Raw genomic sequence first — 72089 nt, 5'->3', positions numbered from 1 at the left:
CGATTGCCTGTTTTCCCGCTATAGTAAGAGAGCAACTTTACATTCACCCGACTCCTTTGTAACTCCAATGGCAGACATATACAGCAACAACCGCTGCCGAAATGTTTTCCAATTCGCATCCACATTCCCATCCAGGCTCAAAGCCTCTGGTGGCTTGATTACATCCATTGCACTTCCATAAACTCCAACATTCACAGAAAAAACACAACTTCCACTCCTGGTACCATGTATTACTTTGTTAGTTACAGCGAGCAAGGACAACCAGCACCATCAATCATAGATAACGAGTTTTAATGTTAATCCACCATTGCTACACAGTACACCACAAGTGTCGTAAACCATCACTCAGAACACCATCAGTACACTTTTCTCCCAGCTCTGCTGACAAGTATTTTTCTCCGCTCATACAGGAATAAAGGACTAGTGCACTAATTTGGTGAAGAAGAAAAAATATTTTATAAAAAATAAAAAAAATCATTGGGATTTATCAGGGTTTGCTGCAGCACCCCTACTTCCCATGGCTATGGTGGATGTTGAAGTGTCAATGAACAAGGCAGAGGCAAAAGTCAACAGGAGCAGTAGAATAGAGACACTTAGGGCAGAAGCACAGTTTCGACTGCTCCTACAGTTCTTCTTCCATACTGCAGTTGAACTGACACCCGGCACAGAAAGACAATTTCCTTACAATGCCATACAAATAAGTCTGATTTGAAAATTCCTAATAAGACACTTTAGTCATCACCTTTGTGCACAAAACATGCATTGAATTATTTAAAAAATCTCATTAAAATCATCACACACAGCCAAAGATATTAACATTTTATATTCAACCAATGTCTGCCATGTTTTTGGTGCTCCCTGTGTGCAGTAAGTGCTAGCGCATATGTGATGTTGGTCAACATAAACCAGATTCAAACCGGATATAGACAGTCCATGAATTGGCATATGTGAATATCAATAGATTACTTTGAAAACAACGGGCGGATTTCTTGGACACTCCAGTTCTTATTATACCTCAACGGTCTGTTTCAAATGAATGCTGGGTCTAAATTAATTATTTACGAGGTTACCATGGATTTTATTTTATTTTATTTGGATCTCTTTTCGTCCCTAATTTGGACTAATCTTCCAAGAGTCCTTAAACGCTAAAATACAATTTATAATACAAACACACTTTCACATATAACACACTATTACAAACATACATAATATACTATCATAATGACCCAATAAATACTAAATCTAAAAAATATTGATTCTTCATCTACTATAGTCCCACAACATTTCTATATACTATATTTAAATTGTTTTAAAATAATGTTTAAATGTATACATTGAAAGGTTTCTAGTTTGCTCAGTTAATTTATTCAATTTCTTTATTGCTCTAAATCGAAATGTTCTTTTGCCTATTTCTCTTTTCTGTCTGGATAACGCATAGATGGTGGACAATCTATTCCTAGTATTTACCAACTTGGCCGTTTTAAATTATGTATATTATAAAATAAAATAAGCATGTTTTTTTCAATGACCTTGTCGATTGATGACCAACCAAGAACACTGCGCATGACTGCAACAGAAGAACCATATCTCCACCTTAAAACAATCCTTGCTGCTTTATTCTGTGCATTCTGCAGCCTCCTAACTTCACTTGATGATGCATTTCCCCAGACCACCGAACAGTAGTTCACCTGACTCTCAATTAATGCTTGTGTTATTTGCTGAATAATTTTTCCTGGTAAATATTTAGCTATCCTTCTGATTATGCATGCTGTTTTAATATATATATATTTTTTTACATAGATTATTATTTGAGACGACCATGATAAGCAGTTATCTAGCTGCACTCCCAATAGTTTGGTTTCTGCCACTTCTTCAATTTGTTCTCCTCCCATACTTAATTGTATCCCATGCTGTTTTGGCCTTTTCCTAGTTGAATAGACCAACATGACTTTGGTTTTCTTGGTGTTTAAAACACTGATATTATATTATATTATATCCTGATATTCTACAAATCTCCTTGTAAAACCTGCTGTACCTGTTGAACCGATTGTCTTGCTGCATAAATTGTAGTATCATCTGCAAATATAGTAGATTGAGTTTCAACCAAGGCATATGGAAGGTCGTTGGTATATATTAAATAAAGAAGTGGCCCAAGGCAGCTGCCCTGCGGTATTCCACAGTTTAACACATTAGGGGAAGAAAATGAACCATTGATAAAGGTGGACTGTTTCCTGTCAGATGGATACAGCTCTGAAGTGCGAAATCAAGGGTGTATGATAGGCAGCCTAGTCTTTGCAAGTCTGATCTGCGATGGATTTGTTATTATAATGTTTATACTGGTCACAATAAATAGTGTGGTAGTCTTTTCAACATTTGGAGCATAAACTGTGTGCATTAAGGAAATAAGACGCCTGGCTACTGTGTTCAGTGATTGAAGCAAATAAATGCCTGGCCTATTAATTTAAGTTTTACGGTAGTTCCTCACTGTCTGTGGCCCACTGCATCCAATGCAGCAATGACATTGGATGCCAACCGCAGAAAAACCCCACTGAAGAAGAAGAAGTCATGTGGGACCAGACGGGTCGTCACTAAAGATGATCAATTATAGTGACAAGACAGTCAAGTGACCACTCTAACAATGAAAATACATGTCCTGAAAGATGGAAGGCACGCTGGAGGAGGCAAGATAAGGTGGGACCATTCCAGCCACTGAGAGGGCATAGAGATAGATATAGGACCCATCTTTGTATATCAGTGCCATTATAGCATCTGTGACAGCATGGGCAGTGCCATTGAGCATGGGCAGTGCCATCTCCCTTTTAAAGTGGTCCATTTTCTTGTTCTTCATTGGCTGATTGCTCCCAACTCATTGGAATCCCCACCCAATTGACTGCTTTAAAAAGCCCTCAATGGCAACGTCCATGGCAACTCTTTTTTGAAGTTGCCGAAATGCCATATGCATCCACTTATATCAGTGCATTCGTAACAACCTAACCACTATGACACTTCTATTCGATCTAGCAAATTAGCAATTTTGTAGACACAAATGCACGCTCTCTCTCATTGACCTCCACACAAAAATTCCTCACTTCGTGGGCTTATTTTCATGGACAGATTTTGGGCAGGGTAAAACCTCTCGCCTCACCACTTCCACCCTGTAGTCACTAGCTTCTATAGCCACAAGGTCATAAATCCCGCCCATTTCCACAATTTCTCTTCTTAAAATTGTATTTTAAACCTAGCCATAACCCTAAACACATTGTTAACTTTATGCGTAAACCTAACCTTAAATTAAGACCAACGGTTTTTTTTTGGGGGGGGGGGTCATGTGTAAATACATACATGGAGTGTGTCTGAAAGTGGGCGTGTCAACAGAAGCGGGAGGTACAAGGGAAGTGGGCGTATGGAAAGAGAATCAGATAATTGAAAGATTTGTTGCCACACAAGACTGTTTTGCGTGGCTGATTGGGCTACAATACGACTCGATTTTTGACAACTGTAGCATTTTAGCTAACCCTTTTCCTAACCTTAAACTTCTTATCCTAACTTGCCATGTTAATTATCCTAACCTGCTACCCATTTTAGCTAAGCCGAAACCTAACCCTTTTCCTAACCTTAACCTCATTCTCCTAACCTGACACGTTAATTATCCTAACCTGCTAAGTTAATTCTCTTCACCTGCTACATTCCGGGTCGCCTCTGGGGATAACATCAACGAATACACCGACTCAGTCAACGGATTCATAAAAAAATGCATAGATGATGTGATACCGATTAGTGTCTATCAAAACTTTCCCGAATCAAAAACCGTGGATGGATGACAGCCTTGTAGAAGTAGAGAGATGCTGCATCTCAATGTGGACAATGTGGAGGAGCAGTTCAGTGGGTCAGACACGAGGCGTGGCAGGAGCTCCTAACGATCACGGATTACAAAAAGAAAGCCAGGTAATCTGGTAGGACACGAACGCCGCCCTACCAGATGACCTAAAAAACGTTATTCTCATGCTTCGAGCACAATAATGACTCTGAGCAGACGAGGAGAACCCATGAGGATGAGGGTTACGTACTTACGGTCTCCACTGAAAACATCTGTAAATCATTCAAACGTGTTAACCCTCGCAAGGCTACAGGCCCAGATGGCATCCCTAGCCGCTCCCTCAGAGCATTTGCAGACCAGCTGTCTGTTGTGTTTTCTGACATTTTCAATTGCTCTCTAGGTCAGGCCGCTACCCCCCTCCTGCTTCAAGATGTCCACCTATCATCCAGGTGCCCCAGAAGGGAAAGTGACTGAACTGAATGACTACCGACCCGTAGCACTCACTTCCATCATCATGAAGTGCTTCGAGAGACTAGTCAAAGACAGGGTTGAGGCATAACGGATTACATGTAATCCTTAACATATAAGGGATTACAAAAAAGCGTTAACTGTAATCCGTTACGTCACCATCAAAAATATTGTAATTGAATTACAGATACTTTTGAAAAAGTAGATGATTACTTCAAGGATTACTTTTAAATTCGGAAAGGAAAAATAATATTTAACACTTCTCTGTTTTCTCAATGACATTCAAATCAACATTGAAAAAAGGTGCAAGTTTAAATTTGTTCCACCTGAGCGAGTCTGACCACAAATCAAAGACCACTATGATGACACACCAAATGTGTTTGATTGATCGCGAGAAAAGAGCAGGAATAGGCTTTTCTAGGCTACAGTCCAATCTATTTCTTCCAATGGTGTGACTGCTGTCGGCATCCAAAGATCATTCAACTTGAATAAACGCTTGGAGGTAAGGATGACAGCAGTGATATCTACATAGCGCATTGATGTGAATCACACTGCTGTTCTCTCATTTAGCTACTTGCGCCTTACAGATTGTGGTTGTTGTGGATGGCTGTTTTCAAATCTAAATGTGTATTTGAACCCAATAATGGTTGAATTCAAGAAGTTTAAGCTGCCTATCAATCATTGTTTTTGAAATCGGTGGACAGCCAGTGGAAAATGCACTCTTGCAACAGCTTTACAGTGCGGATCCCAACCTACGGAATAAAAGTGGGACTTTTATTGCTCAATATAATTCATTCTGAAAAAAAAAAATCCATAGGCCTAATGGATACATGCTCAAATTTTTGATAGACTTAAAGGGGCAATCTGTAGTTTCTACATCCATTTTTGGTCTTAGAAATTATGTATATACATTGATTCTTGAAGAATATATCTTACAAATAAATAAATGCCATGAGTTTAGTTCAACTGTCATACTCCACGAGAACCCAAAATATAAGCTTGTTTTACTCCAATGTTTGTAAACATTGTAAATGTAACATGGTTAAAACAATCATTGTTATATAATGGATGGTCAGTCCTTGCATCCATAGCTCTGTCTATTAATCTGAGAGCGGTTACATTTCTCCAGGCCCTTCCCTCAGCTTTTACCAAACCAGATGTGGGGTGTCTGTTTTGTTATTGTTTCATCTGTGGATTCGCCCTTTAAACAGCTGCATATTATGAAGATATCAAAGTGTCACCAACAAAAAGGTCAACAATAGACCCATAGCAAATGCAGAATATGGCATTCCATTTTTCATAATCGCAGCATTTATTTTTCAACTCGAATCAATGAGCCCAATCAGTCCTCTAAGACAACAAAATCATAAACATCATGGCTAATAAATCCTTAGTTTTGGGGTCATGCTCAGGTAAAACAATTTGGCTAATCTATACTTCCATATTTCCAAGTCTTATTCTTGAAGATAAAGGAGCATAAGATTAATTGGAATGACTGGAATTCTGACAGACTTTGTTTTTAATGTAAAGATATAATTTAATTGTATTATATGTAGTATAAACCAATAGGTTAGAAGAAGCCTACATAACCAACCCATAAAGTAAAATGTAACATCCATATATGGCCAGCTATGTAAACTTTTACATTGATTTATCCTGCAATAGATGTCGTTATATTGGTAACATGCATTTTTGTCTTCTTTTAATGGGAAAGTAATCTAAGATTAACAGAATGTAATCAGATTACGTTACTGAGTTTGAGTAATCCAAAAGTTACGTTACTGATTACAATTTTGGACAGGTAACTATTAACTGTAATGGATTACATTTAGAAAGTAACATACCCAGCCCTGGTCAAAGCCCACATCACCTACTCCCTCCCGATACACTAGACCCTATACAATTCGCCTACAGCCCTGACAGATTCACAGACGAAGCAATCGCCATTGCACTGCACACTGCCCTCACCCACCTGGACAAAAGGAATGCATATGTGAAGATACTGTTCATCAACAACATCTTAGCCATTAATACCTTAGTGCCCTCTAAGCTCAGCACAAAGCTCACAGCCCTGGGACTGAACTCCTCCCTATGCAACTGTGTCCTGGACTTCCTGATGGGCCGCCCCCAGGTGGTGAAGGTAGGAAACATTACCTCATCGACACTGATTCTCAACACAGGTGCATCCTCAGTTCCCTCCTGTACTCCTTGTCTTCCCCATGACTGCGTGGCCTCTCACAGTTCCAAGTCCATCATCAAGTTCGCTGACCACACAACAGTAGTAGGCTGACGGCCTACCCGGAGGAGGTAGGCACTGTGACGGCGTGGTGCGTGACGGCTGCCTCTCGAAGCAACATCAGCACAAGAACTGTTCGTTGGGAGCTTCATGAAATGTGTTTCCATGGCCGAGCAGCCACACACAAGCCTAAGAACACAATGCGCAATCCCAAGCGTTGGCTGGAGTGGTGTAAAGCTCGCTGTCATTGGACTCTGAAGCAGTGGAAACGTGTTCCCTGGAGTGATGAATCACGCTTCACCATCTGGCAGTCCGACAGAGGAATATGGGTTTGACAAATGCCAGGAGAACGCTACCTGCCCCAATACATAGTGCCAACTGTAAAGTTTGGTGGAGGAGGAAACATTATCTGGGGCTGTTTTTCAATGATTAGGGCAAATCCCATTAGCTCCATTAAAGGGGAATCTTAACGCTACAGCATACAATGACATTCTAGACGATTCTGTGCTTCTAACTTTGTGGCAACTGTTTGGGGAAGGCACTTTCCTGTTTCAACATGACAATGCCCCCGTGGATAAAGCGAGGTCCATACAGAACGGTTTGTCGAGATTGTTGTGGAAGTGCACGACCTCACTAAGGCTCTTGTGGCTGAATGGAATCAAGTCACTGCAGCAATAACCCAACATCTAGTGGTAAGCCTTCTCAGAAGAGTGGAGGCTGTTATAGCAGTAAAGGGGGTACCAACTCCATATTAATGCCCATGATTTTGGAATGAGATGTTCGATGAGCAGGTGTCCACAGTAGTGTACAGTATGTATGTATTATTATTTGTATTGTTATTATCTATTTTTATTATATACTGAACAAAACAAAAAAACACAACATGCAACAATTTCTAAGATTTTATTGAGAAACAGTTCATATGAGGAAATCAGTCATTTGAAGTAAATTGATTAGGCTCTAATTTATTGATTTCACATGACTGGGAATACAGATATGCATCTGTCACAGATACCTTAAAAGAAATGGGCCTCCCAATGGGCCTCTGGATCTTGGCACTGTATTTTTGTGCATTCAAATTGCCATTCGATAAAATGCAATTGTGTTCATTGTCCGTAGTATATTCCTGCCCAAACCATAACACCACCGACACCATGGGGCACTCTGTTGATATCGTTAACTTCAGCAAACCGCTTGCCCACACGACACTATAAACATGGTCTGCAGTTGTGTGCCCTGTTGGACATGCTGCCAAATTCTCTAAAACAACGTAGGAGGTTGCTTATGGTAGAGAAATTAACATTCAATTCTCTGGCAACAGTTTTGGTCGACATTCCTGAAGTCACCATGCCAATTGCACCCTCAAAACTTGAGACATCTGTGGCATTGTGTTGTTGTGTGACAAAACTGCATTTTAGAGTGGCCTTTTATTGGCCCCAGCATAAGATGCACCTGTGTAATGATCATGCTGTTTAATCAGCTTCTTGAAATGCCACACCTGTCTGGTGGGTGGATTATCTTGGCAAATGAGAAATGCTCACTAATAGGGATGTAAACTAATTTTAGCATTTTAAAGAAATAAGCATTTTGTGCATATAGAACATTTCTGGATCTTTTATTTCAGCTCATGATACATGGGACCAACACTAAATTGTTTATTTGACTTTGTCCTGCATTGTTGGATCTCGGAGCTCAATAATTTCATTGTACCCTGTAATTACATCTCCAACCCTGTACATGTGACAACTAAACTCTAATCTAATCTAACATTAGTTCTCTTAACCTGCTATGTAAACATTAAGCTGACTCGTGGTGCACCTGGCTGTGGCGGGTCTAACCAATATTGAAGCGCTGATGTTACACCCATCGCGGTTGATCCACCCACTTCTTTTGCAACGCCCACTTTCAGACGCACTCAAACAGGTCAAATAAAATCAAATGTGATTTGACACTCCATGTCTGCAGTTATCCATACTTTCATTTTATGTAGCCAATTTTGACTTTATGGTTTTGGAATATGACTTTGTGGCTATGGTGGAAGGGTTAGTTGTCACGAATATCACCGAAGGTGGCTCCCCTTCCTGTTCGGTTGGCGCTCGGCGGTCGTCGTCGCCGGTCGACTAGCTGCCACTAATCCCCTTTTCCTTTTTGTTTGTTTTTGTCTAATTGTTTTCACCTGTTCCTTGTTGGGGTTTTGGGGTGGGTATTATTTAAGTTTGTTTAGCCTTCTTGTGGTTGTGCGGGCTTGTTGTTATTGTACGTAGGTGGTATATTGTTGATTTTGGGTTTTCGCTGTCCGGTTTATGTAACAGTGGTCTTTGGGTTGTCTTGCGCCTGTGTTTTGGCTTCACCCATTGTTGTACCTGTTCCTGTTTACTGAGGACATTAAAGCGTTTTTTCCCCGTGAAACTTCTGCTCTCTGCGCCTGACTCCACACCCATCACTCTCCCGACGTTTCATTAGTGCTATCAGAAAACCTTGGGACATCCCTACCCTCAACTCTAACTTTAAGCATAACGCTTACCTAACCATAACCCTTTAAAGGGACATTTCTAAATTGCTCAACTTCATATTCATCATCTCCAGCACCACCCAACATCAACATATGTGAAAATGGAGTGTTTCTATGTTTTGTAGTAAAAAAAGATAGAAGCATTTCCAATGACATAATCAACCAATTAGTAGGCAATGCCATAATTGGTTAAAATCACACGATGCACACCGATGTCACAGGAAACACTTATCTTCCTCTTGTTTTTTTCCCTCAAACATAGAAAGGTGCCATTTTCACATGTTGATGTTGTGGTGGTGCTGGAGATGATGAATATGCACGGATGCAAACTGGTGAGGGCCCAAAAAGGTGAACATAAAAAAAAAATCCCTGCTAGGGGGAAATGCAGGTTTTTACTAATTAAACAACAAAGAATATGATCTACATGATCAGTCTCTGTGTGTAAAATAAAGTGGTTAATGTAAACCTAACTCACAGCTAAATAAATTAAAGAAAGCAATCCAATGTTATTTGTTGCCTAGACTTTACTGCAAATGACACTCAAGTCTTGAGAAAAAACACTAATACACTAATATTGCAGTTAGCCATGACAACATTTATAATAGACCGCTTGTGACCACACACACCTAAATATTGCACATGGGAAAAAACTTCTTAAAGTAGAAATGGAATGAAACGAACAGGCATTCTATTTTTTGCTCTATTATAGAGGCCACTATAGTAGACATCGATCAAGTGAACAGGGCTACATCTGTGCAAAAATAACATTCACTGAGTAAACAATGTAATAATCCCCCCTCACTCACACACAGGTGTTACTGTCAAGTTCAATAAAACAAAGGCAATATCTTCGGGCTACACTGCACATTATTACATTGTACATTTTCTGCCTGTGGACCAGCAGAGCATGATACCCTTTGTTGGCATAATTGATCTCTTTCAGGCAGAGAGTACACCCTTTTTATCCACTGTATTGAAAAAGAGGGAAAGTGTGTGGTGTTCCTTTCACCGATATAGTGGCATCCAGTTTAAGCCAATGTCCAGCTCCAGCTACACTTGATCTCTGAATCCACTTGTTTAACAAGCAATGTAGCATTTTCACCTAATTCTCTCATTCAGAAAATTAACCACATACTGTAGAGGGAAAACGTTAGTTCACAGATAGTTTGTTAGCTAGTTAACATTTCACACAGATTGCCAGGGTCCAGTAAGCAACTAACACGTTATAACTTTGAGGTAACATCAAGGAGTCATATACCAGTTAATACTATAGAGAATTGGTTAGGTTACTAGCGTTAGCTCATCTGATGTTGTAACGTTAGCTGTCTGACTTTATTAGCCAGCTAATTTTCACACCATAAACTCAGTTATTTGATCAGTTAAGTTGGCTAATGTTGCTCAACATTTCTCTGGCTAGCTAATGGAGAATTCGATCCAGCTAGCAAGATACTTAACAAGGATTACAAACCAAGTCATATGGCTAATAGGTCTTCGTGTTCCCTTGAGAAAGGAAGTCCGACAGCAGTGGTGAGCGCTCTGAGGTTGAGCCAGTCCAGGTTGAAGTGTGCCTACCTGCAGTGGCGGGTGTAGGGGAGACTTCCAATGTATGCCCTGAGATTTCTAACAGAGATGATTTTGGACCAGTAGGAGTAGGGCTGTGGTGGTTATGACATTTTGTCAAGCAAATAACTGCCGGTCTCATGGTAATTGACAGTTAATGAACATAAACATGTTTAGCTTCTCCTGGCTTCCATGCATAGCCTATAAGCCACTGATGCAGACCTTTGGAACATCTACATTTTTTAAAAGTATAATAAGTCAATTAATATAGCCTACACCATCAAAATAAATCCATTATTTATTTTAGACAGTCTTTTTCAGAATAACCAAATAGCATACTCTGACTTGTCCTTATGTTAGGCCCTGATATGGCTATGGCATATGGCTGTGGGCTATATTAGTTAATTTAGCAGACAAGATGTGCTTAGAATTCTGTGGCATTATTTTTTTCTTATTTTATAGTATGAAGAATATAGTTGAACATAGCTTTAATAAAATAGAAAGGATATTCTCCAAACGATTTCAAATGAAGTGCGCACATTCGGCTATTCTGTGTTGAGTGGTTAACAAATGCTCTGTCTGTCTTGAGCTTTGACACAGAGTTTCTTCTGATATGGTCAGGTTAGGTTATATTTGCTATTCTTTGAGGGCCTATGTTCCGAACATGCTTCGGTGCTTTAGGTGCCAAGGATTCGGACATGTTGCAGCAGTATGTGAAAGGGAGATCCCACGATGTGAGCAATTTGCAGGAGGGCATAGTCAGAGAGAGTGTACAGGTGGAATAAAGAAAGCACTGTGTGTCAACTGTGGGGGTGCCCATGTAGCTGGGATCCGAAGTGCCCTGTGAGAGAGAGACAGGTTGAGATTGCCAGAGTGGTGAGGCGGTGAAGAGTATAAAAGATAGCCAAAGGGTGAGTGAGTTGACTGGGAGCCCCTCATTGAGTAGGAGTGAGAGGCTGTTTTAGTACGGTTGGATTTCTTGCGTTTATAGCCACGGTGATCAACATAGTGCACTGATGGAGCGGAAATCACAGACGATAGATGTGGTAGTTGCATCGGGAGGGAAAGATTTGAGTGTGAGAGATTTTAGTGCAGAGGATCTACAGGAAGTTTTGAGAAAAAGGGTTCTATCCACCAGCCTATGGCCTGGTGTAGGATCGTTTAGGGTCAAGTAATGGGATGGGGTGGTGGGTTTTGGGGGATAGTGTTTAGGTGCAGGTTTAGATGGTGGTGCAACTTAAGTTTTTTCCATTTCCCCTTTCCCTGAAATGTTTTGTTTTGTTACAATGTGGAATGCACATCCCCAACTGAGAAAGGCAGCAATACACGAAAAGCGTCTAATCCGCCGGGAAATTCACAAGAAGAAGACCCTAGAACATTTACAAATTCAATAGTGTAACGTTAGATGGACTTGTTTAGATGTTTTGTGTGTCTGCTGCTCAGCTGCTCGTTTCAAGACTCAGGACGAAAGCAGTAGCCTGATAACATGTTTATGGTCACGTTATAGTCACCATGGCGCCCTAGTAGCAGCCTTAGCACAGAGCTCCTGTAAATGTGTACATGTTTTTTTTTTTTTACTTTTTACTTCTTTTTTAAAAATTTTAATCAGCTCTTTTGTATTTGATAACATCAAGTTTTTATTGCACATATCTGGCGTTTTTGGAGCCACAGATTTTCAGATTGACTGACAGGTTAACACTTTTGGGCTTGGCTAGCTAGCTTTTGTTTGAACAATGCATCTGGACACAGTACCATCGTCTTTGTTTCACCTGGCTGCCAATTCAAGATCTTTTGAGAACATAATTTGAGGAGTCGTCTGAAGCGTGATAGGAATGGGAGATACAGAAATACAGCAGTGCTGAGGCAGAGGGTTCATAATGAGGATGACTGGTGTGGTGAGTCTTCTGGCGTCCAGAGCTGCTGAGGCATCACCCAAGTGGGTGTTATACAGAGAGGAAGAGGAGAAGTCCAGTGGCTATAAGACTCAGTCTGGTTCCCAGTCTTGCCCTCAACAAGATCATCACCATTGTCTACCATCCGCTGACCAGCTCTCTCTGTTCAAGCCATGAACTGATCCTCTCCATCTGCAGAGGATGCAGCTTTCAAATTATTGGCCTCTACTGGCTGACCTTTCATGATATATTGCTTGTTTGGTTTTTTTGCTCTTCAAGCAGTTTGAGATTCCATGAAAAGCGCTATAGAAATGTAATAAATTATTATTATGTTGCAGCAGTATGTAGGAGGTAGATTCTGAGGTGTGAGAAGTGTGGAGGAGGGCATGGAACAAAATAATGTGTAGTTTCAGTTGAAAAAGAGGAGTGTTTCAATTTTGTGGGTGGTCATGTTGCTGGGGATCAGAAATGTCCTGTGCTAGTGAGACAGGTTGAAGTTTCCAGGTAGTAGCAGCCGCAGAGAAGTTTTTGGTTATCAGAGATTTTAGTGCAGAATAACTACAGGGGGGTTTGAGAGAAGGGGTTGCAGCCTCCCAGCCCTATGGCCTGGAGTAGGTTATGTTTGGGCCAAAGTAGTGGGGGGGGGGGGGGGTGATGATAGTGGTGTATCGGGTTAGATGGCGGTGCAATTTCCTTTTCTCGTGAACAAATGTGCTATGCACTTTCCAAACTGTGAACGGCAGCAATACGAAACATAGCGTCTAGTCTACCCGAAAGGACCGTACAAAGAAGAAGAAGAGTAACGTCAGAGTTGGGACGTCCCAAGGATCCCAGATAGCATGGACCATAGTGGAAAAGACCAGACGCGGTAGCGCCATTTTGAACTGTCTGCGAATGGCTGGTGTTGGTGGAAGGACTTGTCCGGGAGGGTGCGCGAGTGATTGAACAAGCCGGGAGAGGGAGGAAAGAAAGTCAAGCAGGAGGGTGGCACGCAACGTCTGTCCCACTATATAGCGCCATCATTTGAGAAATACCGCTTGCACGAGTCCATACCCGGACATACAAGCCCGGGAATCGAGCGCGCGGCTAGATCCCACTCGCCATGGCAGGTAATGGTAGCTAGCTACCGGTGGTAATAACGGAACTGTAGCTAGCTAGAGAAGTCTAAATATAGCATTGCAATATAAATATATCTCTAGCTAGCTAGCTGCTAACGTTAGCTAGGAAATATATCGGCGGCAATGACGTTATATATAAACAATACTGTGTTTAGACGTAACTGCAAGTCTAGCTAACTTAACTAACTGCTAAAGCTAACTAACGTTAACTAAGTAAGGTAACTCATGACATATCACTGGCCCTGAACCAATCATCATCACTGGGGTCCTAGGCTCCACGTTCCTCTCACACATCATAACTAGCTAATATGCATCACTGTCATTTCAAGCTAACTGTTAGTATTATACTGTTGCTAGCCACAGTTATACCAAAGACTATACTTTCCGTTACCATTTTGGCTATGGTATATAATATAGTTAACTGTCTAAGATGAGGTGAGTTAGCCATGCGACCAATTATTGTTAGTCAAGCTAGCTAGCTTGCTAAATTATCCATAATGTGATAGTACTATCACGTTAGCTAACTAGCTACTGGTAGCTTGCTATAGGCCTGTGCGCAGCAAGCTAACCTAAACTTTGAGAGAGACACCGGTGGCATTTGTGAGTTTCCTCTGTCCTGCATTGTGGGATAGCAAGGCTACTGGTTAGTTCACGTTCTCGAACCACCATTTCTCTATGATGTCTTGCAATGGAAGGCTATTTTAACACATTTAGCAGGTTCGCCAGTCGCCGCAGACTGACTGGCGAGTTGAGCGGGAGTCCTGATGTGAAAGATTAGTGGATGAGGACTGGCTTCTTCTGAACAGCACCTTGCACATACCTGTACGATGTCCACCTTTATTGCCCCACCACCATCATGGGATTAAGCCATGAGTCACAGTTGAGTTTTACAGCTGGATGTAATTCAACTGGATGTGGAATTTGATTTAATATTTACGTGTGCTTGAAAATGAAGATTATCAACACAATATAACTGCCATTTCCCTCAGGTGGATTGCTAGGTGTGATGATAAAGACCTGGCTGAAGTCAATCTAATGCAGAATGCATCTAGCTATGACTCAGATTATGCATGAGATTCAGTGTAGGCTGGGCAAACCCATTTTGGTGATTTCTGCAGTGGTGAACCGTGACTGTAGGACCTAGGCCTTCAGAGGGACAAAAAAATAGCTTCACTTAATGCGCCCTACATATCTACTGTAGTTGGACCATTCTAGTTCTATTGAAGGAGGAGCAATCATTTTTGAATGAATCTAAAAGGCCTGGCCGTGCTTCGGGCTGCCGCACACACAAAGACCGAACCGGCATAGACACAACGTGACACACAGCATAAAATAATGCACTGTTTACACAACTCATGATAGCCAACACCACTATAACACCATCACCAAAAATGACAACTGTCACATCAAAGGTGACAGACTAAGGGTGCTGAAAGAACAGTGACCTTAATACCTGTGCACTCTAATTTTGGTCAAACACATAGACACGACTGATAGACAGGCTGCAGAAGTCACACACAGCATCATATAGTGTTAAAGATTAAGCAGCCCATTCACTCTAGTAGGCCCCATGAAGTCATAACAATACAAAAGCACAACTTCATGTCCAGAGTCATTAAAAATAGTTTTTGAACCACTCCACAAATTTCTTGTTAACAAACTATAGTGTTGGCAAGTCTGTTAGGACATCTACTTTGTGCATGACAAGTCATTTTTCCAACAATTGTTTACAGACAGTTTATTTCACCTATGATTCACTGTATCACAATTCCAGTGGGTCAGAAGTTTACATACACCTAGTTGACTGTGCCTTAAAACAGCTTGGAAAATTCCAGAAAATGATTTCATGGCTTTGGGCTAATTAACTTGATTTGAGTCAATTGGAGGTGTACCTGTGGATGCATTTCAGGCCTACCTTCAAACTGTGCCTTTTTGCTTGAAATTATGGGAAAATCTAAAGAAATCAGCCAAGGCCTCAGATTTTTTTTTGTAGAACTCCATAAGTCCGGTTCATCTTTGGAGCAATTTCCAAACGCCTGAAAGTACCATGTTCATCTGTACAAACAATAGTACGCAAGTATAAACACCATAGGACCACGTAGCCGTCATACCGCTCAGGAAGGTGACGCGATCTGTGTCCTTGAGATGAATGTACTTTGGTGCGAAACGTGCAAATCAATCCCAGAACAACAGCAACGGACCTTGTGAAGATGCTGGAGGAAACAGGTACAAAAGTGTCTATACAGTAAAACGAGTCCTATATCGACATAACCTGAAAGGCCGCTCAGCAAGGAAGAAGCCACTGCTCAAACCGCCATAAAAAAAAAAGGCAGATTACGGTTTGCAACTAAACATGGGGACTAAGATCATACTTTTTGGATAAATGTCCTCTGGTCTGATGATACAAAAATAGAACTGTTTGGCCATAATGACAATCGTTCTGTTTGGATGCATGCAAGCCGAAGCACACCATCCCAACCGTGAAGCACGGGGGTGGCAGCATCATGTTGTGGGGATGCTTTGCTGCAGGAGGGACTGGTGCACTTCACTAAATAGATGGTATCATGAGGGAGGGGGAAATTATGTGGATATATTGAAGCATCTCAAGACATTAGTCAGGAAGTTAAAGCTTGGTTGCAAATGGGTCTTCCAAATGGACAATGACCCCAAGCATACTTCCAAAGTTGTGACAAAATGGCTTAACTTCTTGAGTGTAGGGGGTAGTATTTTAGTTTTTGGCTAAAAACCGTACCCATTTGAAACGGCCTATTTCCCAGGCCCAGAAACTAGAATATGCATATAATTGTCAGATTAGTATAGAAAACACTCAAGTTTCCAAAACTGTCAAAATATTGTCTGTGAGTATAACAGAACTGATATTGCAGGCGAAAACCTGAGGAAAATCCAAAGAGGAAGTGCTGTTTTTCCTGAAAGCTCTCTGTTCCATTGGATGCCTTGCCTCCATTTAAAGGGATATCAACCAGATTCCTTTTCCTATGGCTTCCTCAAGCTGTGAACAGTCTTTAGACATAGTTTCAGGCTTTTATTTTGAAAAATGAGCGAGAAAGAACCCATCGCGTCAGTTGATGGCTGGGTGCCAGCAGAGTTTTTCATGCGCAACAGCCATTTTCTCTCTCTCTCCTATGGAAGAAGCTACATTCCAGTTGACATATTATCGATTATATATTGTAAAAACAACCTGAGGATTGATTATAAAAAATAAAAAAAAACATTTGACATCTTTCTACGCACTTTACGGATACTATTTGGAATTTTCGTCTGCGATGTCATGACCGCTCGAGCCTGTGGATTTCTGAACATAACGCGCCAAACAAATTTAGGTATTTTGGATATAAAAATAATCTTTATGTAACAAAATGAAGATTTAATGTGTAACTGGGAGTCTCGTGAGCGCAAACATCCGAAGATCATCAAAGGTAAGCGATTTAATTTATTGCTTTTCTGAAATTCGTGACCAATCTACTTGGCTGCTAGCTGTTTGTAATATTTTGTCTACTGAGAGAGGTGTGCTTACATAAACGCTTGGATATCTTTCGCCGAGAAGCTTTATTGGAATCTGACACCCCAGGTGGATTAACAACAAGCTACGGTGTGTTTTGCTATATTGCACTTGTGATTTCATGAAAATTAAATATTTTTAGTAATTTAATTTGAATTTGGCGCTCTGCAATTCAGCGGATGTTGATGAAAATGATCCCGCTAATGGGGTGGGTGCGTCAAGTAGTTAAGGACAACAATGTCAAGCTATTGGAGTGGCCATCACAAAGCCCTGACCTTAATCACAGAACATTTGTGGGCAGAATTGAAAAAGCGTGGGTGTGCAAGGAGCCCTACAAATCTGACTCAGTTACACCAGCTCTGTCAGGAGGAATGGGCCAAAATTCACTCCAACTTATTGTGGGAAATTTGTGGAAGGCTACCCGAAATGTTTGACCCAAGTTAAACAATTTAATGGCAATGCTACCAAATACTAATTGAGTGTATGTAAACTTCCTACCCACTTGGAATGTGATGAAATGTATAAAAGCTGAAATAAATAATTCTCTCCACTATTATTCTGATATTTCACATTCTTAAAATAAAGTAGTAATCCTAACTGACCTAAAACAGATTTTTTACGAGGATTAAATGTCAGGAATTGTGAACCCGAGTTTAAATGTATTTGGCTAAGGTGTTTGTGAACTTCCGACTTCAACTGTATATTTTTATGTTCATCAGACTAACCGGTGGTCTAAAGTTTAAATCCAACAATGTTTCAGCCATGCGCTGTTGAAACTACCACAACTCAAGATCAAACTCAAAATATTTTTACCTCACTGGTTTGATGACAACCTGCGGAACACAGTTGGCTACGTTTTGGAATGATACAGGTTCACCAAAACAGAAAGATCACCACAACACTTTTTTTTTCAATCACTCATCAATTATCATGTTGAAATAAATTGTGCGAGATGAAGTTGCGCATCCTGTTAAAATCAACACGGCAAAAAAACAATCTGGGAATACTGTGTACATCACTGGTTGATGGACAATTTCTAGAAGAGAGCTAGCTACATTTTGAGGTGTTGCCAACACGGTAACTGAAACGCAACACCTTTTTTTTTGTTAATCGGTTCCTTGGATATCAGGGTGAAATCAATAGAACCGGCAGCAAACGTTTGGGGTGTAGTGCAGTTTAAAATAACACTATTCAAAGGCCACATGGAAACTTGGAATAACCTATATATGGTTGGTTAGATGAGAACTTGTAGAAGGCTCATTTCTATATTATGAAATGGCAGATGTTGATTTTGGGGGCCTGCCATCACGGAAAACGGAACCAGTCACTTTTTCTGTTAACCTCAACAAATCACGACCCGTCTTATGATATCAACCGTGACAACGGTTGTCTGCTTTTAAGTCGTAGTTTGACTGTCAAATCAGTGTATTGGCTGGTGGCCCAGCGCCTATGACAAAATCAATAGTACAAAACAAAATATGTTGATCTGTTTCAAGCAACTGATCTTGTCATTGTCACCAATCTGAGGTAAAAAGTATGTGTAATTCGATCTGGTCAAAGCATCCACGTGTGTGATGTAGTAATACGTACAGTCCACATCATGGAAAGTAGAGCAACATACATGAATTAGATATGCCAAAATAATTCCGTTTTAATTTAGGATGGTAAATTAAGCAAATTCACACATTTTTGCAGTCACATATTTCTCACTAGTTTAACCATTTTAGAAATAAATACAGTGGGGGAAAAAGTATTGTCAGCCACCAATTGTGCAAGTTCTCCCACTTAAAAAGATGAGGCCTGTAATTTTCATCATAGGTACACTTCAACTATGACAGACAAAATGAGGGGGGGAAATCCAGAAAATCACATTGTAGGATTTTTTATGAATTTATTTGCAAATTATGGTGGAAAATAAGTATTTGGTCACCTACAAACAAGCAAGATGTCTGGCTCTCACAGACCTGTAACTTCTTCTTTAAGAGGCTCCCCTATCCTCCACTCGTTACCTGTATTAATGGCACCTGTTTGAACTTGTTATCAGTATAAAAGACACCTGTCCACAACCTCAAACAGTCACACTCCAAACTCCACTATGGCCAAGACCAAAGAGCTGTCAAAGGACACCAGAAACAAAATTGTAGACCTGCACCAGGCTGGGAAGACCTGAATCTGCAATAGGTAAGCAGCTTGGTTTGAACAAATCAACTGTGGGAGCAATTATTAGGAAATGGAAGACATACAACACCACTGATAATCTCCCTCTATCTGGGGCTCCACTTACCCCGTGGGGTCAAACTGATCACAAGAACGGTGAGCAAAAATCCCAGAACCACACAGGGGGACCTATTGAATGACCTGCAGAGAGCTGGGGCCAAAGTAACAAAGCCTACCATCAGTAACACACTACGCCGCCAGGGACTCAAATCCTGCAGTGCCAGACGTGTCCCCCTGCTTAAGCCAGTACATGTCCAGGCCCATCTGAAGTTTGCTAGAGAGCATTTGGATGATCCAGAAGAAGATTGGGAGAATGTCATATGGTCAGATGAAACCAAAATATAACTTTTTGGTATAAACTCAACTCGTCGTGTATGGAGGACAAAGAATGCTGAGTTGCATCCAAAGAACACCATACCTACTGTGAAGCATGGGGTGGAAACATCATGCTTTGGGGCTGTTTTTCTGCAAAGGGACCAGGACGACTGATCCGTGTAAAGGAAAGAATGAATGGGGCCATGTATCGTGAGATTTTGAGTGAAAACCTCATTCCATCTGCAAGGGCATTGAAGATGAAACGTGGCTGGGTCTTTCAGCATGACAATGATCCCAAACACACCACCCGGGCAACGAAGGAGTGGCTTCGTAAGAAGCATTTCAAGGTCCTGGAGTGGCCTAACCAGTCTCCAGATCTCAACCCCATAGAAAATCTTTGGAGGGAGTTGAAAGTCTGTGTTGCCCAGCAACAGCCCCAAAGCATCACTGCTCTAGAGGAGATCTGCATTGAGGAATGGGCCGGAATACCAGCAACGGTGTGTGAAAACCTTGTGAAGACTTACAGAAAACGTTTGACCTCTGTCATTGCCAACAAAGGGTATATAACAAAGTATTGAGAAACTTTTGTTATTGACCAAATACTTATTTTCCACCATAATTTGCAAATAAATTAATTAAAAATCCTACAATGTGATTTTCTGGAGAGAAAAAAATTATTATGTTGTCTGTCAGTTGAAGTGTACCTATGATGAAAATTACAGGCCTCTCTCATATTTTTAAGTTTGAGAACTTGCACAATTGGTGGCTGACTAAATACTTTTTTGCCCCACTGTAAATCAATCCTCTTATGCACAATTTAACTGGGCACTCTAGAAAGAACTCCCCATAGTGACTGCAGCAGCCCATTCAATCAACTTCCCTATTCAGTGTGACAAAGTAGGCAGCGCTCTAAATATAGGCCTGTCTGCCTTCCAGCATGTATTGTAAGTTAGCCAGCTAAATATGCCTTTGCAATGCCTCTCTGATGGAATTAGGACTGGTCGATTTATATCGAATTCATTCGGGTTCATGTTTTGCGTAATATTCAAAATACCTGTTATACAAGAATCAAGGTTTTGTATTTTTTGTTTTTATGAGCGATTATGTCCTCTTGTTGTCTTTTTGTTCTCATCTCCTTCGCTCCATCTGTGCTGTGTGCACCTTCCCATTTACACCGGAGATCTGAATATAATGACGAGATACTCAAGTCCCCGCCCTAACAATCGGCGTCATCGTCCCAAAGGCTGGAAGGCTGGCGACAAGCTTAGGTCCAAAATGAACGCATTGGGCTTATTTTGGACAGATTTTGGCAATAGTGAAACCTCTCTCTTTGCCTCTTCCTCTCTGTTTACACACACAGACACCAAGCCCCTGCCACTCACCCCAACAAAGTTGAGAGATTTCTACTAACTCGCTATTTGCTTTTGAGGTTTGGTCCAACAGAATCAGTCATATTAACATCAAAGCACACTGAGAAATTATTTTACTGAATTAGAGGAAGTTTACCTTTCTAACGATACCTTTTTATGTTCCAACTACGCAATTTGCTCTCAGAGAAGACACTCCTGTTTTAGTAGGATCATTGAACATTGATTCTGGAAAATGAATACTCAATTGATTGCGTGTTGCATTGCGTTACCATGTAGCGCTAGCATCATTTTAGCCAAAGACTTATACTGTCTAGTCTGTTTTATAAATGCAATGAGCACCCAACTCTATTTTATAAGGAATTGGCAACTTGTTCTCATTCTGCAAAATAAAGTAAGCTACTTGATTTCAAAATCGGAACAAAGTGGAAAGGCTAACATCCTTTTCAGATGGACAGAAGGGTGTGTTCATAATTCAACTGTTATGCCTTTTTTTAAATAGCAAGTAGTTGGCAACTTGAAAAAACATTATCTGGCTATTCACTAGCACGTGGATTGTGCTTGAAGTTGTTTGTAACCTGTGTTGATTTTCTATAATGCGTGCTACAAGAGGTTAGTAATTATTAGTGAAAATGCATAATGCATGGTTCTGGATAAATTTGTAACGAAAAGGGCATTTTCATGGACAGATGAGTGCCAGATCAGTGATTACTGCAAAAAGTTTATATTTACCCTAATTTCACAAGCTCAATTCATTAGATTATTGCTGACTGTTTTGAAATGTAGTGTATTCGCCATCACGGTTGACAACTCCATTGTGTCCTCCTCCCAGAGCGCTAAGAACCTTGGCGTGATCCTGGACAACACCCTGTCGTTCTCAACTAACATCAAGGCGGTGGCCCGTTCTTGTAGGTTCATGCTCTACAACATCCGCAGAGTACGACCCTGCCTCACACAGGAAGCAGCGCAGGTCCTAATCCAGGCACTTGTCATCTCCCGTCTGGATTACTGCAACTCGCTGTTGGCTGGGCTCCCTGCCTGTGCCATTAAACCCCTACAACTCATCCAGAACGCCGCAGCCCGTCTGGTGTTCAACCTTCCCAAGTTCTCTCACGTCACCCCGCTCCTCCGCTCTCTCCACTGGCTTCCAGTTGAAGCTCGCATCCGCTACAAGACCATGGTGCTTGCCTACGGAGCTGTGAGGGGAACGGCACCTCAGTACCTCCAGGCTCTGATCAGGCCCTACACCCAAACAAGGGCACTGCGTTCATCCACCTCTGGCCTGCTCGCCTCCCTACCACTGAGGAAGTACAGTTCCTGCGCAGCCCAGTCTCAACTGTTCGCTGCTCTGGCCCCCCAATGGTGGAACAAACTCCCTCACGACGCCAGGACAGCGGAGTCAATCACCACCTTCCGGAGACACCTGAAACCCCACCTCTTTCAGGAATACCTAGGATAGGATAAAGTAATCCTTCTCACCCCCCCTTAAAAGATTTAGATGCACTATTGTAAAGTGGCTGTTCCACTGGATGTCTTAAGGTGAACGCACCAATTTGTAAGTCGCTCTGGATAAGAGCGTCTGCTAAATGACTTAAATGTAAATGTAATGTATTTGACCTTTTTAATTGTACAACAAAGCTTTTTTTTTTTTTTTTGCCCATAAATTTGGAATAATCTAGATATGATTTCTAGGCCATCTCGCCCAGCCCTAGATGGAATAAGTTATTACTTGTTGCCAAATGGCTCTATGGTGTTTGTATCACAATTTTCTGCAGAGGCAGATGACAACCTAATTTCAGAAAATAAACCTGTCCCATTGCCTTTTATCGATGGGACATTAGGCTTCCCCCTCTGCATTCAGAACCTCATTGTCATAACCGCTCCCGCAGTTATCACACACCCAACCAATCTACACCCCAAACGTATATTTGTATGGACAAATCTCACCAGTTTCATTGTGCAATGAAATAAATGATTACGTGGAAATGTACAACTCAACCTGTTTCATTGTGTAATGCCAGTTTTCAATCAAGTACCTGTCAGGACTAGTTATACTGTACCTGTATTAACCCAGCAAGAGAGAGAGATTTTGATATTGACAAATTTGAGGCTGGCTGTGCACAAATCTTTTTGGGGAAAGTTTTATATTTCTGATCTACAGTGCATTCGGGAAGTATTCAGACCCTTGACTTTTTCCACATTTTGTTACGTTACAGCAGTATTCTAAAATAGATTTTTTTTAAATCCTCATCAATCTACACACAATACCCCATAATGACAAAAACAGGTTTTTAGAAGAAAGAAAAAATATTACAACTAAATACTAACTGCAATATCACATTTACATAAGTATTCAGACCCTTTACTCAGTACTTTGTTGAAACACCTTTGGCAGCAATTACAGCATTGAGTCTTCTTGGGTATGACGCTACAAGCTTGGCACTGTATTTGGGTTACTCTCATTCTTCTCTGCAGATCCTCTCAAGCTCTGTCAGGTTGGATGGGGTGGGTCGCTGCACAGCTAATTTCAGGTCTCTCCGGAGATGTTAAATCGGGTTCAAGTCCTGGCTCTGACTGGGCCACTCAAGGACATTCAGAGACTTGTCCCGAAGTCACTCCTGCATTGTCTTGGCTGTGTGCTTAGGGTTGTTGTCCTGTTGTAAGGTAAACCTTCGCCCCAGTCTAAAGTCCTGAGCACTATGGAGCAGGTTTTCATCGAGGAACTCTCAGTACTTTTGCTCCGTTCATCTTTCCCTCGATCATTACTAGTCTCCCAGTCCCTGCTGCTGAAAAACATCCCCACAGCGTTATTCTGTCACCACCATGCTTCACTGTAGGGATGGTGCCAGGTTTCCTCTCAATGTGACCCTTGGCAGCCCAAAGAGTTCAATCTTGATTTCATCAGACCAGAGAATCTGGTTTCTCATGGTCTTGAGTTTTTTAAGTGCCTATTGGCAAACTCCCAAGCGGGCTGTTATGTGTCTGTTACTGAGGAGTGGCTTCCGTCTGGCCACTTCTCCCCCGATTGCTCAGTTTGGCCGAGCAGCCAGCTCTAGGAAGAGTTGGTGGTTCCAAACTTCTTCCATTTAAGAATATTGGAGGCCACTGTGTTCTTGGGGACCTTCTATGTTGCAGAAGTTTTTTGGTACCTTTCCCCAGATCTGTGCCTCGACACAATCCTGTCTCGGAGCTCTACGGACAATTCCTTCGACCTCGTGGCTTGGTTTTTGCTCTGACATGCACTGTCAACTGGGACCTAAGGCAGATGTGTGCCTTTCCAAATCTTGTCCAATCAATTGAATTTACCACAGGTGGACTTCAATCAAGTTGTAGAAACATCTCAAGGATGATCAATGGAAACAGGATGCACCTGAGCTCAATTTCGAAGCTCATAGCAAAGGGTCTGAATAGTTATTTAAATAAGGTATTACTGTTTTTTATGTATACATACATACATACACACACATTTCTAAAAACCAAAAAAAACAGTTTTTGCTTTGTCATTATGGGGTATTGTGTGTAGATTGAGGGGGGGGAAATATTTAAGGCTAATGTAACAATTGGAAAAAGGTCAAGGGGTTTGAATACTTTCCAAATGCGCTGTATTATAGAAATATCGTACTGTAATATTCTCCCTGCTTTGACCTAGCGTATGTTGTTGGACCTTTTGACATTAACTGCTGTTGATCTTGAGCTGTGCCTCAGTGCCTGCGAGTTGTATTGTCAATAGGCTGTGGAAGTACAGTCCTAGGCCATTGCTGTTAATTTCTACTGTATTGTCTGTCCATGAAGTATGTTATTAAAGACAAATTGGCTTATTGCACGAGATCAGACCAAGAGACACATAATGACCTTCTGAGACTGTCTACACATTTTCTCACTGCAATGGTCAGGATACAGGCTCCCCCCTCTCTTCTAAACTCCTCTTCCTGTCAGATTTGTAACGTAAACCGTCATGCGATATCTTGATCCGTAACTGTCATTCTGCCATTTCAGGAACTGGAGGTGGGAGCAATGACGTGCAGTGGTGCTTCTCACAGGTGAAGGGTGCCATTGATGATGACGTGGCCGAAGGTAAGAGCCCTTACTCACATTGTACAGTACCACTGTTGCTATGACCAATAGCAGTACTTGTTGCAGAATAATCATGGAGTCCTAGAAGTTGTTAATCATAGTAATTTATTGTAAACTATTGTGCTGGATAAATCCTAGTCAATGAGACACGCTCATCCACTTATCTTGCATTCCCTTGTGGTCACCCATGTCTCCTAATCTCCCTAAATATCACACTGCTATCCTTGCAAACAGTCTAACACTATGTGCAAGAGTGGCTGCGAAGTTGATTTCTGACAGTGGCTTGCTTGCTGCTTTCTCTTGTTGGCTTTTGTCCTGTGGCCTCTCATGCTGACAGTTTGTCTGAACATCCAGCAAAGGTGCACTGAATGCCGAGTTGCCAAGCAATTCTATCATCTCCTGCAAATCCTCAGATCTGCCAACCTGCACACGTTTTGCGTACCATGGCTGTAATTTGAGGTCCTTATTACGAAAAATACGCAAATAATAGGCTTCGACTTGGCACATTTTTGTTTTTTGACAACAGTCTGAAGTTGGAACTGAGCGAATCAGAGGACTTTGGCGAGGAGAAATAAACTCTAAACTCTTGCTCTGGCCTTCCTTGGGCCCACCCCCCGTTGTCATAGTATTATTTTCCTCCCCCATGCTGGATGGCAGCCCTCCACTTCGTCCCCGTTGACATCAATGATGTGTGAAGAAAATGGTAGCGAAAATGGACAACGAACTTTTAGCAATAAACATTTTCCAACATTGTATGTGTTAGTCAACCACTATTTTGTAGTTATGTGCTTATCACCTTAGGTAAGGCAGCATTATGACGAAGGTAGTTAGCTACAGCATTTAGTAAACTAGGCGAACAGTTTTTTGCCGGCACATGCTTTGATCCCCGCAACCATAGTAGGAGGAAGCGCATTGACTAGCAAGGAAGTGCGTGTTGTTGTGGTAGTTCGGTGTGTGTTGCTACGTGGTAGAAAACAGACACGGCAGAGAGCTGTTACACTAATATCGCTCTTCAGAGAAAGTCATGTCGGGCTGTTAGATTAGTAGGCCTATCATAATCAGTTCTTGATCTGACCTCTTGATATAGCCATATGTTTTTTCATTTTTGCCATGAAAAAAAATATTGCAGTACTGGTATGTCACAGCCCTACTTGTATTTCGAATACCCCCTAAATTTAACCTAGAAAAATGTGTTATTGAGACCACCTTAATTTAAGTTAGGATCAAACACTCTACTACGGTGTTGGCTACAGTGTTTGATATAATATAAGACTAGGTTTTAGAAAATCGCAGTTATGGGTTTTTGAAAAATGCTAAATGCTCGACCTCCCCCGTACCCAACCTCAGGGCTACATCACCACCACCCAATCCTAGAGAGAGCCCTGATTTGTAGAATGAAACATATTTCTGGTTAGCTGCTGAAGAGCAGCAGATTACCAGGTGTCCGTAAGTCTATAGTCTACCATTCCTACTGAGCCAGTGTTCTGCCAACAACATTATTGGGCTAATAAAGGTGTATTTGTCTGTGATTTGAGCAGTGTGGGGTCCACCTCTGGGCTGAAGTGGTAGGTCTGGATCCTAGATCAGTAAACCTGCACAGAAGGTGAACTGATTCACTGTGTGCACTGCTCATGGTCGTAGGTCAATCTCTTAAGGATTTAGTGTGTGTGTTACTCTGTAGACTGGCACTAGGCATATATATGGGGGGTGTCAGTCAGTGTATTGACAACGTGGCATTCAGCCTCCCTATCCTTACACGTGATACAAACACTCACCCACATACCCTCGACCCCAGGGTGTTCAGCCCAGACAATGGCCTCCTGCTGCAATCTTTCTCGGCATTGTCTTTCTGCTCCAATAGGCAACAAAGTGTGTGTGTCAGCCTCTGTCTAAAAAGCCTCCATACTGCTGTTGGTGTAATGTGTGCTGCGGCCTGTAGAAACTAGGTTACCGATCATTGTGTGTTTGCTTTGGATGCGTTCACATCCTCAGTAGAATACTATGGCCTGCCTCAACTCATCCAGGCCTAAGACTCTAGCTCCTAGACATCAGACAGACTCCCTAACTAATCCAATGCCTGTAATGCTGACATGCTACCTGCCCTTGCATGGATACAATGACCTGAAGTTCCTTAAGTGTTGGATAGAAAATGATAGTGGCCTAATTTCTTGTTTTCCTGATGTTGTTCAGCCGACATCATATCTACTGTGGAGTTCAACCACTCAGGAGAGCTGCTAGCCACAGGAGACAAGGGCGGCAGGGTCGTCATCTTTCAGCAGGAAATAGAGGTATGGCTGCCTGTCTGGAAGTTTAGTTTGAATTCAAAATCTGCATTATTAATTCTAGTTACATTTGAATGAAAAGGAGGTGATGATGAAAACAAAAGCTAACATTTTCCAGCCTTTCCTCTGCCTTTCTCCATCCCTTACTCCATATCCTCTTTTCCTCCTCCTAACAGAATAAGAGTCAGCCACAGTGCCGCAGTGAGTACAATGTTTACAGCACTTTCCAGAGCCATGAGCCCGAGTTTGACTACTTGAAAAGTTTGGAGATTGAGGAGAAGATCAATAAAATCCGCTGGCTGCCCCAGAAGAACGCAGCTCAGTTCCTGTTGTCCACTAATGGTTAGTCAGTTACCTTCACCTACAAACAGCCAGTTCACTCTCTGGTGAACTTTTGTACGAGCTTTGTTTGGCTGTTAAATATATTTATCTACTTGTCTGTTCTGATTGGCAGACAAAACTATAAAGTTGTGGAAGATCAGTGAACGAGACAAGCGACTGGAGGGTTACAACCTGAAAGAGGAGGATGGACGCTGCATCGATCCCAACACTGTCACTGCACTTCGGGTACCTGCTTAGCTAGCTGATTACATGCCCGGGGCTATAGTATAGAGAGGCACTTGTTGTCACTGTGTGGGTGTTGCCCAAACTCATAGACCCTCACCCGCTAACTCTTCCCTCCGTGCCCTTGCAGGTACCCGTGTTTAGACCTATGGACCTTATGGTGGAGGCGAGCCCTCGAAGGGTGTTTGCCAACGCCCACACCTACCACATCAACTCCATCTCAATTAACAGTGACCATGAGACATATCTATCCGCAGACGACCTGCGCATCAACCTCTGGCACCAGGAGATCACTGACCGCAGCTTTAGTATCCTCAACCAGCTGTTAATTATAGGGGGGGGGGGGGGGGTGTGTGTGTGTACCACCAGTTTATCCCGAATACCTTCTCAGTTGTTGTTAGTCCCCCTTGACTCTAGCCCCTCCAAGACATTGTGGATATAAAGCCAGTCAACATGGAGGAGCTGACAGAGGTGATCACAGCAGCTGAGTTCCATCCTAACCAGTGCAACACCTTTGTCTACAGCAGCAGTAAGGGCTCCATCCGCCTCTGTGACATGAGGGCATCAGCGCTATGTGACAAGCACTCCAAACGTGAGTACCTATGATCACCAGTCACTTAGAGGCTTCAGCATCAACCTCTATATTAGGGGCTTGCACATTTGACCAATGGCTTGAATGAATTCACATCGCTGCTAAGGACAGATGTGGGAATATCTTGGAAAAGGCTAGCTAGCGCAGCAACATGCACTTATCGCTAATAGCAGTTTATAAATGAACGTTACCTCCTCTCCCCCTCCAGTGTTCGAGGAGCCAGAGGACCCCAGTAACCGCTCCTTCTTCTCTGAGATCATTTCATCCATCTCGGATGTCAAGTTCAGCCACAACGGACGCTACATGATGACCAGAGACTACCTGTCTGTCAAGATCTGGGACCTGAACATGGAGACCAGGCCTGTGGAGACGTTCCAGGTGAGACTGGTAGAGGGAGTGTGGGGCGTACCAGGTGGGACTGGCAGAGGTAGTGTGTGGGGGTTTGAGGTAGTTTGTGTGCTTGCATGACTGTAAGTCGCTTTGAATAAATCTGTCTGCTAAATGGCATATTATAGTGTCAATAAAAAAACGCATATTTTGACCAGTGGGTAAAATATGTTAATTGTGTAGATAATTCTCTAAGAAAACCAATGGTCCAAACCTCACCCCTCTATAATAACCCAGTCAAAAATAAGGAAAATTGCACTGCATCCCGTCAGCTAGGCAGGATGCTGTGCAAGAATTAAGCTACCAGACAGGCTCCCATTGAACTCATCTTTGTTCTCGAATCCGCATGACATAAAACAATATTGAGGTAATATGGATATTGACGTGACATGTAGCATTTTCATATGTTAGTATACACTTTTCATATTAATGTGAAGATTTCTCACAAAAACAAGCTTATCTCTGTGAAATGTCAACGGAGCACTGAAACTTGTCAAATCCTCAAGTTGCTTCGAGGAAATCTGCAGAGCTCTGCTTTTTATCGGATGTATTAGGTTACAAAATCCAACTATGGATATACACTGTTAATGAAATGTTAGAGCGAGACCCCACTGAACAATTCAGAACATGAATAATCATATTTGTCTTGGTAAAAATGCATTTTATAACATAAGGAAGTGAAATTTAATCACCAAAGCGTGTTTTCACCCACTCTGGGCAGAGTGGGTTGACACCTGATATATTATTATATATGGTAGAATAATTTTTTATGTATTTTTATCAGAGGGTAGGTTTTTATCAAGGACTGACCCACCTCATTTCCTTTATGCCGTTTCAGACAATGTCCACTAGAGGGTTCTCTAAGATTATGTTCTTGCCGGACTGCTGCACTATTGCACCTTGAAAAAATTAGAACTTATTTAATGGTGTTGTAAGCCATTTCAATCATTTGAATTAAAATGACCCTCCTAAATACCCAGAGTTGACCCCTGTTGTGAACTCTGAGCTGAGGTTCGGGTATGTGACTCTATGTTGAAGACCTTTGAACTGTCTGTGTCCCTCCATGGCAGGTTCACGAGTACCTCAGGAGTAAGCTGTGCTCGCTCTATGAGAACGACTGCATCTTTGACAAGTTTGAGTGCTGCTGGAATGGAAACGACAGGTTAGCATTGCCAAGTTCTCATTGTATTCATAAATGACAATAACAAGCCCTAGGTTCGTCATTTCTTCTTTTAATCCTCTCCCTCATTTCCCTCTACAGTGTGGTGATGACAGGCTCGTACAACAACTTCTTCCGGATGTTTGACCGGGGCCAGCGGCGGGACGTGACCCTGGAGGCGTCCCGGGAGAGCAGTAAGCCACGGCAGGTCCTGAAGCCCCGCAAGGTGTGTGCCGGCGGGAAGCGGAAGAAGGACGAGATCAGTGTAGACAGCCTGGACTTCAACAAGAAAATCCTCCACACTGCCTGGCACCCCCAGGACAACATCATCGCTGTGGCAACCACCAACAACCTCTACATATTTCAGGACAAAGTGAACTAGATGTGCCCGTGAAGGCAGACATGACATCCACTACCTTCAGCCTCTAATTTTAGTCCAGGACAGTGATTCAGTGACAACAACATCGCAGTCAACAACAACAAAACCTGTCATTGGACAAAACAGACTATGCCATGTTTCCAGGTGTGGAAAACTGAAACCTCATTCTTGCCCACCATCAGCCTCTGTGGCACAGTGACACGTCGCTCAACTTGTTATTGTTTCGGTGATGTTGTGCCAATCTGTGTGCCGCCCGCCAAGTATCGCCCCACCCAGCCCAGCCCCAGGGCAACATGGGTAAAGAGCACCATTTTATATGTATGTCCGACAAGCACACTTTTTTGTTTTGTTTTTTTGCTGATGGTTAGAAAAATCAAAACACACCTAGAACCATCCCTACCCCTGTTCAACTCCTCTCATTGTCTGGTGCCATAGTCATGTTTTTTTTTATTAGTCAACTGCCAAGCTGTTTGTTTTTTGTTTTTAATTCAATTGCAAGAACTGGAGTTTTTATTTTTGTTCGTCTTCATAATTGGAAAGGAAAAGGCGCAATGCTTGCTCACCGTTAAATGATTTGTTTTATTTAAGCAAGGTTAAAAGATTAACGTTTCGGCCTTCATCATATCACATTTCTTCACTTGTGCACGCACAAACAATTCATGCATACACAAACCCAATAGGAAACAAACTCACAATTATTAAAGAGCCTAGCTGTCTCTCAAAGCTGTTGCTGCTGTTGGTGGACTGCTGCACCTCAGAGGAACACTTTAAAACATGTACTGAGAGCATGTTGTATGTAGTGTGACTGGTCCTTTCTGCACACACTACTAGATGCATAACCAGTCTGTCTGGCCCAGTGAGGACTCCTTGCTATTGCTGTGAGTGGACTAGCAGGCTAAGGCTTGGGAGAGAATTGACTGAGTCTGGGAACCAGAGTTCTTGCTGTGTCTTGTTTTTTTCCCCTGTTGACGGTTTTCTGTTGTCAAAGAAGTGCTATAGGTATCATACGTGATCTGTATCATTGTACTCTATTAGTATAACGCAAATGACATATTGAAACGTTATAGATGTGTGTAGCGTTTTAAGCCGGCATTTCATGAAGAACTGCCACCATAACAGTGGCTAGGTTCAAGGAAAATCCTGAATCTGAGTACCCATTACCATGATCTTGCTCGTCAAGCCTGTGTCTACACCAGTGAAATTTGAAGGTTGAAATCATGATGTTTGACAATTACAAATACAATCCAACTGTTGTAAATCTACAATGACGGGAATAAAGTAAATACCTTCTTTCTTTTTTTTTTTACTAATGTGTCACGCCCTGGTCATTACATTCTGCTTCAGAATAGACTGTATTCCTGCCATAGTCTGAGGATGACATCCCTCTGTTGATAACCCCCCACATGGAAATATGAATAAGGACTATTCCCCAGGTACATGACATTCTTATACAAGGACTTGTTTTTGTGCACCTTGGGTACATGCATATCTGCACATTCTCCAATTAAAAAGGTATTTCTTTTCTCAGAAATATACAGATGCCAGTAATTGTGAAAGTAGTGAACGCCCATTTGATAATTTTTCCCCCGATATTTTCTCACAAGGTGGTGAACCATTTCCAGCAGTTACATAATGTTTGTCTACCCTGCTCGACTGCCTTCGTTATCAACAACTGGCTTATCTGACGTCATCACAGAGTTCCAAGAATATTGCTGTTCCACCTACTGGTTCCAGATCAGCTAACAAAACACAAATACTGTGACTGTGTGGCTACTCTACAATAAATTAAAGGGGACCCGGGTCAGTTTTGGTACGCGATTGCGCGCACGTCCGAATGTGTGAAGGAAGTGCACGTGTTCCATTGACAGTCTTATGCAAGCCACCATGCACACAGGCAAGATGTCCGAAGCTGCTGCTGTATCAGAGAACAACGGACTAAATGGTAGGTGTCTTCGAAATGCTTGGTTATATATCATTGTCATTCTAATTGTTTATTAGAAAACTTGTCAGATCATTTGAAACTGTATTTTGATACTTTACTATCTGGTTTTGAGAGATAAACCAATCTACTAAGCTTTGGGTTGATTTTCTATGTAGACATGGAAAAGGGTTGTTGGAGGGCTAACATCGTGAACGGTGTGCTATTTCTGTATTGACAGTATCATGGACCAATAGGATTTTAAGAGGCGGTGTAAAACTATGATTGACCATCAGTAAACCAATCGTTGATGCACGTGGTGCTGAATAGGCGGGGTGATTTTCATGGCAATAAGACATAGAGATAAATGGAGGACTCTTCTTTATCTACGCCGTTATAGTTTCTATGACTTGTGGGCAGCGCCATTGAGGCTACAACCCACAGGAACCTCCACCCAGTGGTGGACTACTATGACTACTTTCAAATGGCGGATGCCCTCAATGGCGCTGGCCATGCTAAAATAGAATTCTGGCCACTAGAGGCTTCTATAAATCTCTATGCAACAAGACGCGATGGAAGAAGAAGAAAGAAGTCTGAAAAATCAAATATTGGGTTTGGCCAAATGTTCGGAATTTAAAAATGTTGTAATAGTTCATATTCCCAAGGGCTGAGGAAAAAACATTCAGAAAACCTAACGAAATCTACTTTGAAATATATATATATATTTTTTGCATAATCAGCTAATTTTGCATTGTGTAACAGTGTAATAGCTAACGTTGTCGTCGATGTAATCAATACACATAGCCTACTGGGCTATTTAATCTGGTTTTGACTAGATGGGATCCAGCTAATGTCAGACAGAAGTGACTTTTCGTAGCAGGTTAGGTTAATTAGGAAAGGGGTTAGGGTTAGTTTAAATGCGAAAAAATCTCCCCGACGCGACTCAGAACATGCGACTTTTGACGTCAATTTGACATTAGCTGCATCCCTTCTAGCCATGACCAGTTAATCTGCGAGTGTGAATTTATATGTAGACCAGCAAAGAGTGTCTGCTACACCTACCTCAACACACCTGTCAATGTGGGATTGCTGCACTCGAGAGTCTGGTCAATTTGTATACAGCCTGATACCTAATGGAAAATAATAATACAATTGATCAGTCTATAATGATCTATGTCATATACCATATGCTTTATTACAGATGTATTCACTATATCAGCCCCAAACATACATGTAACACAATTGAATCTTAACATTGCATTGTGATCTTCCTTTGTCAGAGTCTTCTACTCAACTGTGTTTGTCGTTATGAGTGTGTCTACATGGATTTGTCCTGTTAGCACATATTGATGGACTATGTTATCAGACTGGAATGGACTGAGGGACGTGTTTATCAGAGTGTCACACATACCATGCCTCTGGAGTAATCACACAGTCAGCTGTGTGTTAACCTGCCTTTATGGGTTTGGATGTGGAGCATTACCAAGCCCTGAACCAGGGGGGCTCGTTGACTTGGCGCGCTGATTTATTTATGGACACAGTGGAGAACGTTTTACAGGACACACCAGAGCCAGGAGGGGTGGAGTACGAAAGTGGGGGTGGTGAGGCTGGGGATCAGAAGCTTTTCATTCGGAAGTTTGAGAGTACATCTCGTGTCAGTTACGTGCTAGCTTCTGTGAGGGTCAGAGGGGGAACAGGTTTATTATTGGCTAGAGACAGCTTACTCACTCTGCCTATAAATAAGTGGACACTCATTTTTGCTGTGTAATTCTCAGAATTGAGTAAAGCTTCCTGTCCACTGAAGTGTCATTGTCGGATAAAAAACTTTGGTACCTATCTCTGCATCTGCACTGTTCTTCAAGTAAATGTGTTTTTGTAAAGAGTAGTTTGTTAAAAGTAGTCCTTGTGCATAGAGTTGTGTGGTTTGTTAAACTTTGCAATTATTGGTTTTTGTTTGACACATTTTAAGGTGAAAAATCAGTCTCAGCATCACTCTGTTACCGTGGAATTGCCCATCTCACTCCCATCCACACACTAGAAATTCAGTTGGCTTTACTCTTCTTTTGTGAGTCTTTGGCACCATTGTTTAGGCTATATATTTTATGGTTAGAACGAACCAGGATCTATATTTCTCTACCTCATTTGTTTGAATATTTTCAGGGTGTCTTCCAAGTTTTTATGCTGCTTCATGGATCCCCCACACCAAGTAAGGCAGGTCTCCAGGAGCTTCATGGGGTTTTGGTGGGCTTTGTTCCTGTGGGGTTCAAGCCAGCTTGACAAGGGGTTGTGGATGGTGGTCAGGTCATAACACTAGGCTTCCTGGGCTTCTCTGTGACCTCCTACAACAGCTGGTAATGGCTACACGACAGAGAGAGCAGCAGCCAGAACGTTCGGCTCACTACAGGCGCCATGGTAACCTTGTTTAGGCGATGGAGCATAAACAATAGCTGTAGATAGTGGCTCGGCTCACGCCACTGTGTCATCCTTGGGATGAACCTGGGTGCTGAGTCGTGCTTGGGGCAGGGGGATGGGGACTGCTATCATCCAATGCCTGGCCAGCGAAAACTGTTTGCGCTAGTTACCATAGCCACAAAGTTTTTAAAAAAAATGTCTAGATCATTTTTTTTGTTTTAAGGTTAGGATTAGGTGTACGGTTAGCAGTGTGGTTAAGGTTAGGTTTCTAATAACATTTTAAGAAGAGAAATTGTAGAAATAGGTGGTGTTTATGACTTTGTGGCTGTGGTAACTAGTGACAACCCAGTGATACTGACTGAGAGGCTAAATCGGCTAGGCTAACTGTCACATGACCAGATTGTTTACTCTCTGGGCTATGAGATCATGTGCTCTGCTTGTGAGCTCTAGCTTCCTCGTTTCTGGCTGGATGTGTGATGGAAAATGAGAGAGAGATTTGATATGTCTATTCCTTTTAAACTTTTGTGTGTAATATTTACTGTTAATTTTTTATTGTTTATTTCACTTTTGTTGTGTTATCTATTTCACTTGCATTGGCAATGTACACATATGTTTCCCATGCCAATAAAGCCATTTGAATTCAATTGAGATACTGGATGTCTTTCCAGTGACAGTATGTGGATGTCTCTTGCCCCGCAGCCACTTGCCTACCAATATAGCAGTGGTTTCTCGCCAAAGTTTGAACACACCTACTCATTCCAGAGTTTTTCTTTATTTGTACTATTATCTACATTGTAGAATACAAGGAAAGACATCAAAACTATGTAATAAAACATATAGTATCATGTAGTAATCAAAGTCTTAAACGAATCAAATTAGCCACCCTTTGCATTTGACAGCTTTGTACACTCTTGGAATTCTCGGCTTTCAACATACTCTTGAAAGTTGTAATAGTAGATGCACAAGGTGCAATTTTGAAATTGGGTATTGCATCATCAGTTCCTCTTGTCATGTTAGTCAGATGCAGACCTTAGAGAGCTATTTATAACTTGTCAGAAATGTCCAAATCAACTAGCTCATGTCAGCAAATGTTTTTTTGCCCATAGATTTTTGTTATAATGTTTTGAGTTATCCAAATATTACATGAATACACATTAGACATGTCAAAATGTATAGAATTGCAAGAAAATTACCTTTAAAACTGCAATATTTTCTCTGCAAAATGTGTAGAATTGCAGGAAATAAGCTTTAAACCTGCAAAACCAGTTTGTGTCATGAATAGTGTCTGTGCCCATAGAAATAGATGTGGCGCACGCACGCTCAGGGGGGGCGCGGGATGTTCCCCAATGCTGGAAGGGGGGCCCGGGTGCAAAAGTTTGGGAACCTCTGCAATAGAGGACCACGATCAAAATAAGCCTTTGACTTGTGTGTATAATCTTTGGCAATTGTGGTACATGTATTGGTTGCCTGATGTGGCTTCTTTATGTATTTCGAATTGCCAAATCAAAACTCGTGTCAGTGTTACTCTGAAGAGTTTGTATCCTAGCTGTTATTGGCACTCTCCCCTGTAGCCAGTCCCTGCCTGTGCTCATGTAGGAGCATGATCAGCTGGCTTGTATATCACAGCAGGGACTGTAAAAACTGTCATCACACAGAGGTATTTACTGCCCTTTCACCATGCAGTAAATAGACACACGACCGGCTTAGAGAGAGTTAAACTTCCTTGGTTGTGTGTTTCTGCCAGACTTTCTGTCTGTCTAGCTCAGCGTTCAACACAGTGCCCTCCAAGCTCAGGACCTTGGGACTAAAAACCTCTCTTGGCAACTGGATCCTGGACTTCCTGACAGCCGCCCCCAGGTGGTGAGAGTAGGCAACAACACCCTCCCCCCCACACTGACCCTCAACTCGGGTGTGTGTGTAGTTTCCTCCTGTACTCCCTGTTTACCCACAACTGAGTGGCCGTGCACGACCCCAACACCATCATTAAGTTTGCTGACAACACGACGGTGGTATGCTGATCACCGATGACAATGAGGCAGCCAATAGGGAGGAGGTCAGTGAGGTGGTGTGGTGCCAGGACAAAAACCTCTACCTGAATGTCAACAAGACAAAGGAGCTGATCGTGGACTACAGGAAACGGAGGGCCGAGCACACCCTAATCCACATCGACAGGACTGTAGTGGAGCAGGTCGAGTGCTTCAAGTGCCTCTGTGTCCACATCCCTAAGGAATTATCATGGTCCACACACACCAACGCAATAGTAAAGAAGTTACGACAACACCTCTTCCCCTTCAGGAGACTGAAAATATTTGGCATGGACCATCAGATCTTCAAAGTTTTATAGCTGCACAATTGAGAGCATCTTGATTGGCTGCCTCGCCGCTTGGTATGGCAACTGCTTGGCATCCGACTGCAAAGTGCTACAGAGGGTAGAGCGTACTGTATATAGCTGCCCAGACTGCATTGATCCTTTTTGCACTAACTCTTTTGACCCATCACATACGCTGCTGCTACTGTTTATTATGTATCCTGTTGCCTAGTCACTTTACCCCTACCTTTATGTACATACCTCAATTGCCTCTTACCCCTGCACATCGACTCAGTACTGGTACCCCGTGTAATATAGTCAAGTTATAGTTACTCATTGTGTATTTATTCTTTGTGTCATAGTTTTTTTATTTGAATTGTTCTATTTTTCTCTCTACCTTGTTGGGAAGGGACAGTAAGCATTTCACTGTTAGTAAAGTCAGCATTTTCACCTGTTGTTTATAAAACGCGAGAAATAAAATGTTGTTTGATCTTTATCCCCTTCATCTTCCCTTGTCTACATTGTCTTTTGAATGTTTGATGTTTTATTTATCAGAAAAAAACATCAATGTTTTTCTTATAATTTTTTGTTTAGCATACAGGCACAATGTCCCAAGGTCTGCTCTAACAGAAACCATAGTAATAACATCAACAATGAGATACAAAAACAAACCAAAGTTGCTCTCTAGAGCTCAATGGGGATACATTTGCTTATTCTCCCCTTACTTCGGAATGGAACCAATGTCATGTGTACCATGTGTGCTTGTCCTCAGGGTCCTGGGTGGAGTTGGAGATGAACAGAGCTGCGGTCACAACTGCAGCGAGGTTGTCCCAGTCTGCCTCTGCCGTAGGCCAGGCTCTGGAGCTGCTCCCCCTGCCTCAGGTGGAGGAGGAGGTGGAGTCCATGGTGGGGGGACTGGAGCACGTGCCCTCCTCATCCTCCATCCATAATGGAGACATGGAGAGGATTCTACTGGACGCTCAGCATGAGTCCAGCCGCAGCAACTCTTCCTGTGACAGGTAGGGGACAGAGTACAGTTTGAATCTTGACCTTGGAAAACTAGGTAGATCATTACCCCCCCCCTGTTGAGGTCCTTTCATGTTAATTCATTCTGTGTTCCCGGTCCAAAATTAATAAATACATAATAATACATATATTATCACCTAATGTTGTGTTAGATCTTTTTATCAACTTAAGTTCTTGTGAACATTACAAGTTTTGAACTTCGTTGCGATTGTTTGTGAGAATGCCAACAGGTGTGGTGCCTGTGCGGGAAAGATTATATTGGGGAAAGGTTCCCTTGGGGGTTGCCATGGAAACCAAGAAGGTGTGTGTGTGTGTGTGTGTGTGTGTGTGTGTGTGTGTGTGTGTGTGTGTGTGTGTGCTCAAACGCATATGCATGTGGGGGTCTGGGAGAGGAAGTGTGTCCATCTGATGAATGTGCATGTGCCTGAACTCAATTTTATACACTAATTGTAGTCTCACCCATTCATTTCTAATGACCAGTCATTTTTGACCGGGAACACCACAGGTGTACAAAAGTTAAATAAAACACTCAAAATGTTATGAAAGTCATCAAAATGTATTTTGTGTGTTCAGATGCCCCATGTGGACAAAGTCATGGAACCTTATGACAATCAGATTTAAATGAACTACATTTTTCAGAGAGAACTTGTAAATCGGTCCAATTCGACCGGAACACAGCAGGAGGGTTAACAATCTTTTGATTTCCCTGGTGAGGTCACGTACTAGCCCAAAATGAATGTGATTTAATATCTGAATTCATGTAGTATGAAGTGTGCTGTGATGGCGATGTAAATACAATCGATTTACAACAGGAAACAACATCCTCATCAGTGTGTGTGCACAAGGTGATGTTCCCCACCAAACTTAAATCCACTCACACTGTGCTTTCCATTTCTGACCCATGAGGCTGCCTGCCATAAACCAAGGCTTATCTGATCACCCGAGTCAGTCAGCTGTTAATGAGTCACCTGACAATGTTTACCAGGTGTGTTTCTACAACAGCTTACTGCAGAAGCTCACAGATAGACAGACTCATCCAGACTCATCCATCCACTTTGAGGTTGCAGGCTGAGAGGCAAAGTGAGATCCTAATAGAGGCAAGATCTGCATGCACATTTGGCCATTAGAGATAAAATCTCTCTAGTAATATATTGGGAATTTGAACATGCCTCAAAACTTCAACCTGATTACTGCCTACATTCTCTTTCACCAAGGGAGAAAAGACTTGGAGTGCAGTGATTGGCTGTAACAGTTTGTTATTTTGTTGTTTGATCCTCCCTACAGTCCTCCCCGGCCTCATAGTCCCCAGGAGGATGATCATGATGGACAGATCATATTTGATGTGGACGTGAGCAGCAGGAGAGACAGCCAAGTAAGAGTTATTGCTCAGTCTGCCTGAGCTGCCTACGTCACTTGTCTGTTTCCATGGCAATATAACCTGCTGCTTCCCTCACTCTCTGTATCCATGTGAATGACAACCATAGCATTTGTTACTATGGTGATGGAGGCATGAAACCCCGACCCGGTGGGTTTGACTCCATGGGCATGGCAGTAGCCACAGCTTCAGGTTCCATTGCAGTTACACACACACACACACACACACACACTGTCAGTGGATGACATGGAAAAGCCACACTCTTGTCTGTTGATGAATGGAGACTTGACTCTATGTGCCTGTAACCATGGCAGCCTCACACACAGGGTTTATTGTACGGTCTGTATTGTATGGGTGATCAGCCATATTGTCTTAGTGGCTCAACCTAGGATGAGTTGGATGGGCTTGTTGATTTGACTTAAATCAGTGTCCTAATGCTCTGCGTGTGTTCCTGTGCAGTCAGAGGAGGATGCCCTGGAGAAGGAGAGGGACATGGATATCCTCATGAAGGACTCCGACTGGGTAGCAGACTGGTCCAGTCGGCCCGAGAACATTCCCCCTAAGTGAGTGATGTACAAAGCCCATTGCTCCTAAAACATACAAGTCTTAGTGTATCTGGTCTCCTTGGTAAATCCTAGTGTGTTTGCATTATACTACTTAGACTGAACATTTTGACATGATGAAGAGAAGATGAATTATACTGTTATGGACAACTTTGGTTTTTCGTTGAAGAGTGAATGGTAAACTTGATGATGATGTTGACGTTACTATATGGTAACTATAATGTGTTGTTGCCTGTAGGGAATTCCATTTCCGCCACCCCCGGCATTCAGATACACTCAGCATGAGAAATACAAGGGCGATGAAGAAAGGAGGCGTCTTCTCTTCAGAGTTCCTCAAAGTGTTCATCCCTTCACTGTTACTGTCACACATCCTGGTTCTGGGGCTGGGGTAAGAGAAAACATAGGACACTATTTGGCCATCAACCTCAGCTAGGCAATCATTTCTGTGATAAATGTGATGTCACTTTTTTTATGGTAGTGAAAAAGCCGAGTGATGACATTTATGGAATGTTTGTTTCAACCCATCAATGGGTCTGCCTGCAGAATAACATTTTCCATTATTTAGCCGTTTAACTGGCCAAGTAAACACTCTATTCATAGATGAATGTAGACAAACACAGCAATTCCCAAATATAATCTCATGACCAGCTTTTAATTTCCTTTTGTTACAGTTAACATAAAATTAGAAAACTCGAATCCGATCCAATATAGAATGTGGTTAGGAAAATTGAGAGGACTGTTTTGTTTACTGGAAATCAGATACCCATAGAACAGAACTGCATGTACAGAAAATTATGAAAAAATATATTATGAACTCTGACTCATACCTGCTCACACACACACACACACACTTCCATGCAGTTTTCTGTATAGACCAGCAGAGGGTGTGTGGTGGCAGCAGACAGAGGGAAGCTGCAATGCTCCAACCCTGTTTATGTCTGTGTCTGGCTGGTAAAACAGCTGCTGCTGACATGGATATACACCTGCACCACACCCTTAACACACACTTTATGACAGCATACATTATACATTACATGACAGGGACACACTCCACCTGTCACTTATCAACCTACTAGTTAATGACTTAGGGTGTAACTGCCCTCTCCCTCTCTCCCCCTTCAGGGTGTACATTGGGAAGAGGTTGACCACGCCCCCTACAAGCTCTTTCTGAGCGGGAAACTGAAGAAGTGCCTGAGGAATGGCTGTAATTTCTGGGGGGAAATGTTGCTGTTTTGCAAAGAATGCCCGTCTCTCCTCAAACTTTCCTTCTCTCCCTTACCACTCTTTCTCTCTCTCTCTCTGTGCTTTTTCCCACCTGTCAAAGCATTTCCTCTTCCTGTATCCTGCGCAGACCTGAGATGTGCTGTTCTCAGGACAGATACGTTGCCCTTTCTCTTGTTTTACCCCCTGCCCCCCTTTCTATCAGTCATTTTCTGACTGCTTCCAGAGTAAGGCCATATTCCCCTGTGCTCCTGTTTGGGTGGGTATTTTGGGAAGCGGCAAAGCGTAAAACCAAACCGAACTCTTCTACACACTAGCTCCAGCACTCTGTAATTGCCTGGTTGTACGAGAGAGAGCTGTCTGCCCTACAGATTTTGAAGATAGAAGTAGCCCAAGATCGTGCCACCTACAACGGTGGTTGGGTGAAACTCTCAAACCCTGAACAGGTCCAACCAAATTCAAAAAGAAAGAAGCTAAACCTGAAGATGTGAGCATGCCTTTGAAAGTAATCATTTTGTTCAGAAGTAGAAACACATTTGACTATAGTTATGGTAATTTCCTATAAATGTATTTTACCACCAGTGGTGTATTGATAATGAAGCCTGGGTTTTGATTATGAAGGGTGTTACCATAGTGGCCATCTCAAACCCACAACCACCTGACGCTGTGCACTGGAGGGAATCTGCTTGGCCTGCCAGATGAGATGTCTACAAGACCTATGGTATCAGGAATATATCTACACCTTGATGGAAAATATCATATTACACATGTATCCAGTTGTTAATCATTATAAAAATGTCTGTCATTTCAAATGCATTTGAAACCATTTTCAAAACTGACATGAATGACTGGAAAATGATGGATATATTCCTCCTATTAAATGTTAACTGACACCGTTGTTTTGTGGGTGGAAGTTGGGTAGCCACACTGGGGTGGTGTGTTTGTTCTGTTGCGTGTCATTCTCTTGTTTGTCTGTTTTTTGAGTTCTCTACAACATATCATGGGCCTAGTTATTTAGGCCTGGTTCACTAGGTAGACCTCTGATATGCCTGCACAACTGTGACAGGTCAACTTCCCACCTTACACACCTGTACAACATACATGCATACACTTAAGAACAAGCTCATGTGGGTTGTTAGTCCAGCTGGAGAGAGATAAACCCTGATGTTTCACCACACTGATAGCAGGAGCTGGAATGGAGTCCAGATGCAGAATTGTTTGAGAGGCACAACCCCATGTCCAAACTTAAGCATGCTCTGACTGTCACGGCGACCTATGTCACAGTGCTCCAAGATGGACAGCAGTATTTCAAAGTTGACACAATGTGCTGTTTGTACTAACTCCACCATTGGACCTTGCTGAGATCAACCTCTTGTATGCAGTATCTTATTTCCATCTCCCTCTACACAACTGCCAAAAGGAACTGAGGTCCACCTTGACACTCAACTGTTCTGAGTAACCACGTGCCTCACCTCTGTTCCCAAGCCTCCCATTGTGGTTCTTTTGGTCTCACTGTCTGCCTGTGACATTGAGAGGCTAGTCCATGGCATGTTTTCAGAGTGTTTTATTGTCCTTATTGTTGTGGCATTGGAGTCTGAACAGACAGAGCATGAGGTGTAGCTATGATGAGATGGAACTCCAGGGATTTAATGAAGATTATGTTAGAAAGACACCTCGCAAGGCCCGACGTGAAAAGGAAAAGGAATGTGTAGAAATGGTTCCCCTCAGACTGCTATGGTAACAATAGTTATTATCACACACATCCTTTTGATTTCATTTCATGTTTTTTTCCCCTCATTGGAAAATGTAAAAGATAATTTGTCAATAAAATTCCCTGAATCAAGCTGAATTGTTGCTACGGATTCTTTTGTGATTGATCAACTACACTGAACAAAAATATAAACGCAACATGCGACAATTTCAACGATTTTACAGAGTTACAGTTCATATAAGAAAATCTGTCAATTGAAATCAATTCAATGGGCCCTAATCAATGGATTTCACATGAAGCTGCAGGGGTGTGGCCATGGGTGAGTCTGGAAGGGCATAGGCCCACCAACTTGGGAGCCAGGCCCAACCAATCAGAATTAGTTTTTTCCCACAAAAGGGCTTTATTTCAGACAGAAATACTCCTCAGTTTCATCAGGTGGCTGGTCTCATACAATCCTGCAGGTGAAAAAGATGGATGTGGAGGTCTTAGGCTGGCGTGGTTACACGTGGTCTGCGGTTGTGAGGCCGGTTGGACAAACTGCCAAATTCTCTACAATTATGTAGGAGGCGGCTTATGGTAGAGAAATGAACCACTCAATGATCTGTGGTTCATTTCCTGCAATTCCTGCAGTCAGCATGCCAATTGCATGCTCCCTCAAAACTTGAGACATCTTTGGCATTGTGGCGTTGTGTGACAAAACTGCACCTTTTTGAGTGGTCTTTTATTGTCCCCAGCACAAGGTGAACCTGTGTAATGATCATGCTGTTTAATCAACTTGTTGATATGCCACACCTGTCAGGTGGATGGATTATCTTGGCAAAGGAGAAATGTTCACTAACAGGGATGTAAACCCATTTGTGCACAGCATTTGAGAGAAATAAGCGTTGTGTGCATATGGAAAATGTTTGGGATCTTTTATTTCAGCTCATGAAACATTGGATCAACAGTTGTAGCGTTTATATTTTTTGTTCAATTTAGAAACACACACAAACTTAAATGCATCATCTCACTATTGTCATGGTTTTGGTATTTTCCTAAACAACTATTGTGGTCAGAAGGAAATTTGGTTGAATGCATTGGAGAGACACCCCTTTCAGCTCCTACCCAGGTACCAGCCAGAGCCCATTCCTGCTTTGCTTCAGATAAAAGCCAACAGGTAGAGGCAGGGTGATATGGCTCCTATAACACTCAGTCAGTTGTCATATTCCAGAGCCTTCATTTGGAACTGGTCAGGCATACACAACACCAAATGTTTAGCAGAGTGCGCACCTGCAATGGAGCTCGTCATGTCTCTCCCTGAATGTCCCTAGGGAGGCCACAGGCCTGGTTCTGCTGACTGGAACCTCTTTCTCTTCCTGGACATTGTCCCTCTCTTGTTGTTTCTCATATCACTGTCTTTATGTAAGTGCATGGAGTCAACACTGACAACACTGTGTTGTTGCTTCTAACATGATTTTGGATATCTTTTAAGCTCCTCAACTGGACAGTAACCACCCCCCTCTTTCTTTCACACGCACACATCCTGTTACTAAACTGATTAGGTTCAAATTATCAATCAGTGAAACCCCTTTTAGTGACCTCTGGCTTTCTGTAGGCACAGCACAGATATACTGTCAAGGTCTCACCAACCACTGGTGAACAACACCTGCTCTTTCTATGACATAGAAACTCAGTTGTCCAACTGAATGTATTCAACTGAAATGTGTATTCCGCATTTAACCCAACCCCTCTGAATCAGAGAGGTGCGGAGGGCTGCCTTAATCGACATCCACGTCTTCAGCTCCTGGGGTACAGTGGGTTAACTGCCTTTCTCAGGGCCAGAACAAAAATGTTTACCTTGTCAGCTCAGGGATTCGATCCAGCAACCTTCCTGTTACTGGCCCAACGCTCTAACCACTAGGCTACCTGCAACCCCATAGAGTGACCAGGTGAAAGCTAAGATCCCTTATTCATGTAACCTGATAAATCCCCTTCAATCAGTGCAGATGAAAGGGAGGAGACAGGTTAAAGAAGGATTTTGACGCAATTGAGACAATTGAGACATCAAATCAAATCACCTTACAGTGAAATGCTTACTTACAGGCTCTAACCAATAGTGCAAAAAAAGGTATTAGGTGAACAATAGGTAAGTAAAGAAATAAAACAACAGTAAAAAGACAGTAGGGAGGCTATAAAAGTAGCGAGGCTATAAAAGTAGCGAGCCTACGTACAGACACCGGTTAGTCAGGTTGATTGAGGTAGTATGTACATGTAGATATGGTTAAACTGACTATGCATATATGATGGACAGAGAGTAGCAGTAGCGTAAAAGAGAGGTTGGGGGGGAACACAAAGCAAATAGTCCGGGTAGCCATTTGATTACCTGTTCAGGAGTCTTATGGCTTGGGGGTAAAAACTGTTGAGAAGCCTTTTTGTCCTAGAATTGGCACTCCGGTACCGCTTGCCATGAGGTAATAGAGAGTGGCTGGGGTCTTTGAACATTTTTAGGGCCTTCCTCTGACCCCATCTGGTGTAAAGGTCCTGAATGGCAGGCAGCTAAGCCCCAGTGATGTACTGGGCCATACGCACTACCCTCTGTAGTGCCTTGCGGTCGGAGGCCTAGCAATTGCCGTACCAGGCAGTGATGCAACCAGTCAGGATGCTCTCGGTGTTTCAGCTGGATTTTGTATGTGGATTGTGTATGTGTGCCATTCAGAGGGTGAATGGGTAAGACAAAAGATTTAAGTGCCTTTGAACAGGTTATGGTAGTAGGTGCCAGGCACAGCGGTTTGAGTGTCAAGAACTGCAACACTGTTGGGTTTTTCATGCTCAACAGTTTCCCATGTGTATGAAGCAGTGGAGGCTCCTCAGAGGAGGAAGGGGTGGACCATTCTCTTCAGTGAATTTCATAAAAAATAAAAATTGGGAAACACTTAAAAAGTTATCCATTTTATATAAACTATACTAAACATATTCACGTCACCAAATAATTTATTAAAACACATTGTTTTGCAATGAAGGTCTACAGTATCCTCAAAATAATTATATAGGGTAGCACCATGGTGTAGCTAGAAGACAGCTAGTTTCTGTCCTCCTCTGCGTACATTGACTTCAATACAAAACCTAGGAGGCTCATGGTTCTCACACCCTTCCATAGACTTACACAATAATTATGACAACTTCCAGAGGACATCCTCCAACCTATCAGAGCTCTTGCAGCATGAACTGTCATGTTGTCCACCCAATCAAAGGATCAGAGAATGAATCTAGCACTGAAAGCATAAGGTACAGCTAGCTAGCACTGCAGTGTATAAAATATGGTGAGAAGTTGACTCAAAGAGAAAGGCAGTGGTTGAACAGCTTTGAACAAATGAATTTCTTCCCAAATAAAGGAGAAGCAAGAGAGAGAGAGATATTTTGTTGTATTCTTTTTCACTTTCACTTTCACTTACTTAGCTAGTGAATGCAGCTAGCTAGTTTAGCCAACTCAAAAACCAGGGTCAAACAGAGAGGGCTTGTATGTTAGGTAGCTGGCTATGTCTATCCAACACTGGAACGCTTTCAAGTCAAGATAAGCTTTTGTTTTTTAAATGTATTGTCATCGGGCCTGCCGGTGTAACTGCTGAACTGCTTGCGGTACTGCATGATTGTAGTGGGTTTACTAACACGCTAATTCTAGTAGCTATGTTCACTATGACATTAACACGGTGACAACGATGTAGGCTGTGTGTAGCAGTTAGCAGTTATGATATGAGTTTTTTTTGACTGGTCACAGAAAGCTGATGTGTTGTCCACAAGCGAAGGGAAAAGGTGAGCGAAGGTGAGCACGTAGATGCGAGAAGGAATACAATGATCAAAGAGATCATGCTTTTTTTATGTGGCTGCTAGAAAAGTGAACTGTGTTTGCATGTGATCAGGGGTGTATTCATTCCGTCGATTCTGTTGAAAAACTATTCATAAATGGAAGCAAATGGAATGAAACAGGAATAAACATACCTGATATTGTCCAATAGAAACTCTCGTTTGTAACTGTTGGAGTAAAGATTACACCCTAATTCAGCTAGACACATGCAAGAGCGTGCAAGACCATATTGAATGTGTCAATGTCTGTCACCTTGATTACTCAAATTTCTCTCGACTTGTGCACCTATGTTGCAACCTTTCATTAATAGTTTAGTTTGTAGCAACCTCATGATGCGTATAGGGAAAATTAAAGTATCATGTAGTAGCCTAAACCTATTGATGTTAGATTGATTTGGTTGAATGGAATATAAATGACAGTCATCCAATATGCTGTAATAGAAATAAGGACATGCTCATTTTTTATCATCTTCCATCATCTTCAACGGCACCAACCGTGACTGGTATCAAGAATTCCTAATGTTTGGTGTACTCAGTGTATTTTCTGGTTCAGTGCCTAATGAAGAATACTGTCCTCTAGTGGTGAAAATGAGTATGAGGCGAGGCTCTGCTTTGTGTGTTCGGGAAGGCTGGGGACCTGTGTGTCTCTGTATGTTTGTAGCCTATATGAAGTTCATGTTCAGTAGAAATGACTGATATGTGTGTCAATATGGTGAAGTTATGCAATACTCGTACACTCTGACAATACAAATGACACAGATACTGAGAGTCAGACTATAAAGTGAAGTGTAACTTGATCTTAACACAATTGCACTGAACCTTTTGATACTCAGCCTGGCATGTGGCGAAGTGGTTGACTCGGATAAACAGTCAGTACGGCTTACTGAATCAGCTGAGTCAGTGGCTGTTGAGCAGCATCCAAGAAAAATTCACCCTCACTCCAATTCTTCTCTAACAAGTGGGACATGAGGCAGAACAGTAATTAATGGTAATCAATGAAGGGGGGGATACAAATAGGAATTATCCTAGAATTTAGTTCTACTTCCTTTGTAATAATGTATGCATACAAGTGGGATGGCATGCCTAGACATCATTCCACCTTCATAATACACTGAACAAAAATATAATCACAAGATGTAAAGTGTTGGTCCCATGTTTCATGAGCTGAAATAAAAGATCCCCAAAATTTTCCGAACTCACAAAAAGGTTATTTCTCTCAAATGTTGTTGTTACGTTCGTTAGAATGAGGAGACCAAGGTGCAGCGTTGTAGGCGAACATCTTACTTTTATTAAAATGAACACCGAAAAACAACAAAATACAAAGCGAACGTAAAGATCTGCAAGCTACACAGTAACTATACAAAATCAAGATCCCACAAACTAAGGTGGGAAAAAGGCTGCCTAAGTATGATCCCCAATCAGAGACAACGATAGACAGCTGCCTCTGATTGGGAACCATACCAGGCCAAACAAAGAAATATGAAAACTAGATTGCCCACCCTAGTCACACCCTGACCTAACCAAAATAGAGAATTAAAAGGATCTCTAAGGTCAGGGCGTGACAGTTGTGCACAAATGAGGTTATATCCCTGTTTCTCATTTGCAAATATAATCCATCCTCCTGTCAGGTTTGACATATCAAGAAGCAGATTAAACAGCATGATCATTTCACAGGTGCACCTTGTGCTGGGGACAATAAAAGGCCACTCTAAAATGTGCAGTTTTGTCACACAACACAATAGCACAGAGGTCTCAAGTTTTGAAGGACTGTGCAATTTTTTATTTTTTTTATTTTACCTTTATTTAACCAGGCAAGTCAGTTAAGAACAAATTCTTATTTTCAATGACGGCCTAGGAACAGTGGGTTAACTGCCTTGTTCAGGGGTAGAAGGACAGATTTGAACCTTGTCAGCTCAGGGGTTTGAACTTGCAACCTTCCGGTTACTAGACCAACGCTCTAACCACTAGGCTACCCTGGTATGCTGACTGCAGGAATCTCCACCAGAGCTGTTGCCAGAGAGTTGAATGTTAATTTATCTACCATAAGCTGCCTCCAATATCATTTTAGAGACTTTTGCTGTACGTCCAACCGAACTAAAAACCGTAGACCACGTGTAACCACGCCAGACATCCGGCTTTTTCACCTACGGGATCATTCGAGACCAGCCACCTGGACAGCTGAAGAAACTGAGGAGTATTTCCGTCTGTAATAAAGACCTTTTGTGGGAAAAAACTCTGATTTGCTGGACCTGGCTCCCAGTGGGTGGGCCTATGCTCTCCCAGGCCAACCCATGGCTGCGCCCCTGCCCAGTCATGTGAAATCTATAGATTAGGGCCTAATTAATTTGATTAGGGCCTAATTCATTTAAATTGACTGATTTCCTTATATGAACTGTAACTCAGTAAAATCTTGAAATTGGAGCATTATACATTTATATTTTTGTTCATTATATGTACATCCTCCTCCATCTCCCTTTTTTCTTTAGATAATATCAGTAAAAGCCTGTTGAGATATGGAGTGTTGTGTTTCACTAGAAAACGACACACAGAGCTGGCCACCACCCTGTAACCCATGGTAACACCACAAGCTGCAATGGGAGGAGCTGGGGAACTTGCCGCCTCTGGATTGGCTGGAAGCAGGTGTTCTGAGGTTCCATATGGGGATTGTGTAGGAGGAGGAGATGGGATGGGGTAGGAGGAGGAATGGAGAGCAACATAATGTTTATTTGTGTGTGTGTGTGTCTGTTACCACAGAAAACAGTGATCATTGCTGTGCACTACCTGTTAATCCAGACACAGAAACACATTCTCTATCCATTGGGGGATGTTTAGATATGTGTTATCTGTGGCAGTGTAACAGAAGCGACAGTGCATAAAATATGGATTTACGACTCCTTGAACACCATCTGTTTTCGTAATGCCAGGACCATACTATGCTGGTGGAATACCCAGAGGTCAGACATGGGGCCCCTTCAGTTTTTTTGTCAAACTGCCCACTTTTCTCTCTTATTATCCAAGTCCCTCCCTCTTCCCTCTTTATTACAGAGTGTTGTACGTAAGTATGAAAGGCCACCACAGTGACAGGCCTCTCACTACTCACTACTCTTGATTGTTGGGTGTGGTTGTGTGGACATACTTTTATTGTTTGCATTTGGACATAAAAACTCCTCTTTGACATCCAATCATCCACTCCTCTCTTCCATTCTGCCCTTTCCTAGACAACCCTAATGCTCACCCAGACACGGGCCCCGATGTCCCCCCTGGAGAGCAGCCAGGCCAGTTTGTACTATGTTGTTATGGAAACTAGGCCTTGGCTCTGTCTGTCTTGACAGGAGAACAAAATGGCCTTGTGTCCTTCCAAGATGGGCAAACTGTGTTCTGACTCTGCTGAACGTTATTATCATGTGTGATACTGCCTGATCTAGCTTTTGTCTTAATGCTGTTACAAGAAACCATGTATAACATGTTATGTAATCGAAAAAATACAATTTAATGTCATCAAATGTACAAGTATGCATAAATGCCCATGAGAACTTATGATCATCATGTAACTAAACATAGGCCTATACAATCTGCATTCATTTATATAAGAAATATCAGTGGACACTGATAAAATAAAATAAAAGTCTGATTTTGTGATACTGAGGAAAATGTTTAAAAGTTAAAACGCAATTCTTTTTCAGAATATAGTTGAGTCATGTTTTTTCCACGTGTGAGCAAGCCAGGAAGAATTCAGAACATGAACAACTGCTGCCAGAGCTCTCAGCGCCACTAGTGCAGAAGACTTGCCCAGTCACATATGTGGATGGGGTGGTGCTGAAGGGACAGCGCCCTTCATTGTTGAGCGGTGTGTGACGTGGAAAAGTCAGAGGTTTCTCTGACTGCCTTTTGACCCCATTCTGAAGATTCGAAGTTTTCAGTTGGCCACAATTTAACCCAATAGTTACATTTATTGACGTAGTTTTCTCACTACCTCTCCGGTGCAAATCACATTAAGACCAGACCAGTGTATGAGGCTTTTGATTGACGTCATACCCCTCTAAGTAGTAGGCTACTCTTAATCGATTGGGGCAACAGATGAGCTACATTTGATTAAGAAAGCATTGTCTGTCCTATGCTAGTGAGTGCACTGTTCATTTTTGGGCATTACTTCCGGACAGACGGCTCTGATATCCTCCAGCTATATCTGAGCACCATTTACCAGACACTGTGGAGTTTGCTCGCATCTTAAAGGTAAATCTTCTCAGCATATCTCAACCTCATTCATTCATTGCGCATTGGGATGGGAATTAGGTTACTAGGCTGGGCAAGTTACTGGATCATTTATTCATGTTTTGCATTTAGGCTGTGTGTTATACAGTATTTTCTATCTACATGAGAAAGCAATGATGTGAGTGCAAGAGATTACATTTGGTCTCAAAATCGTATGGGTATAGAAAATGATAGGATATAGTGAACATTTGGTGCATCTCTGTGTAATTGCTTGAGATGAGCTAAGGAAATACTTGGACTTGCATTAGCAAATAATTAGCTATTTTCGATTTTACAGATAAAATAATGTCGCACCTTTCCTATTAAATTATGATGTATGATATTCTTCCCTTTCGCACTGAGGACAGACAGAGTATTTTCATCCAGCGCTGATACCGTTCAGGGACGACCACCTGCGCTATCAACCGGCAAGGCGGTGGCTGTCCAAGCTTAGGGTTCGCAATTCGCAAGCAGCGCTACAAAGGATCAGAACTCATCAACCCCGCTGTGCAATCATGTCGACTACCGGGGAAGTCCCTGCCTTCTTCAAGAACATGGGCTCGGGTAGCCCCATGCCACGGCAGAAATTCTGTGGCATGTTCTGTCCAGTTGAAGGTTCTGGCGACAGCAAGACGTTGGATTTCCAGTCACTGCCTGGGGGCAGTAGAAGGAGTGACGGACAGGTCATTGACAGGCAGACGGACATCTCCCAGCCAAGGGTCGAGATACGGGAGAGCAGAGGAAAATCAGCCCTGCAAAACCTGGATGACAGGGTAAGAGCTACAGATTTTTGTGCTTTGTCACCCTGGATGAAATGAAATAAAATAAATGTATTTCTTTCTTTCTTCTATATATGTATGTCTGTCTGGCTCCCACAGATAAAGCAGAAATAAACCGACACAGTCATGCAGAAAGGAGTTCACTGGGATCTCTAGAAACTTCCCAATCGGTTAAAAAAATGTCAAGTCGCTTTCCAAACCATTTAGCTATTGCCTTTACTCAATCAATCAATGCCAGGGCAATTAATTATGCCGAACTCTTGAATTACTGCGTTCGAAACGTGACAACCATTATTCTAAATTAGGAAAAATTGACACAAAACTGGTTAATAAAACATTTATATTACACCAAATTGCAGATACAAAATATACACTTACAAAAATACATCTCCCAGTGTGAATAAGCCTCAAACATGTTTACTGCTCATTTTAAAATGAATTATATTCTAATAAAAATATTCAGACAACAGCAGAGTAAAAACGACCAAAATATTATATTATTTATATTATTACCATCATCAATTAATATCGATCAGGGAATTATTTTAACCTAATAATTGAAAAACAGAACAATGGGCCTGTATACAAAATGGTTGAAATGGGTGAAACAGCACCGCGCATGGTCAACTGATATAGTTTAAACATTTCGCCAGTTCCAAACGAGATCTGGTCCCTGCAGATGGTATAGCTTCCACATTTCGCCTGGTCCACACGTAAATCTGGTACCTTCAGTATCGGCACCCTCTCCGGGTATTTTGTAGGATACTGGGTTGCAACATAAACTACCAGTTGCATAAAATGACTTGGTTATTTAGCCATTACCTACCAGGCCTAGAATATAAGGCTTATATAAATATAAGAATATAATATTATATAATATATAATATAATATATAAAAAATATATATTTTTTTTACTGTTTCATAGGCTCTGTGTCGTTGTATTTAATGTTATCTTGGCCAGGTCGAATTGTAAATGAGAACTTGTTCTCAACTTGCTTACCTGGTTAAATAAAGGTGAAATAAAATAAAATAAATAAGGTTTCATAGGCTATTGACTTGACTATAGGGAAAGCAAATCCAGAGCAAGGATAGCACACAGTGATCCTTCAAATCACCTTTCAACAGACGGGACATTATCAGGTGAAGTTTGCCTACATTTCCCATCAGGCTCTGTGATGGGCCATAACTTCCTGTTATGCTGGGTGGAGTAGCCATCAGAGGGAGTAGTTCCTGTTGTGAGCTGGCCGAGATTGATGTTCCATAGGGTCCATCTGCAATGGGTGTAGGCTATAGCTCGGTGGGAAAAAAAGCTAATGTACGTAAGCACACACCTCTGACAGATCATCTACTACTATAATACTCTCTGCAGATATCCTCTGATTTATATTCCATTACTTGAGTAGTCTAATGTACTAATTTCTCACAATCTGATACTTTTTCATACATTTATATAATGTTTTATATACCTTAGAAGTATTTTTTTTTATAAATATTTAACCAGGCAAGTCGATGGCATAGGAACAGTGGGTTACCTGCCTTGTTTAGGGGCAGAACATATTTTTACTTTGTCAGCTCGGGGATTCGATGTAGCATCCTTTCGGGTTACTGGCCAAACGCGCTAACCACTAGGATACCTGCCGCCCCAGTATATCTCTTTGTATTGTTGATCTATGCTTTTTGTGTGGTTATGATGACGTTCTTACGCCAGATTCTTCAACGATGACATTAATTTATATCCAGGGCAGCCAGTAGTGGTGTAGCTAGCTGGAGCCTACTACTGTACTGGAAACGGCATAGTGCCTGACTTCTCAATGGATCAGGGCGGGGTTCTGCGCATGCACGTTGGGCTTCGTCCATAGTATATGTCCCTCCCTCCCTATGTGTCTGAGTCGGTCTGGCAAGGTTTGGTGCATCGGCGGAGAACAGGAGAGAAGACGTGATCTGGAGCTGCGATTCATTTCCTAGATTCTGCGAGCGGTGGCCTCCCGCTTTAGGACGCACGACTCCTTTTGGAATTGTACCCACTCTTTGCAGCTATTTTTTTCTGCCGATTCCACACCGGCCTTATCCACCCGGCGCGCCTCAGTATTCTGAACATCCATTCAATTGATAGCGGGCCACTAAGTGCAGCAAGAACAGAACAGCGAAGATGTCTGGGCAAGGCTATCAGGGCAAGAAGAACATTCCCCGCATTACAGTGAGTTAGGAAAACATGTATTCATTCCATTGAACGAAATGAACATTGTGCATGTAACTAATTAACCTACAACATTCGCCACTCACCAGTCAGGCATTGGTGAAATTAGGCATGTGGTCCGTAGTTGAATGCTCTCTCGGGTAGACCTACATCTCAGAGGTGAAGGACCTGTTTGCATCAGCTGTGAAATCATTTCTGCACGAGCTCTTGGTTATAGGCCTTTAATAAGGTGCCTATAAATAAAATCGGGTCAACACACGTGATCCTTCAGAGCATCTATTTCAAGGAATTATTTCAATTGTCTTTATTTGACATGTAAGCCTGTGGTTGACTGTCCACGTTTGAATAAGCTATATCACATGGCTATTGTAAAACTATCCTTGAAATCCATGTTGTCCGTGAATAATTTTCACGCATAAAAGGTAGTCAGCGCACTGCTGAGGTTTCGCGGTCCCGCGTTATTACATTTCCACGCCGATGTTCTTTGTTAGGGAACGGTGTCTGGCCGTTTATCACCGCAAGCCAACGAGTGGAGCAAATGCAATAGTTTTCTCGCAACCGCCCAGCCGCTCCAATGTCGGGTTCGCTTTTCTGCACAATGCAAACTCGGTTAATTCGGTTAAATGTTTTATTTAAAGGCGGGGCAAGGGAATGCAGGCCGTTATTGTTGACGGATTTTGTGTGGTTTAGGTGAGGCAGCCTGGTCTTTTCCCCCAGGTTATTCCCGGGAGCCGGGAGAAATCATGGCGAAGAGAGAATGGCGGTAGGCCTATAGGATAATGGAAAGAGAAGAAGAATGGGAGAGGGGCGGCAGTAGCTCCAATTTCCTTCCTCGTCTCTTAGCTTTCACAGTAATGGAGGGGAAGGGGCAAAAACTATAGACTACTGTTTTTCCATATTGATTTCGCTGAACTGGATCATTAATAGGTTTTCGTCTCTACTAAACTGTACTGGTCTATGAACTCCTCATGGTTACAATAAACTACTGACCCTCATGGTTCCCCACCCCACTGCAATGATCCCATACCTGAATACACCCGTATAAAAGACATTAGGCCCACATGTCATAAAACCTACCCTTTCATCGAAAATATGACCTAAAGAAAGATCTTTAACAGTCTAAGGTTTTGGGGGGAGAGCGCCTCTCCTCATTGTGTGTGCATGAGCTTTGGTGTGGACAAAGAAAGCACTTTGAAAGGGGCTTTGGCTGGCATCCTGGTGGGTTACTCCAGCAAGCTGTCAGGCTGGCTGAGTCTGACACAACTGGAGCAGGTTTGCCCTAAACTCCTGCCATATCCTACACCCTGCTTATGTGGATACTGCATTACTCAGTGAAGGGAACAGGCCAGGCCTAACTCACTAATGATCTATTCACACATGCACACACACAGTCTTGTTTAACTAACCTTGTGGGGGGACACAATTCAGTCCCATTCAAAATCCTATTTTCCCTAACTCCTAACCCGTATTCTTACTCTAACCTTTTCCCGAAAACCTAACCTTAACCCTAACCTTAGCTCCCAACCCTAACCATAAAACTAAAACTAATCCTAAATTGAATTATAATTAATTCTAACTTTCACCCCAAACCCCCTAGAAATAGCATTTGATATTGTGGGGACTAGCAACATGTCCCGAGTTGGTCAAATTGTTGTTTGTTTACTATTCTTGTGGGGACTTCTGGTCCCTACAAGTATAGTTAAGCACGTCCACACACACACACACACACACACAGCCGCAGTGTGTGTTACTATGCCACACCCCTGTGGCAGGGAGCAATGAGCACACTGTGTGTTGTCTGTCTGTCTTAGAGACAGCCTCAGTCACACACACTTATGGAACCACAGAATCCCCTTATAATCCAACAATCTGCTGCTTATCCAGGTCGTCCCTGTCCTTGTTTATTTCATTAATTTACCCATAACATAGCCATCGGTCCCAGGACCAGTGGCCAGGGCGTGTCACTGGGTCTAATTGACTGTCATATCAACTGTTTCAAGGTAGATTGATGACCATGTGTATGAATGTGTTTGCTTTTGTATATCAGCTGTGTGCACAGTCAAAGAGAAGCTCTTTCATTCGTTCTCATCTTCTTGCTCCGGGCTCTGTCTTCATCCAGTTCTGGAGTAGACTCCACGATGAGCCTAACTGTTAAAGTGTTAAATCAGAGGAGTAGGAGCCATAGTAGCCCCAACAGTGATCAAGCTAACTCTAAACGGATATAGAATGTATACTCTGGACCAGGGAAAGAGACAGAGTAAGAACAAAGTAGGGTAAATCTAACGTACTAAACAATTCACTGTAAAACCAAACACACAGATACACACAAGGGATGGATGCTACTTTCTGTATTGCAAATTAATCCAATTGTGTCGTTGTTTCTACACACACACACACACACACACACACACACACACACACACACAGATTGGAAAGTCAAAGGCCTAACAAAGGACAGCAGGCAGGCTGCAGTATGAGGCTGTCGTCATCAGCTGTAGTGGTCAGCTGCAGACTGCAGAGAGAGGCAGACTGGGGAACAGCACACCTCAGGGCCTCATAAAATATGAATCTCATCCTAAAATCACCACCTGGGACTGCCTTCAAAAGATGACTCATTCAATTCCTCAATGAATAAGATTATTTTAATTTACAGTCAGATACACTCAAAGTTACAGTTGAAAAAGAAGGAAACATAAATAGATTTTTTAGATGTATTTTTATTCAAGAGTAGGACTGAAAGGGCTCCTGCATAAAGATGATGGACTTTATTGCAGGATTGACATGTCATGAATACTTTTACTGAGAGGGGTCTTCTTGTGGTTCCCAGGCTCTGGGGTCAAGAGTTCAGGAGTCAGTGCAGGCCTCCGTGGATGCCTTTTTGCCCAGAAGACCCTGTCTCTTCCTGTTATATCAGTCTCTCTTACTAAAGACAGTCCAGCCTGGCACTGCTCATCTCCAGCCCGCCATTTTCCTACAGTAATCCTGCAATGCACTGTGGCCCGGGGCATTCCATGTTCACACATTACACAAAGCACACTCTTGGTTCTAAGGGCCACCGTGACCTGCCATATATGCTAGAAGATATAATCCAGGATATCCCCATTCATAAACCCTCCAGCGTGAGGTAGCATGTATTTATGTCCACTTCACCAGCTGGGCACAGGAAGATAGGGGAAGGAAAGCAACTGGGATGCACGCAATACCTCAGCCTTATGGTGCCCCAGTGCAACCTGGGATTGCTTCCTGACCAGCAATGTTTCCTTTTTCTTTAAGAGGATCCGGCGGCCGCTACACAGTACTTCTTTAGTCAGATTGTTGGCTCCACAAAATCCATACTTCTAAATCAGAGCGTCTGTGCGGTGAGATTAAGAGTACAGGAACAGTCATAGTCTACGTGTCTTAAACCAGACAGCCACCCATCAGCAATTCCAGGTCCAAGAGACATAGAGCTGACGGGGTCTGAGGGCGGTGTTCAGGTCTCCCCTCCACTGGAAACAAACTATTGGATCAGTGGCTGTGATTTAGATGAGTCGGCATGCTTGATGCTTCTCCACCCCAGCTGTAGCACATGTTTCCTGGGAGTTTTCCGCTGGGAGAGAACAACACATGCTGTTGCCTGGTTACCTCATTTGACAGCATTAGTCTTCGATCTAGGAAGGCTGCTCAGGCCCAGTAGATTAACATCTTTTGCCTAATGGTTTAAATGTTCAAATTTGCTGATGCAGCTTTATTTAGGCATCAGTATAGTTTTAATCCAAACCCTCTATCACGTGATACACTGGATTGATCTTCCACACACTGTGGAAAGAGGACTGATCAATGCTACCTCACTCAGTCTATCTCTCTGATATACAGTAAGTCTAACCAATCCAGGCTCTAGTCTGCTGCTGGGCTTGTTATTGGTTCAGATCTGATTTTGACCATAGGGACATTTTGAAAACTTGATTCTACACTTAAATCTCAATTGAATCAGTTATTATTTAGGTATTTTTGTTAACAACGATGTATGGGCTGTATTAGTTGTTCAGAGATGATTAATGAACATTGACCAACAACCATAGGCATATTATTTGTCTAAGTTGAATTGATCATTTTTTTGTTGTTGAAACCCTGTCCACATCCTTTTTGTGTTTGGCTGGAACTTGTTCTTATCCAGGGAAGGTCACTGTCATGTTTGGCTCAGGTCCAGTAAAATCAAAAAGAGATGCTCTCCCACAGCATGATGCTGATGGCCGTCACAGGCCAAGCAAATGGGGACTTTCTCTGACCTGCAAATGCATCTTCAAATATACAGCACCAGTGAAACATTTTGACACAGCTACTCATTCCAGGGTTTTTCTTTATTAGTATTATTTTCTATATAGTAGTATAATAGTGAAGACATCAAAACTATGAAATAACACATATGGAATCATGTAGTAACCAACAGTGTTAAACAAATCAAAATATATTTTATATTTGAGATTCTTCAAAGTAGCCACCCTTTGCCTTGATGACAGCTTTGCACACTCTTGGCATTCTCCCAACCAGCTTCATGAGGTTTTCACCTGGAATGCATTTCAATTAACAGGTGTGCCTTGTTAAAAGTTAATTTGTGGAATTTCTTTCCTTAATACGTTTGAACCAATCAGTTGTGTTGTGACAAGGTAGGGGTGGTATACAGAAGATAGCCCTATTTGGTAAAATACCAAGTGCATATTATGGCAAGAACAGCTCAAGTAAGCAAAGAGAAATGACAGTCCATCATTACTTTAAGACATGAAGGTAAGTAAAATCCAGAAAATGTCAAGATGTTTGAAATTTTCTTCCAAGTGCAGTCACAAAAACCTTGAAGCGCTATGATGAAACTGGCTCTCATGAGGACCTCCACAGAAAAGGAAGACCCAGAGTTACCTCTGCTGCAGAGGATAAGTTCATTAGAGTTAACTGCACCTCAGATTGCAGCCCAAATAAATGCTTCACAGAGTTCAAGTAACAGATCACATCAACTGTTCAGAGGATACTGCCTGAATCGCCTTCATGGTTGAATTTCTTCAAAAAACTTCAACTGAAGGACACCAATAAAAAGAAGAGACTTGCTTGGGCCAAGAAACATGAACAATGGACATTAGACCGGTGGAAATCTGTCCTTTGGTCTGATGAGTTCATATTTGAGATTTTTGGTTCCAACCGGTGAACGGAAGATCTCTGCATGCGTAGTTCCCACCGTGAAGCATGAAGGAGGAGGTGTGATGCTGTGGGGTTGCTTTGCGGGTGACACTGTCAGTGATTTATTTAGAATTTAAAGGCACACTTAACCAGCATTGCTACCAGAGCATTCTGCAGCAATACGCCATCCCATCTGGTTTGCGCTTAGTGGGACTATCATTTGTTTTTAAAAAGGACAATGACCCAACACACCTCCAGGCTGCGTAAGGGCTATTTGACCCAGAAGGAGAGTGATGGAGTGCTGCATCAGATGACCTGGCCTCCACAATCACCCGACCTCAAACCAATTGAGATGGTTTGGGATGAGTTGGACTGCAAAGTGAAGGAAAAGCAGCCGACAAGTGCTCAGCATATGTGGGAACTCCTTCAAGACTGTTGGAAAAGCATTCCAGGTGAAACTGGTTGAGAGAATATCAAACGTGTGCAAATCTGTCATCAAGGCAAATGGTGGCTACTTTGAAGAATCTAAAATAGAAACTATATTTTGATTTTGTTACTCTTTTTTGGTTACTTCATGATTCCATTCGTGTTATTTCATTGTTTTGATGTCTTCTCTATTTGTCGAAAATGTCAAAAATAGTACAAATAAAGAAAAACCCTTGAATGAGTAGGTGTTTCCAAACTTTTGACTGGTACTGTATATATTTTTTTTAATACCTACAGAGATCCTACAATTCAGAATCGAATGGCTAAATGATACATTTTATGACCATCTTAAAACAATTCCATATGTTAGCTTAGTAGATATTGCGATCTAAGGGCTTAAAGCTACAAGGGTTAAACACAACGAACGGCTAAATAGGATGAAATAAGAAGAAACATGGAATAGGCATATGTAACAGTATAACTTTAGACCGTCCCCTTGCCCATACCCGGGCGCGAACCAGGGACCCTCTGCACACATTAACAACAGTCACCCACGAAGCATCGTTTACCCATCGCTCCACAAATGCCGCGGCCCTTGCAGAGCAAGGGGAACTACTACTTCAAGGTCTCAGAGCAAGTGACGTCACCGATTGAAACGCTATTTAGCGCGCACTACCGTTAACTAGCTAGCTATTTCACATCCGTTACACATACACATTTATATACGGAAATACTCCACAGCAGATTGAATTTGAAAGCACTTGACTGTTGTTATCTTGGGACCACATTTTTCCTGTAACTTTCCTTGCCGTTTTTGGTAAAGTATGAGTATCTAAAACTGAATGTATTGTTGTTATATCATGATGGCTGTCTTACACATATTTGTAAGAGTGTGTATGAATGGATTTCAGTAAAGACTTCCAGTTTACACATCTAATGGCACGACAGAAAATGATGTAATGATAGTCAAACACATGACTCAGTTGTTCAGTGAATAGTTGCCAAAACAGGATGGAGTCTTGCCAGGCCCTGCAGCACAGCATTCTGCTCCACATAGATGTGAGAATAGACTGGGTTCATCACTCCTGTCACATGAGTCATCAAAAATGACAACTGCTTATATGCATGTGCCAAGACCTGACATAGTCATCTCTAACAAGACATTCATTGGGGGTTTGTTTGAAAGAGTGTGTTTCTGTGTATGTGTCTGTGTTTTTTAAAATGCTTTTTAGCTGGCAGGGAACAAGTAACCACCTTTATTGGGGAAAATATACCAAAGGATGTCAATGTCACAGAGAGGGGTTTTCTATTCTTTAGCCCAAATGCATTTTGGGGCGAGGTATTGTTTCCCTTTGGAAAGCAGTTCTGATTGGGGCCAGGGTTTCTAGCAGGGAAACACACTAGCTGCTGAAACTCAAACAGAGCAGCCTTTGTTTGTGGAGGATGCTAAAGGGCTCAAGACCAGAATGGTGCCACTCCCCTTTTGGAGAAGAGCCCATCACCACTGGGGCAACGCAGGGGGGGTGCCAGGGGGTCAGGTCCCCCCCTCTCTAAGTCTCACACAGAGACAAGTGGCCTGGAGACAGAGGCGTGGATGATTGATTACCAGGTCTGCATCCTGATTGCTCCCTTATTATGCCCATTATTCTGTCAGCCAGTCAGGGTGAGGATGCCGGAGGGGCGTGTCCTCAGGCGGGCTTTGCTGCTTGCCAATGTATCATCAGTGCACTCCTCACCCTAATTTGGAACCATGTTGGTATCAGCCTAGCTAGTAAATGATCCAGTAGAAGATGTATATTCCAGATTGTGTTCCTGGTCACGACATCTTGTATCCAGCTGTCTGTAATAAGCACACTGTAGTTCTGCTTCTGCATTCACTTTGTCCCTGTATTAGGATGTGCATGAAGCATTGCTCACACAGTCTCTCTTTAAGACTGCTGCTGAGCTCCGATCCACAACCTGCTGTGTATCTGTCTTTTGTTCCTATTTAACTCCTGCTTCCTCTCTCCTATCTCTCTCTCCCAAACACATACTTTCTGTCCCTTACTCTGTCCCTTACTCTGTTTCACACACACACACACACTGTAATGGTTGAACGAGCTTCACCCAAGATCTGGTGCTGATTCATATCTGTGCATTGAACTAAAATATTAATTCTTACAGCTCTGCTCTCTGCTCTCTCTCTCTCACTCTCTTATAACAAAAGCCTAGATCATTGTGGGAGGACACGTGGTTCCTTATCAACACAGAACTCACTTGGACAAAGCCTAATATAAGTGTGACGCGACAGAGCAAAACAAGGCAGAACGTCAGATAATGCTGTGACAGTGACACATGTTGTTACACTGCCCAATATGTCAGAAAGGTAGTCATCTGCATCTTTTGGCCATGGTGTGGGTGACAGATGTAGGATCTTACATTTGAAAAACATTATCCTGCAGTTACAGTAAATGTGAATTATTATGTAGATTCTAATTCATGGACATTTTTATAGGGTCGTGATACATACATTTACATTTAAGTCATTTAGCAGACGCTCTTATCCAGAGCGACTTACAAATTGGTGCATTGACCTTATGACATCCAGTGGAGCAGCCACTTTACAATAGTGCATCTAAATCTTTTAAGGGGGGAGAAGGATTACTTTATCCTATCCTAGGTATTCCTTAAAGAGGTGGGGTTTCAGGTGTCTCCGGAAGGTGGTGATTGACTCCGCTGTCCTGGCGTCGTGAGGGAGTTTGTTCCACCATTGGGGGGCCAGAGCAGCGAACAGTTTTGACTGGGCTGAGCGGGAACTGTACTTCCTCAGTGATAGGGAGGCGAGCAGGCCAGAGGTGGATGAACGCAGTGCCCTTGTTTGGGTGTAGGGCCTGATCAGAGCCTGGAGGTACTGAGGTGCCGTTCCCCTCACAGCTCCGTAGGCAAGCACCATGGTCTTGTAGCGGATGCGAGCTTCAACTGGAAGCCAGTGGAGAGAGCGGAGGAGCGGGGTGACGTTTTCGTAAGGGAAAATCGTGTCTGAAATTTCAATGTGGAAATCACAAACTTCAGAAGCTTTTTTTAAACCTCAAATGCGCAAATGCGCTACGTTCTCCTGCAACAGGATAAACAAATGAAGACCCTATATTTTGATGTAATATCTTAATAGCACAGTGCTAGCCGATGCTTCCTGTAAAGAAAGTGGCTTGTACTGCGGGTGGTGCCAAATACAATACTCACCCTCATAAGCTCATTTTAAATGGTCACATAAAGTCTCAGGCCATTCTGTGTGTGTTACATTCTGGTGTCTGGCATTAAAGCCTTTTCCTGAAAGAACACTTACTCCACTGTGTCAATTCTGTGAGAATGAAGAGGAAATGGATGTGTTTACTAACTAATAGTTATATTATTTTGATTATCTTCTAGAGCGATCGTCTCCTGATCAAAGGGGCGAAGATCGTGAACGATGACCAGTCCTTCTGTGCTGACATCTACATGGAGGATGGCCAGATCAAGTGAGTTTCACAACAACACCTCCTGAGGTTCACTGGCTCTGCCTCCGAGAGGTTAACTATCTCTGAACCATCTTTATTATTCATTACACCTAACAATGGTCGTTGTTCGGTTTTACAAAGTAGTTGACAGAGTAAGTGCAGTCATAATGATTATACTCGTATTACAACTATCTCTCTCTCTCTCTCTCTCTCTCTCTCTCTCTCTCTCTCTCTCTCTCTCTCTCTCTCTCTCTCTCTCTCTCTCTCTCTCTCTGATTTCAGACAAATTGGCGAGAACTTGATAGTGCCCGGTGGGGTGAAGATCATCGATGCCCACGGGCGCATGGTCATGCCAGGGGGTATCGATGTGCACACACGCTTCCAGATGCCCGACCGGGGCATGACCTCAGTGGACGACTTCTACCAGGGCACCCGCGCCGCCCTGGCAGGGGGCACCACCATGATCAGTATGTACACTCCCACCTACACCCTCTCTCTTTTCCCTCTCTTGAGAAGCATTGGGAGGGTGCAGTGCCAGCTCGATCTATGGCAGCGCCAAGTCCTGAACCCATAAAGACCCATCCGTTACAGAGTGTTAGGCTTGCGTGCCACCAGGTGCTGCTGAGTGCGGTGAAAAGTAGATGAGGGAGACATTCAAAACCATTTGCAAGTTGTCTTTCCACTCTCCTCATAATTGCTCAGTAATAGCGTGGCCTGCCTGAAGCATTCCTAGAGTTTAGATGCCTCAGCACTATGCCATCTGTTCAGGTCCCCTTCCCTCCTCAGCAGTCACACAGACTCCTGGAGAGTTAGATAGCTTTGTCCTATCATGCAGAATGCCGACTCCTGCTGACAGCACTGCAAAGTCCACAGAACCAGCTATGTAAATGGTTCACACACCTCACAGCCCTACAGTTGCTGTACAGTACATCCTGATGGAGAACAAAAAAATGACGCAAGACCCAGATATAGCCGTTTAATCTGAGCTACTTGGCAAGGCTTGGGGCTGCAGGGTAGCCTAGTGGTTAGACTGTTGGACTAGTAACCGGAAGGTTGCAAGTTCAAATCCCTGAGCTGACAAGGTACAAATTTGTCGTTCTGCCCCTGAACACGCAGTTAACCCACTGTTCCTAGGCCGTCATTGAAAATAAGAATTTGTTCTTAACTGACTTGCCTAGTTAAATAAAGGTGAAATAAAATCAATTATAGTTGAAAGCACCCCTAACATTACAAAGGAATATTTTAGGACCAATTCGCTAACTAATTGTACTTGTCTGTGTCCACTAGTTGACCACGTGGTCCCGGAACCCGGGGCCAGCCTGCTGTCAGCCTTTGAGCAGTGGCGTGAGTGGGCGGACAGCAAGTCCTGTTGTGACTACTCCTTGCATGTGGACATCACTGAGTGGCACAAGGGAGTTCAGGAGGAGATGGAGGCCCTCGTCAAGGACCACGGTATTGCCACACCCAGTACATATGACATCCTATAGTAGGTTAAGATTAGTTGTGTTTTCTCTTTGTGTATATGGTTGTTACATTTCCCAAAGATTGGTTTAAGCATGTACGTTTGTTCAGCCTAGTTGGGTCTCAGTCTGTTTCTTCTACAACCGTTATTGGTGTCTTTGTCTCTCTTTGTTTCTCTTTCTCACTCCCTGTACCTTCCTCTGACACGCCCTCTCTTTTCTTAGGTGTCAACTCTTTCCCACTTCCTGTACCTTCCTCTGACACACCCTCTCTTTCCTCAGGTGTCAACTCTTTCCTTGTCTATCTGGCTTATAAGGATGTTTTCCAGCTTACTGACTCTCAGGTATGACTTCCTTTATCACACGGTAGCTTTTTTGACGTTGGCTCCCTGTTTGCTTCACTGGAAACACTCAACGATCGCTACCATCACAAAGATCATTAACGGTTATAATAATCTTTAAGGATATAGTATGAAAGGAATTCAATTTATTTCGCACCTCATTAACCATACTATTAAAAGGTATGTGGCAAAATGAAACTGAATGCTTAATAAATTACACCGTATGACATCATATACTCTAGCGCTTAAATCCAGCTGCTTCCCATGGCCTGCTCTGGCTGAGGGCTGAGGGCTGAGTTGATGGTGGATGGGGAGGCTGATGCAATAAATGTCTGTGTGGGTCCCCAGAGGGTGTAAAGGATGATAAAACAATGCACCAGTCCATGTCTCTGTCTCTGGTAAAAACAGATTCATCTTGGACGCGAGGCTCATTTGAAAACAGCCTGTGTTGGTCTTTGCAGCTGCCTGAGGAATGCATGGAGGCTGCCCAGGCCAGAGCATTATACTCTAATTAGTGCACGTCTCCCAAGGAAAACGATGATAGCTCTTTATTTCATTTCTGGCTGTTGGGAAACGATGACTCATACTAGACTCATACATCAGTCATACATCAGTAACTGGTTTTACCACTGATGCATCTGTGAGTGTATGAGTTTTAAATACTGTGTGTGTGAAATTGGCATTACAAGTATATGCTCAATTAACTTTACAAAACCATGACAAGATGCCAAGTTTGTCTGTGTGTCTGTTCTTTGATCCATCTGTGGTTGTCTGATGATGCTGACATGGTTCTTTTCTGCAGGTCTATGAGGTGTTCAGTGTGATCCGGGATCTGGGAGCCATCGCTCAGGTCCATGCTGAGAACGGAGACATCGTGGCTGAGGTAAGACCTGGGGCTAACAATATACCATTTACTGGACTATAAAACCCTATTTACTACACCTAACACCGGACCATTTTAAAATATGCCTGTTCTTTTCCGTTCAGGAGCAGCGTCGTATCCTGGAGCAGGGCATCACTGGACCTGAGGGACACGTCTTGAGCCGTCCTGAAGAGGTAGGATGCATCAGCATTTTACTTCCTACCACTTTCTGTTTTTATCTTCCCTTTTTGTTTCCCAAATGTGTCCTTGCAAGGTCACCTTGACCTCTGAACCCTGGGTGTCTATTTCAGGTGGAGGCGGAGGCTGTCAACCGCTCTGTGACAGTAGCCAATCAGACTAATTGTCCCCTCTACATCACCAAGGTGATGAGCAAGAGTGCTGCTGATGTCATCGCTCAGGCCAGGAAGAAGGGTGAGACACTGAGACACTAGAATGTTTGCTAGGATACAAACAGACAGAAAGATGAAGGGAAGATGCACACATGTGAACCAAAAGAAGGGAGAGGCACCATATTGTTTGCGTCAATAACATCATTTAAATCTGTAATCACATCATGTTTCTGATTGGCCTTGGAGGCACTGTTGTGTACGGGGAGCCAATCACTGCCAGCCTGGGCACAGACGGCTCACACTATTGGAGCAAGAACTGGGCCAAGGCCGCCGCCTTCATCACATCCCCGCCCCTCAGCCCAGACCCGACCACGCCCGACTATCTCAGCTCCCTGCTCTCCTGGTGAGAGCACTAACTCAATGCCTTGACACTACCAAGCCTGTGTCTTCTGTCTGGGTTGTCCATTTCGTCTTACATTGATTGTTTAAAAAAATCTCAGACGAGGCCTTTTGCCTCTTGCCAGGCCGTCATTGTAAATAACAATGTGTTCTTAGTTGACGTGCCTGGTTGAATAAAGGTTCAATAAAAACAAAACTGGATTGGACTATGAGGACAAATACCCATATTCATGATGTAAAGTGTTATCATGGTAACAATATCAAGTAGGACAATCATCCCAATCTGACCCCAGGTGTCACAGTCTGTTTTGCTCCCCTCAATGTCTCCTCTCCCATCCTAATCTCTTTCACTGTGCCCTCCTCTCCAGTGGGGACCTGCAGGTGACTGGTAGTGCCCACTGCACCTTCAGCACTGCCCAGCGTGCCGTGGGCAAAGACGACTTCACCCTCATCCCTGAGGGTACCAACGGCACTGAGGAGAGAATGTCCCTCATCTGGGACAAGTGTGTGGTGAGAGATGAATACATACTATATACTATACAATACAGTCACATATTCTCACATACGGTACTTCGAGTGGAACATACTGATGTAGATATAGTGTACAGTATGTGTATTTGTACTTGTACACATTTTTACCTTACACACTCACATGTCCTAACAACACAAAGTTAACCGCCTGGTCTCTGTTTTCACCTGGCCCATCCAGGTGACAGGTAAAATGGATGAGAACCAGTTTGTGGCGGTCACCAGCACCAACGCTGCTAAGATCTTCAACCTGTACCCCCGTAAGGGCCGCATCGCTGTGGGCTCTGACGCTGACCTGGTACTCTGGGACCCAGATGTCATCAAGATCATCTCAGCCAAGAGCCACAACTCGGTCAGCCAGTCACACACTACGCACAAATACTGTACAGTCAGAAAGGCACAATCTACTGTATATCCAGCCATATGGTATTACATGTTACCACAGATTGATCTTTGGGAAAATGCCCAAAAATAAATAGTTCATCTTTAAACATTGAAGTGAACATAATAGGTTAAATTGTAATAGTTCTATGAAACGACTCCATATGGGTCTTTTTATGGTCATCTTACTCCTGACCACGTATGATTGGTTGGGTTCCCCAGCACTAGGGCGTGGGCCTTATGTTGACTCAGGGGAGTGATGTCATCCTCAAACTCTGCCAGAGTACTGAAACATCTCATTTCTGATTGTTAGCAGGCAAGTCACACTGTTTGTGTGTGTGTGTGTGTGTGTGTGTGCCTGTGTGTGTGTGTGTCTGTATGTGCCAGTCTGTATGCATATGTGTTTTTGATATCTAATTGCTCTAGCTCTCTATGTTCTATGGTTTCTTTCTTTATGTTTGGTCAGGAAATAGACTCATTTAAATGTGGAAAATTGGTCATTCAGAGAGAGTGGTGTGTTCGTCCGTGTGAGGTGGGATGTCCAGCCTCCGTGTGACCTCATGCTGTTTCTAAGCCCTGTGAAGCCTACCAGATTGCCTAGTCAGCCAGTAGCTTTTATGAGGTCACACTGGTCACACTGCACACTGCTCTCCACTGCACACACCCTGTTGTAACTGCCTTGTAACACTCTGCTCCTCGCTGCCTGGCTTAATCAATGGTCTGTTGTCTGGAGAGACTCAAATCTCACCAGCACATCAATGATGCTCTCTCCAGAAGGGTTTTCAATTGCCATTTATCTAACCATTGAAAAACACATAGGGAACTGCTAATGATTTGAACATTGGCCCACTATAAAACAACTGCTCCACTGGCACACTAGTACCACACTAGTACTGAACACCAATCAACTCACACAAATCATAAGAGGCTGATTGATATATGGAAATATTGGTCAGATTGAAAAAATGATATACTATATTTCCTCTCCTCCTTTCTCCCCCTATCGCTCTTCCAGAATGTGGAGTATAACATATTTGAGGGCGTGGAGGTGCGTGGCGCGCCCCTGGTGGTGATCAGCCAGGGTAAGATGGTCCTGGAGGAGGGGAACCTCCACACCACTGAGGGGTGCGGCCGCTTCGTGGGCCGGAAGCCCTTCCCCGACTACGTCTACAAGAGGATAAGGGCTCGCAGCAGGGTACAGCACTGTTATGGAACTGTGTCATTCTGGGCTGTGTTGTGCATTTTTGTCTTTCATTACCAGCTTGTTACTGATGTAACTAGGGGTTACAGTCTTTGTTGATACCCTGTATTATGTTACGTTGTTTGCTGACAAGCTGGATGTTGCATTCCACTATCAGTAGGTTTAGGTTGTTTGATCTTGACTCTTTATTCTGCCTCTTCCCTGTTTTCCAGCTGGCTGAGCTGAGGGGAGTTCCCCGAGGCCTCTATGACGGGCCTGTCTGTGAGGTGTCACTCACACCCAAAACTATGACTCCTGCCTCTTCTGCCAAGACCTCTCCAGCCAAGCAGGCAGCAGCTGGTGCCCAGCCTGTCCGCAACCTGCACCAGTCAGGGTTCAGCCTATCTGGTGAGGAACACTTGGGTGGATCAATCTCATTAGAGATACAGTATCTGTCATTATTTCTCAATCAATCAAACGTCTTTGTGAGGCCCTTTTGATGTCAGCAAAGTGCTTATACAGAAATCCAGCCTAAAACCCCAAACAGCAACCAATGCAGATGTATAAGCATGGTGAAAGAAACCTAGAGAGGAACCAGGCTCTGAGGGGCGGCCAGTCCTCTTCTGGCTGTGCCGGGTGGAGATTATAAGAGTACATCGCCATTAAGGCCAGATCGTTCTTCAAGATGTTCAAACGTTCATAGATGACCAGCAGGGTCATATAATAGTTGCGCACTATTATAGCTTTGATGATAAACTTTTTCATAACAATGAAAATCCAGTGATATTGACATCCTCCTCCTCTTCTGTATTTGTAGGTGCTCAAGTTGATGACAACCTTCCTCGACGTAACACCCAGCGCATCGTGGCGCCACCCGGTGGCAGGGCCAACATCACCAACCTGGGTTAACAACTCCTATTGGCCACCAGGGGAAATGAGGGCTTGAGGGGAGGGGCATCAGGGACTAGGGGCCATTCCACCAGGAGGCAAACCCTCTAGCTACAGTGCCTGACCAATTCTCCCCTCCTCAATCTCTCAACCCCTCTCACGCTCCCTACATCTTTCCCCGACTCTTTCCCCCCCAACCCCCAAATGCCCCACCCTAGAGGAGACACATAAAAATGAAAAAACAACACTCCTAATATGAGCACTTTGGACTGTATTATTTCGTGTTTTATACTGTACTTTCTACCTGCCATGTATCATTCAGTTTAGTTTTTTATTTTCATGTTCTAATAGAGGGCTGAAGTGAGACTAGACTGAGCAGTTTTAACACGGCCAGAAGGTCAAGACGGTGCTTGTTGCATTTGCATAGAGGAAGTACTTTCCGTCCCTCTTTTCTAATTTTGGATGTATGGTGACACAAGGGCAGCATGTTGTACTTGTGTTTTACCTTCAGATAATAGACGGGTTGGTTGTTTAGTAACAAAACAGACAGTGTTGGCTTAAACTATTGACAACATGTAAACTCTATTTAGTCTCCAAATGTTTATTGAAAACATAAATACATTTGCACAATGAGCATTTGTCTCTCAAATACATGGTTACAGTTGTAAGGTTAGCTAGCTAGCGAATTTGAGCCATATTAGCATAGACATGACATCAGTCAAAACACCTTGAAACAAGACATGGTATCAATATTAAGATGAAACGAGCCACCTACAATTCCCTACATGGCAGCTTCCTGTCATTGTTGCTCGCTATTGGTCCGTTCGGAATCATAACAACGCACGCCTTCCGGCCACATTGATGCGGACGCATAACTTCCGTTACGTTGTCGGCCAACCCGTCTATGGGCACATTAGATTAGTTGCGCTAAAATTGTGTAGTGAACATGGAGATGCTAATATGCCTTCCTCAATTGATATGTTCACTGTCTGTGTCTGCTTTGTCTTTGTTCTCTACTGTTTATACAGCTTCGCCCTCCAGTGTGAAGCTCCCACACTGTTCAGATCAGTTCAGCACTGGCTATGATCAACGCCATTTATTGACTTGTTGCTATAAGGAAAATGATTGTGAGACTGTAAAACCGTCCATTGTTATCGTTTGAAAATCACTGCACGCTGGTAGTAAGCTGTCCACGTCCCCAGGCTACGCGATGATACATGAGATTAGTATAAATCAAACCACTGTAGTGTTGAAAACCTAAGAGGAACTTGTCACTGGTGCTCACCTCATGTCATCCCACCCGTAGCTTTGTTAGATTCTAGATGAAATGAAAAAAACATGCCCCATATTTGAAAGCTGCTTGTGAAGCGGGGAAAGTCCAGTATAGTAGGAGAAGGAGTTGGCGGGCGTTGGATAGAACGCTGTCTCCCTGGGAGAGGCCATTATGGAACTTCCATGAGAGGAGATGTGACTCAAAGTTAGGATGTTGGGAGGAGTGTAGCCGGGTGGAAGGGAAGGAAGAAAGATGTTGGTGAGAATCCTAGGGAATGCCCAATTTCTCATCGCGTCGTTCAATTCAGCCTCTTAGCAAGATGGTGCCACACTCCTTGTACTCAGCTACGCTGTATGTGTCCACTGCCCATATACCTGGCTCGAAGGTGACCACTCACTGTTATGGGATCTTTAAGATCCATAGACCATTTAATTGACAGTGTTGCAGGTAATCACATGTATTGGTCACATACACATATTTAGCAGATGTTATTGCGGGTGTAGTGAAATGCTTGTAAGATAGCATCCTCCCACTGTTCTAGAATGTCCCAGTACCAACCGGTGCATTTAGAAGACTCACGGTCTTTTCTATTCATCCACTCCATTTCCCTTTTAACTCTTTATGTGCCTGAACCCATAAAATTTGTACTGATAGTTTGATTTGTTATTATTCTTATTGTGGTAAGAGAAGGATGTAAGATAAAAATGTAAAATAGCCAGTGTTAACCGATACAAAGGTGCCAGATTTTGTTCTTTGGTATTCCACTGGTAGTGCTCCTGTAAAAAAAAATCTATGCTTAATATGTTGAAAATGTTTTAATGTTTTAGGGTTTTTAACCGTACTTGTTTCTGCTATTTAGTGTCATTCTATACTTAGTGGCCTAAGGCTGAACACTATTCATTTGAGCTTGAAAGTAGACATGGAGTATTGTATTTCTAACTAGTATGCAGTGTTATGTTGTGAGGGTCTGGGCGCACACACACACACACACACACACACACACACACAGGTCTCAGTGCACCACTCCTTTGGGCCCAGACCTGGAGTGACAGTAATGGTCCTTCACTCTCACTCGTTTTGCACGGTCTGGTTTTCATTAAGGCAAAGCAGTCCTCCAGCTGTTTTTCTTCCTTCACTCGCATGTCGGTGAGATCTTGGCCTAAAAGTTGCCATTCTGCAGTCTTCGCCTTTTCCTCTCCATGACTTAATACAGAGCAAAACACTCACTCACACTGTTATGCACACACAGACACACACACTGTTATGCACACACAGACACACACACTGTTATGCACACACAGACACACACACTGTTATGC

The 72089-nt window shown here is 42.7% G+C and overlaps 3 protein-coding genes across 4 annotated transcripts; all 3 read left to right on the top strand.

Annotated features, from left to right (window-relative positions):
- Positions 1-13339: 13339 nt before the first annotated feature.
- LOC115101233 (serine/threonine-protein phosphatase 2A 55 kDa regulatory subunit B alpha isoform-like) lies at positions 13340-31765 on the top strand. Its single transcript, XM_065004817.1, has 10 exons — positions 13340-13594; positions 25019-25096; positions 27287-27384; positions 27555-27720; positions 27833-27949; positions 28077-28250; positions 28370-28534; positions 28743-28912; positions 29992-30083; positions 30183-31765. Exons 1-10 carry the CDS (start codon positions 13588-13590, stop codon positions 30460-30462), a joined length of 1347 nt encoding a protein of 448 aa, XP_064860889.1. The 5' UTR covers positions 13340-13587; the 3' UTR covers positions 30463-31765.
- Positions 31766-32142: 377 nt separating this feature from the next.
- LOC115101234 (BCL2/adenovirus E1B 19 kDa protein-interacting protein 3-like) lies at positions 32143-43125 on the top strand. The gene is made up of 6 exons (XM_029620571.2): positions 32143-32401; positions 37870-38116; positions 39408-39495; positions 39958-40061; positions 40300-40449; positions 41184-43125. The coding sequence occupies exons 1-6, from the start codon at positions 32332-32334 to the stop codon at positions 41230-41232; spliced, it is 708 nt and encodes a 235-aa protein (XP_029476431.1). The 5' UTR covers positions 32143-32331; the 3' UTR covers positions 41233-43125.
- Positions 43126-51456: 8331 nt separating this feature from the next.
- On the top strand, positions 51457-69612 carry LOC115101232 (dihydropyrimidinase-related protein 2). Of its 2 annotated transcripts, none has more exons than XM_029620565.2 (14): positions 51457-51857; positions 63041-63129; positions 63391-63575; positions 64396-64560; positions 64851-64912; positions 65712-65792; positions 65897-65965; positions 66083-66203; positions 66368-66524; positions 66889-67030; positions 67230-67400; positions 68445-68624; positions 68843-69017; positions 69427-69612. In XM_029620565.2, the coding sequence occupies exons 1-14, from the start codon at positions 51600-51602 to the stop codon at positions 69516-69518; spliced, it is 1947 nt and encodes a 648-aa protein (XP_029476425.1). In that variant the 5' UTR covers positions 51457-51599; the 3' UTR covers positions 69519-69612. The 2 variants fall into 2 exon arrangements, with proteins under 2 accessions (XP_029476425.1, XP_029476427.1); XM_029620567.2 differs by lacking the exon at positions 51457-51857 and adding an exon at positions 53794-54061.
- Positions 69613-72089: the final 2477 nt, after the last annotated feature.

The sequence above is a fragment of the Oncorhynchus nerka genome, linkage group LG19 (genome assembly GCF_034236695.1).
Source record: "Oncorhynchus nerka isolate Pitt River linkage group LG19, Oner_Uvic_2.0, whole genome shotgun sequence".
Classification (NCBI taxonomy): Eukaryota; Metazoa; Chordata; class Actinopteri; order Salmoniformes; family Salmonidae; genus Oncorhynchus; species Oncorhynchus nerka.
Note: the sequence above shows the minus strand (reverse complement) of the source record. Positions and strands in the feature narration are given on the sequence as shown.

Bases quoted from the DNA above. Each gene is read 5' to 3' on its own strand.
- LOC115101233 (XM_065004817.1), top strand. The intron at 28,913-29,991 runs GTGAGACTGGTA...CCTCCATGGCAG, and splicing joins GGCCTGTGGAGACGTTCCAG to GTTCACGAGTACCTCAGGAG. The intron at 30,084-30,182 runs GTTAGCATTGCC...TTCCCTCTACAG, and splicing joins TGCTGGAATGGAAACGACAG to TGTGGTGATGACAGGCTCGT.
- LOC115101234 (XM_029620571.2), top strand. From the start codon at position 32,332: ATGCAAGCCACCATGCACACAGGCAAGATGTCCGAAGCTGCTGCTGTA. The intron at 39,496-39,957 runs GTAAGAGTTATT...GTTCCTGTGCAG, and splicing joins GCAGCAGGAGAGACAGCCAA to TCAGAGGAGGATGCCCTGGA. The intron at 40,062-40,299 runs GTGAGTGATGTA...TGTTGCCTGTAG, and splicing joins CCCGAGAACATTCCCCCTAA to GGAATTCCATTTCCGCCACC.
- LOC115101232 (XM_029620565.2), top strand. From the start codon at position 51,600: ATGTCGACTACCGGGGAAGTCCCTGCCTTCTTCAAGAACATGGGCTCG. The intron at 63,576-64,395 runs GTATGTACACTC...TGTGTCCACTAG, and splicing joins AGGGGGCACCACCATGATCA to TTGACCACGTGGTCCCGGAA. The intron at 65,966-66,082 runs GTAGGATGCATC...TGTCTATTTCAG, and splicing joins TCTTGAGCCGTCCTGAAGAG to GTGGAGGCGGAGGCTGTCAA.